General features: G+C 40.1%; 1 protein-coding gene across 1 annotated transcript; it reads left to right on the top strand.

Moving 5' to 3' along the window:
- Positions 1-26,092: 26,092 nt before the first annotated feature.
- Positions 26,093-28,351, top strand: LOC121987726 (transcription factor LAF1-like). The gene is made up of 3 exons (XM_042541463.1): positions 26,093-26,372; positions 26,476-26,605; positions 27,574-28,351. Exons 1-3 carry the CDS (start codon positions 26,234-26,236, stop codon positions 28,082-28,084), a joined length of 780 nt encoding a protein of 259 aa, XP_042397397.1. The 5' UTR covers positions 26,093-26,233; the 3' UTR covers positions 28,085-28,351.
- Positions 28,352-72,089: the final 43,738 nt, after the last annotated feature.

Below are 72,089 nucleotides of genomic sequence, written 5' to 3' on the forward strand. Positions count from 1 at the left end.
AATATTAGATTAACCATTAATCTAATAAGTTTATTATTCAATTAGATTAACTCAGTAATCCAATAAAATATAATTATATTAACTCATAATCTTTTCTAATGTGAGACTTTGATTGTATTTTCAATAGTTAAGTCTTGGGGAAGAAAACTCCAAGCAAGAGGTAAGTATAGTAGGTCAGATAAACTTACAGGATTAGGTTTGCATGTCTTGTTGTGTTTGTATGTTGTTTTGTAGGAATTTGGAGCTAGAAGAAAAACATAGACCAACCAAACACAAATGTACGAAGATGGACCAAGTCCAAGGTGAATCAGACTCGACTTGGGTCGAATTGGATTCAAGATGGTTTGATCGATCAATCCGAGTTTTCGGTCGACTGATCCCAAGGATCGGTAGACTAATTGGGTTTGATTGACAGGGTTCAAGTCTGGACTTTGATCGATAACCTGGCCTGGTTCGATACCGATCAATCTGATAATGATAAGATCCAAATCACGATAAACATGGTCGTGGGGATCAAGTTTATCCAGGATTGGTATACCGATAGAACTTATTAGTAGACCAAAAAAGGATTATAAAAAGAAGCCTCAGGAAGAGAGTGTGAAATCAATTCTCTACTACTCTCCTACATTGTGCTCAAAGAAAACGTGATGCGAAGCTTTGCGATTGGTGAAGCTCTAGGAGTGGTGTGGTGAGGTCAGGACTTCCTGATAGGCTCAAAAAATCTGTTTGTGTTTTATTTACAAGCTTTATTTTATTTTATTTTATTTTTATTTGTTCTTATAATTAAAACTTGTAAGTAGTTTCTCTACTTCCAGAAAAGTTTGGAAAAGGAGATAAGTGTTGGTGCGGTTAGCACTAACGATTTAACTCAGGTTTTGATGAATGACAAAGTAGGTTAAGTTAGTCTCATTGTGATCTAATACTTTGAATATGTGCGCAGGAGAAGTCCAGCTAGGCTGACGGGTTGACCTGATGGCTGGCATGAAGTCCAGCTAGGTCGATGAGCTGACCTGATAGCTGGCACGAAGTCCAGCTAGGTCGACAGGCTGACTTGATAGTTGGCACAAAGTCCAGCTAGGTCGACAGACTGACCTGATAGCTGGTACGAAGTCCAGCTAGGTCGACAGGCTGACTTGATAGCTGGCAAGAAGTCCAGCTAGGTCGACGAGATGGCCTGATAGCTGGCACGTAGTCCAACTAGGTCGATGGGCTGACCTGATAGCTGACACGAAGTCCAGACGAGTCAATGGGATGATCGAATGTCTGGCAGGTAAGTTAAGGTAAGTTACTAGAGGGGAGTGACTTGGTGAGGATGCACCCCCAGTTTGAGGGAATAGTAGGCGTCGATCCAACTTAGAACCATTTCGGAAATCTAAGTTGAGATCGTGACTAGATTCAGGTCTCGATGAGACGGAATCTAATTACTACTCTTTTATTATATTTGTGCTAACTTTTATTTTACCTCAGACTAACATTTTCTTTCAGGAGAAGGACTTTCTGGAAGATGGTGGTCCGGGCGCCCGGAAGGTAAAACTCTATCCTGTTGCAATGAGGAGTGCGCTGATTGGCCGGGCCTACGTCACGGTCCGGGCGCCCAGAAGGGATCCAGGCGCCCGGAGCACTTCTATAAAAGAAGGCCACCACCATAGCTGAGAAGAACAACTTCTGCTATGATTGCTCTCGTGCGCGTTGCTTCCAAGACGCTTATGCTACACTGCGAAGCTTCTCCGACAACCAGCGATTTAAGTCTTTATTTTATTATTGTCGGTAATCTCTTTTTACAAATTCTTGTACTTATTACGAATTATTAGTGATTGCCCAACAAAAGTACTCGACGAGTGAGTGCCTTGGAGTAGGAGTCGACGAAGGCTCCGAACCAAGTAAAATTAGTGTTGTTATCATTGTGTCTTTTATTTTTCCGCTGCGTACTCGACTTGATTTCGTTACGATATTTTTTCGATCGCTATTCAACACCTCTAGTGAGCTCTACGATCTAACAAGTGATATCAGAGCAGGTATCGCTCTGAATTGGTGTAACCACCAATCAAGCAAGGGGGGTTTCTTCTTTTTTAAAGAAAAATTAGATATCATTTTCGCTTAAAATATATTCTTATGCCTTTCATTTTTCCCCTCCAAAAGTATTTTTGAAAAATTTATTTTCATTTTTTCACCGTTTTTTAGTGTTGACAAAATTTGTAATAATATTTTTTATTTTTTTAAAAAATATTTCACGTATATTTCTTTATCTCTCACATTGCTTACCCCAAGACAAAGTCTTGGAAATTGTTTCTTGTTTGTTTGTTTTTTTTTTTTGCAAATATACCAATGTCTATTCAAGAAGGACGGAGCATCTACAAACCACTACCATACGATCAAGAAGATTTCAACTACTGGAGGCGAGGAATGGAATAATTCTTAGGAAGTCTAAATTTTGATAATTTGTTGATATTGAGAAAACCTTCTCGGGACTTAGAATTGAACAAAAATGTAAGAAAACTTATTTGTAATATTTTACCTAACAATGTTTTATGCAGACTAGAAAAGTACAAGACTTCACATGAGCTTTGGACTCAGTTGATCAAGCTACACGAGCAGTCGTTAGAGCTAGAGGACCAAGTCAAAATTAAATTTGGACTCGAGTCAAATCCAATAGAAAAACCTACTGAATTAGGGGTTGCGCTCAAAGTTAGTAATATTTACCAAAATACCCCTTCTAGTAGTAGTTTAAAAAATATACATGAAAATAATGTATTTGATAATATATACAAAAATACCCCTAGGATATTATCTAATAAAACGAATCTAATTAATTTCAAAAAATCAGAAAATCTGAAAATAATTAATAATCCTAAAAATTTAAATGATAACCAAATCAATTTGAACGACTATCTAGATTTTGATCAAATCAATCAAGACTTTGATCAAATTGACATCAACCATGACTTGGTCAAACAAAACATTGATCAAATCAATTCAGACATATTAATTAATTCAAATATTAAAATAAAGTTTAATTAAAAAATAATGAAATAGATTTAGATAAAATCAATAAATATCTTAATAAAATATTTAATAATCTAGACAATATCAATCTAGAAAATTCTATCTGAAAGAAAACAAGATAATTTAATTAACAGAAGATTAAATTTTAAAGATAAGACTAATATAATAAATTCAACTAATAATATAAACTTAAAAGACATAGAAAATATAAGGATAAATTCAAACATTTCAATAAAATAAAAACCGAATTTAATAAATTTAAAATTAAACATTAAAGAAAATTCAAAATTAAATATTAAGGAAAATTTAAAATTAATCGTTAATAGAAAACTTAGGAGATAAACCTTTACAGAAATATAATTTAAACAGTTTAATCAATTCAAATTTAAAAACTAATGAAAACTTAAACGCCAAAAATTTTAACGTAATAAAATTAAAATTGAAAGAAAATTCAAATATTAAATATACTTCTTTAAAGAAGGAAAATTTGACGAATTTAATTAATTCAAAATTAAAAACTTAAATTTAAATTACAAATTAAAAATCTTAAAAAGAAAATCAATAATTTAGGAGGAGACTCCAAATTAGTTGGCACCTCCCGGGCTAGGATTTGAACCCTACACCCTTGATTTAAGATTGGTTTAAGTAGCCATTAGGGTAGTGGTAAATCATCACATTAGAAATATGAAATTATTCATTATATGTTGATTATGGGTGAAGAGATGCTTCAACTTCCACTTAGTATAAAAGGGGAAGGGAAGAGAAGAAAACCTAACTTTTCATTTCCTCTTCTCCTCCCTAGCCGAAATCTCCTCTTCCCTCTTCTTAGTTTTGGCCAAGAACCCTAGGGTTCCGAGGTTCTAAGTTCTTCAAGAGGAGAATCTAAGAGGAGATTTTTCACAAGGATTAGTACGTGCGGGAAGGGTGACTTGGAGATTAAGGCGTACAAGAGTGGATTGTCTTCCCTACACCCTATAATAGTAAGATCTAGCGAAAGGAGGTAAGTATTACTCACCTGCAGTTTAAGTTGTTTCGATGATGCATGTTGTGATATGTTTTTATGCATGTTAAAGAAAATACATGTTATGTTATGTTTTATGCATGTTAAAGAAGATACATGTTATGATATGTAAGATGCTCTCTGAAGTTTTGGGATTAAGAGCATGTTTAGAGTATCTTGAATTGCTTCCCATATAGTTTTGGGGACTAAGAAGCATATTCAAAGTGCCCTAAAGTGCTTCCCTATAAGTGTGGGGGATTAAGCGCACATAAGGTGCTTGTTTAAATGACAAGTAAGCGTAAGTATAAGAAAGTGATATGTAAAAGAAAGTATTTTACTTTAAAGTGGCATATACTGGACACAAGGTCATGAGTGGGCTCCTAGATCGCCCCTAGGCCCCTGATCACCTAGTAGTACCTTGATAGGTTCGGGATTAGCTACCTCAGATTTTATTAAGGATGTATGCAAAGTGGTACAATGCCGGGCCCAAGCAAGTTTATTATTATTTTCACTAGTTATGTAATATAAAGTTTTCAAACTTCATTGTTTGTTCTAGTAGAAGCATTCTTAAGTTTGAGAACTTGAGTTATGAAGTATAGCATGGATGAACTTTATAGTATGACAAGATTTATGTTTCCATTGCATGTTTACATTGCAACATGGTTTTAAGTTGATGTTTTGCATGATAAACTTATTTAAAAATGCACACCATGTACATATTTCCGAATTATGCATTTTAGCGTGAATTATGATCAAGTGCGAGTTTTGTGTTTTCCCCAAGCAGTTTTGAAAGCATGTTCCTTCTTTTATGCTTGTTTTGTGAGTAGATGGTACTTACTAAGCATTCGCTTATAGATTTGCATTTCCTTATACTACAGATAAAGGTAAAGGAGAGCTCGAGTAGGAGGAGGCAGCAGGAGCGGTGTTTTGTGTGTGTGTAACGGAACAGTGGAAGGAGATCTAGGAACTTGTTATTATTTGGAATATGTTAGAACTTGATGCTAAAGTATTTTCTTTTCTCCGCTTTACATGAAATACTATCACTAGTGCTTAGGATGAATTTATCAGTTTGGCAGTAACTAAAGTGGCAAAGATAAGTACAAAGGGGAGAACAACCCTTTTTGTAGAGCAGGGTATGCCCCCCACACGACCCCTGACACGACCGTGTGGATTCACACGGCCTCAGACCTCTCCCTCTCGGCCAAGGTGATACGGTCGTGTGGATTCACACGGCCGTGCACCTCTCCCTCTTGGCCAAGGTGACACGGCCGTGTGGATGCACACGGCCGTGCATCTCTCCCTCTTGGCCAAGGTGACACAGCCATGTGGATTCACACGACCGTGCACCTCTTCCTCTTAGCCAAGGTGACACGACCGTGTGGATTCACACGGTCGTGCACCTCTTCCTCTTGGCTAAGGTGACACGACCATGTGGATTCACACGGCCGTGCACCTCTCCCTCTCGGCCAAGGTGGCACGACCATGTGACCCTCACACGGCCGTGCACTACCAAGGTGACACGACCGGTCATTGCCACACAACCAGGTCTTGCTCCTTCTCGAGCAAGGCTACACGACCGGTCAGTGCCACATGCCCCAGACCCACTAAGCTCTAGACTCCCTTCCAGCTCTGCTTGGCTCCAAGTCACATCCTATCAGTCGGAACAAGTTTAGAGTATATCTCTGGACTGAGCAGTATATAATAAGTTTAGAGTCGAAGTCTTGGCAGACTGAGGACATCGAACAAAAATTCTAGGGTGGAGGACACTAGGTGAAATCCCCTGGGGGTCGCGGACATCTAGCAAAAGACTGGATGGATCAGGGTTTAGATGCCCAGCGGAAAGTCCTGAAGTCTCGGATACTGAGAAAAAGTCCAAATGGTTTAGAGAACTAGTTTGGTAAAAGGTAAACTCTCCTGAGAGGAGTAGGTGAGGATGTGTTCCCCATTGAAGGAACAGTATGCGTCGTTTTGACCTAGGATTTTAGAGAAATATAAAAGTTAGGACCGGACAGTCTAAAGATTGTCAAATGCATTATTACTATTTTTCATAATATTGGTTGTCGGCCTAACCTTATGATGCAGGAAAGAAAAAGGATGAAAAAGGGGCTCCAAGCGTCCGGAGCTTGCCCAGTAGCATAGAGGTCCGGGTACATGGAGTTGCTCTAGGCACCCGGACAGGTGGATAAGGTACTTGGATGATGGGTTGAGTGGCGCTCACTAGTTGGCTAGCACACGTCAGGTCCAGGCACCTAGATCAGTTCGGACTCCCGAAGGTGGATAAAGTTTGCGGGATAAACTTATGACGAGGTGCAGTCACGTTAGCACACTCCAGGTGCCCAGGGGTGGTTCCAGATGCTCGGAGATGGCCTATAAAAAGGCCTTCAAGTAGCAGCTTCAACACATCAATTCTAACGACTTTCACTCTTGCGTACTACTCAAAAGATGACTCTACGACGCCGAAATGCTGCTCTGATGACTGAAGCTTGAGTTATCCGAGCCATATAGTCGTTGGTATAAAAGTTTATTTTTATCACACTTATTTGTAATACATTTTTATAATATTTGGAATTGATAGTGAATTGATCAACGAAAGTAATTGACGAATGCAGACCTTGGAGTAGGAGTCGTTATAGGCTTCAAACTAAATAAAATCAATGTGTTAGCTTGGCTCTTTGTTTTCTTCCTTTACTTCTTTATTTTCGTTGCGTATTCTATATTTTTTGAAAATATGAAAAAGTCATAGCGCTATTCACCCCCCTCTAGTGCTTTCGAATTTAACAATTGGTATCAGAGCAAACACACTCTAAATTGGTGAAACCACCATAAGAGCATTTTGTTGCTGTTTTAATTAATTTTTTGCAAAAAAATATATTTTTGTAAAAAAGCCACGAGCTCTATTTTCTGATTTTGTATTTTCAAATTTTTGTCATAAGTCATGATTGATATAATAACCTCTTTTGATAAATTTTTCATATAGTTTTTTTTTAATTTCTTGAAGTTGGTGCAACACCACTCGAGTGATATTTTCTCTCTCCATCTTTTGTACTACTAATTCAAGATCAAGTCTTGGTACATTTTTCTTTTTATTTTTTAAATTAACTTTGTCTAAGAAAGTGGTCGTTGATCCAATTAAGTGATTGACTTGCTTGACTTATTGCATGCTTGTCATGTACATGCATACTTGTAATTTATTACTTTATATTTATTGATGTCATGCCATGTCCATGCTAGCCTTTTATTATTTGCTTAATCATATAATGGCTAGATAGTAAATGATTATTTGACTCTTGATAACCTAGTATTAGGATGAAATATGATGATAGTATGCAAGGGAAACTTAGTTTAATTTATTGGTGTTGGGTGTATTGTTACGTTGTTGCAAGTGCATAGCTACGTCGTTAGTAATACAAATATTGATTCATAGGGATCGTGGTTAAGCACTAGTCGAGTAGGTGAAGGAAGTTATCTAGACTCATGAAAGTTGATTATAAGCCTTAAGAACTGAGGAATGAGAGAGAGAGAGAGAGAGAGAGAGAGAGAGGGGTAAATAGAAGTCTAGAGGTGTAACTGATTGTGGTTGGTTTGGGAAGGCAACTCTAGGATTTTGGTTTCATTGCAATGCTAGTTGATGTGTCCAATATTGGTAATCTCCTACCTTTTATGTGTATAACTTGTAGGAATTCCCTACTATGTACTGACACAATCCTCTTGAGCAGATGCTTCAGAGTGCCTTTACCCATGAGTATTGAATGCCTGAAGTAGAGAAGATAACTTAGAGAGTCCAGTTAAAGGGATACCCCCTGTCACATGAAAGCCCCTCAGTCATACGTATCTAGGTTACACAAATAACACTAGATAGGGAGAAGCCCATTAAGTATAGACAATTCCTTATAAAGAATTGATCTCCATTCAAAGCAATGCTCGAGATATTCGATTAAAGGGATACCCTTTGTCACGAAGGGCCCCTCGGTCATACATATCTAGGTTACACAAATCCCTTCTAACACTAGATAGGGAGAAACCCATTAAGTATATAGACAATTCCTTATAAAGAATTGATCTCCATTTCAAAGCAACGCTTAAGATGTCCTATTAAAGGGATACCCTTTGTCACGAAGGGCCCTTGATCATACGATCTCGAATGTTCCCTCTATGTGGCGACCAATCAATTGAACACGTTCATCAAACAACACATATACATAATTAAAGTTCACACAAGTATTTAATCAAATATAAACAAGGCCCTCACATGTCATGGAAAAGGAAATCACCAAATACATAGTGTTTACATCAACAATCATATCACAACTACTCCTTACAACCTAGAGTTTGGAGAACTACTCCATAAACACGAAATGGATCTAAAAGACATAAATGTAGACAAGTTTCTAATCCAATACGAGAAGGGAGAAGAAAACTTAGCCATTGAGAGAAATCCGGATCTTCAAGATCCAATCCCTTGCTTGGAGAGGATGGCGATGTGGAGTGTAGCTTCGGATCATTGACGGATGGCCAGAAAAGTGGTAGATCTAGACCTCTTGGGTCTCTTCCAAAGGAAGGACCCTTCTCCTGAATTGGGGAAGAAGACCCCCCTTTTATAGGGTATGGCATGGCCCGTCATACGGGCCATGTCGTATAGGACACGACACGACCATGTGTTTCCTCAATTGCAGGATACATGACACGACCGTGTCTGGTACACATGGGCCATGCCTCAAAATAGTGGGCTCCAAAATGTCTATCCTTCTTCTTGTCTGAAGCCACGTCAATGAATTTTTCTATCCATTTTAGCTCCCAGACGTGCCCTAAAAGTGAAAATCAAGAAAGAGCATATCTCCGAACAAAGAAGAGTAATTATGCCAATAAATGATGGAAATGGATGAAATAACATAAGTCATACACAGGAAATGCAAGTGAATGTGTGTTAAATAGTATCTAGAAACACATATAACCTACATGCATTATGTACAACATTTAACCTAGAGTTTTGATATATTACTAAGGTTAAAATTTGGTTAGTTATGATCTAACTGGTTGTGTAAGTATGTACGTGCAAGTTACTTGACAAATGTAAGTCTTGGTTGTGAACTAGGCAGTGACTAAATCTTGATTGGGAATCAAGCATGAGCTAAGTCTTGGTTGGAGAACAAGTAATAAATTTTGGGTTAGAGGCTAGGTGAATCAAGTCCAAGTGGTGAAATCTTGACAGACAAATTCCTAGCTAGAAGCTAGGTGAACAAAGTCTAAGTGTGTGGAATTGGCTACGAGTTGATTGCTTGACACAAGTACAAGTGTGTGTAATTAGTTGTGAGCTGATTGCTTAGCTTAAGTCCAAGTATGTGAAATCAGCTAGGAGCTGATTGCTTGACACAAATCTAAGTGTGTAGAATCAAGTAGGAGTTGATTGCTTGGCAAGAGACCAAGTATGTAGACTTAAATGGGAGTTGATTGCTTGGCAACCCAAACTTGATGGGTCAAAATCTAGTCAAGTAAGTGCAATTAACTTTAAATTATATATCCTACTCATTACATATAACAACTGCACATAAGTAGTTCAATGGTTCTATACGACCGATGGGAGTTTGGGGTGACTAGCTGGTGATAATTCTCAAAGAAAGATTTTAGAAGGTCGAGGCTACCATAGCTGGGTTGGGGTGACTGGAGAGTATGAGCGACCAGAGAAGCTTCCAAGCGACTAGGAGACGAAGTTAATCAACATTCCAAGCAAGTTTGGTCAAGACATATTTCACCCCTCGTTGAGCGACCGAAGGGCTGCTAGTCGACCGAAGAGCTTCATTAATGTTATCTCATGGATAGAAGTTGTAGCAACATCAGCATTGATAAAAACGACTGAGAAGGCTCTAGGTGACCGGAGGAGTCTTATATAAGGAGTTTCAAGGCAGAGCTTGAAAATCACTCATCTACACATAATTCACTCGTGTTCTCATGCTGTAAGTGCTCATTTGCTTCTGATTTGATTGATCAACTACTTGCATGCTTAACTATTAGTTAAATCTATTACATGATTATTTTCCTTATCTTATTTTATTGAATTAGTCTAAGTAATCTTTATTATCTGCTGTGCGACTCTGATTGATTCAACTATTTTTTACTATATGTATATTTTAAAAATTCTTAATGTTATTCACCCCCTCTAGTGTCGAGTTTGATCCTACAATTTGGTATCAGAGCGGATTGAGCTTATAGTAAGCTAGGAAAGCCTGGTTATGTGCAAGTCTATGCTGGGTAAGGAGTAACCCTACCTGGTGCATCTAGTCAAGTGGAACTAGTTGAAGCTAACTTGTCTTTGTCTAAACTAGTTAGACTAAGATATTGTATTAAAGTTGATTTAGCACTAGATTCTTAATTTAGCTTTATCTTCGGAAGTGGTCGTTGTTCCGATCAAGAAAATCCCTGTGTCTCATCACTACATAGAAGCTAATTTAGGAAACTCTTGCTTAATTATCCCAAAATAAAATCTGAATCTAACATAAGCCAAACTTTATTCTTTGAGATTGAACAAACAATTAAATTGATTAACATAATCCGAGCCTAGCTCGAACCCAATCCAAACCATAATTACAACCATACCAAACTCATATCTCATCCTAGAACTTAATACAATTCAAACAAATATTTTCTTTGAGAAATATTTTTACAGAAAGGATTTAGCACAACACACCCTCCTTTTTCAGTGACGACAAATTTGCTTATTGGAAGGGGAGAATGGAATACTACCTCATGAACGACATAGAAAACTATCTAATCATAAAGATGAGCTCTAAGCAGCCTAAAAATCCAGATGACACCCCAGTTCTTTTTAAAAACTAGCCAAGCAACAATAAAAAATAGGCTAAAATCAATGTTAGAGCCACAATTATATTGAAATATGGGCTAACTTAGGTACAACTGAGTAAAGCAAGGTCCTTTGGCAGTGCTAAGCAACTCTAAGATAAGCTAATCTAATTGTAAGAAGGTACAACTGACTCACTAGCTGCCAAAAAGGATTTGCTACTAAGCCATCTTCAAAATATTCAATTGAAAAAAAGTGAAACGATAAGTCAGCTGCACAACTAATTTAAAGAAATAATAAATGACATCTATGCAATCAATGAATAGATAGACAACAGCGATTTGATTAGGTATGCACTTAAGGCATTTCCAAGAACCATCTTGTAGGCATCAATGGTTGATACATACAAAATATCCAAGGATCTTTCTATCATAAAATTAGATGGATTTTTTTTTATAATTGTAAACTCCATGAACAAACTAATCTTGATAAAAAGGAGAATGATATAACTTTGATTGCAGTAAAATCTAAGTTAAGACCCAAACAAAAAGAATCGACCAAGTTAGAGTTTGAATTTGAATCCACATCTAATGAAGATGACCTATCTTCAGAAGTCACACACCTGGTTAAAAGGACAATCTGACGGAAGAAATTCACTCAAAGATTTGTGAACAAAGATCTAGCCAACCTCTGATGCTTCGAATGAAACAGTAAAGGTCACTTTAAAACTTATCCACTATTAAAGGAAAAAAGAAAAGTTAGAAAATAGGAAGAAGAAGAAAAGGCCCTAAAGGCAACTTGGGCGACTAAGTCTGAATCAAACTAAGATCATGTCAACCTGTTAGCATTAACGACAATCAAAGAAGATTCAAGTTCAGAGTCCGAGTCAAAATACAACTCAACATCAACTCAAGTAAGGTCAATCAACAACATAGACGAGTCAACCGACGATGTAACAAATCCAATTACTGAAAAGTTATATGCTAATGTTGCTTATTTGACTAAGGCTCTAGTTAAATACAAGTCTAAAGTTAAGACTTTACATAAGGCGGTCAAAGATTTTAAGGAAAGGACTAACTTGGACTAATTGACTTAGGTTAGTCAAGTTGGAACCTTAACTTAGGTGTCAAATTTTGAGGAAGAAAATTCTAATTTGAAAAACTAAGTCAGTGAGTTAAAGTCTATCTTGAGAAAGTTCACATCTGGGTTAAATACTTAGATAGATGATTGGGACCAGACATGTTGCTTATAACAAGATTGAACTTGGGTTTAACTCAAATCAAAATTATGTTTCTTACCTTACCTTAGTTAAAAGAAATATTAGAAATAAGATTGTTTGAGTTCCAAAATCATGCTTACTCAATCAAATTGAAAACAACTACTATTGGGTACCTAAACAACATATTCATGTGGTTAATACTAATTTTCCTTGTTAATCCAACTGCTAAATTAAAATCTGTTAAAGTTTCAACTTAGGGGGAACTATTTCTTAGAATGGCTAGATTAGGGTTATTTCAAACCATATTCACATGTTTATTATTTTCAAATATGTTTTCAAAATTATAATATTTTATCTTCATAAAAATCTTATTTTTATTCAATTGTTCATGTATAAATGGATTTAACCTAGGTCCTACCATAGACAACATGGATAAATCTAGGCAGTTAACATCTCACAAACACACTAGGAAATAATTTTCTTGTGTTTGAAAATCATAGAAAGGTGTAAGATGCTTAAGGTTATCGTCTTTTATAATTAATGCTTATATCAGTGCATCAATATAAATTGGAGCTAAAAAAACTTTTAAATTGATGAAGTTGAATAATTTCCACATGTTAAACAACTTAGTTTTTCATAAAATTAAGTTGGAAACTCTTACTTAACTTGACCAACCAATTACCAACTTCTATCCTATAGATAGTCAAGCTCAAAATCAAGTTGGGCATTTCAAAAATAGTTTTAAAAAATATATTTTGATATAAAAACTCATTTTTTAAAAAATCTTATTCCTGTTAACTTATATTCAAAGTAATTCTACTTGGACTTAGGGATTGATTGAACTTAGATAAAATTATTTTTGACTTCTTGGTTGCTCGTACAACATAGAGGAGCCCATGTGCTAAAAATCATGAAAGATTCAAACAGAATTAATATCATTAATTCTTGGTTGACTGCATCTTCCTACAACCGTCCATATCAATATCATTAACTTTGACCCATAAAATTTTATAAATTTTAGAATATAGTCGGCCGTGACCATGTACGGTCAACCGTATGACCCTTATATGTACAATTATGTACAACCTCAAAATATTCATCCAAACCTTGGCGTCCTTCTTCTTAATCTCGGATCCAAGACACAATTCAACTCATGCACCAAGTTCAAGTCTCTTCTTCTCTCCAATCACCATGCATAGCTAAGTTTTTAACCTTCTTCTATGCAATTTTTTTCCTAACCAATTCTCTTGTTAGATCTAGATGTCAATCTACTCAAACCAATACCTCAACACATTCTTCCAATGACTTTAGATTTCCTTCTGAGGGCCTTAGGCTTAGGTATGAACAAACCACCTACATTCTCATGCCTCCTAAATTTCTTAGTCAACAATTTGTTTGAGATCATTATCTAGACATTCTCAAAATCATAACCCACTTTGGTTTGTCCAAACTCATGTATTGCGATCAAACAATCAATCTTGATTTATTCTTTGAGTTCTATAACAACATAACTAGAGTCATCGATCTTTCATATACATCTCAAGTCAGAGCTATTGACATTACATTACACCCAATCTGATTCGAGACCGACTTGAGCTTTGTCCGTCTTCTTCCACACTCGATTATTTCTGACCATGAGACTACCTTTTCCTAGTCCCTTCTCTCATATTGCATTAAGTTTGATTTACACATGTTTCTCTTGTGGTAATAAATCCAAACCTCAATAATTTTCGCTCTAGTAAATTTTGAACTAAAGACTATGTTTTGAATAAAGTACTCATCTCATGTGTTCTACTAATTCACGCTCAAAGTTAAGTTATAATACGACCCTTTCACTCTTTTCTCCTATGAGCACTTCGAGATAAATTGGATATTAACTTAAGCTTGCATATCTTCAACTCTATCATCTACCATGCGTGCACTATCTCTAATCATCAAGTCTTTATGCACTATTGTCACATCTTGACTCTCATCTTCAAATATTTTGAAATCGATGTTAACAGGGGAAACATCCAACCCTTAAATAATTCCAACATGATAGAGTTTAAACAATTTAACATAGCCAAAATAGTCCTTAGAGGAAATATCTTAGTCTGAAAGGATGACAAGGAAACCCATCCAGAAGCTGATGAGATCCCAGCTGAGCTAATTGATCATACTACAACACCTCCAACACCATCATCTTTGACATTAGAAGAACGAGTAACTCAGTTGGAGGAAGATGCCCTTCTCACATTTCATCTCTTAGAGGCCCAAATAAAGGAGATTATGAACATATTAAGTACCTAGAATGTGAGTTATAAATATCCACCTTCAGACTAGACTGATCTATCTTAGTTTTTTTAAAACATATTTATTGGACTTATAGCAAATTCTTATTGAACTTAATAATATGTTGACTTGCAATTTACCTATTGTTTGACCTATCTGAGTTATCTCTTTGACTATTTGATTTGAACTCTATTTATAATTACTTTATCTATTTTCAAATTAATTCATCTACTTGATTTAATTAACTTTGCAATATCATTTATCCTATTTAACCCATTTTGATATATGAATAAGGGGGAGAAAGGTAAATGGTTAAGCTACAAAATATTTTTAACTTTCCCAATTTTTATTCTTTAGCTAATTAAGGGGAAGCAATAATTAAGGGTGAGTCATATTTTATTTATTATATTCATGTATGACCGTACTAACTCTATTTTATTTCTTTTATACATTAAATATAAACTCAAAATCCAACTTACTTTATGTTCAAAATCGAATTCATATTAATAAGAGTCAACAAAAAATACTTTATGAAGTTTTTTTTAAAAAAAATAAAACACCCTCAGTTAAATATTTTAAAATCTTTGGATGCAAAGCCTACATCTTAAACACTAAAGACAACTGACAAGTAAAATTGATGAAAAATCTTTGTAGGGTATGCAACAAATAGTAGAGGATATATAATTTATAATAAGAAAACCCCTAAAATTGAAGAAATTGCAAATATAACCTTTAATGAAGAAAATTCAACCAAAATAGATTAGTCTGTTCAATTAGAAATTGATAAAGTAGTTAACAATGACTTAAAAGAAGTTAGACATGAGTCAGAAGAAGATCAACCTCGAAGTAAAGTTGAAAATCAAACTATAAGAACATTTAAGACCAACACTAATCATCTAATTGAACAAATTATAGGAGATCCAAACTTAGGAGTCCGAACCAGATGTACTCATTAAAACTTAAATCAGATAGCTTTAATATCTAAAATAGGATCAAAGAACATAGATGACGCCTTACTTGATTCAGATTGGATCATAGCTATGCAAGAAGAGTTAGATCAGTTTGATCGAAACCAAGTTTGAGACTTAGTACCAAAATCAAGTGATAAAACTATTGTAGGAACACGATGATTATTCAGAAACAAACTAAATGAAAAAGGAGAAATTACTAGGAAGAAAACTCATCTTGTGGCTTAAGAGTTTAGTCAAATGAAAGGATTAGACTATGATGAGACCTATGCCCTAGTAGCTAGACATGAGTCAATTAGGCTGCTATAAGCCTTTGCTACTCATAAATGATTCAAATGATTTTAAATGGATATAAAATCAACATTATAAAATGTTTTCATTAAAGAATAAATGTATGTAGCCCAACCACCAGGATTTGAAAACCTAGATAAACTTAATCATGTATTAAAACTTAAAAAGACACTTTATGGACTGAAACAAGCTCCTAGAGCCAGGTATAAAAGGTTGTTGATCTACTTAATTTCTAAGGCATTTAAACATGGTAAAGTTGATCCAACGTTGTTTATTAAAACTCATGCTAAGGACATTTTTATTGCTCAAGTCCATGTTGATGATATTATTTGTGGGTTAACTAATAGCTCATTTATAAAGGATTTTAGATCCAATATGGAAAGCGAATTTATAATAAACATAATAGGTGAACTTAACTATTTTTTAGGGCTACAAGTCAAGCAAACCAAAGAAGGTATTTATGTCTATCAAACTAAGTATGCTAATGAAATAATTAAAAGATTTGGAATGAAAAATTCTAAAGACTTAACAACCCCAATGATCTTAAATGTGAAACTGGATAATGACCCAAGTGGAAAAAGTGTAGATGCCAAATACTACAGAAGTGGTATAGGTAGAATTTTATACTTAACTACTAGTCAACCAGATATACTATTTTCAGTGGGTATGTGTGTGAGATTTCAATTTTGTGCTAAAGAATCACATCTAGTAGTGGTTAAAAGAATTCTATGGTATCTAAAAGAAACTCAAAATGTAAGAATTTGGTACTCAAGAATAAGTAATTTTGACTTAGTGGGATTTACTGATTCTAAGTATGCCGAATGTAAGATAGATAGAAAAAACACTAGTGGAATCTGTCAATTTCTAGATCAATTATTTAATTAGTTAGAGTAGTAGAAAATAACACTTTGTAGCCTTATCTACCACTAAAGCCAAGTATGTTGTCATGGGTGGATGTGCTGCTCAATTACTATGGATTATGAACTTAATTATAAAAAGGTCCAAGTAATGACTGATAATATCAGCTCTATTAATCTGACTAAAAATTCTATGTATTATTCTAGTTACAAACACATAGAAGTTAAACATCATTTTGTTAGAAAACACATATCAAATGGTGTCATTGAACTCAAATATGTTGAATTCATGTCTAACATAGTAGATATCTTCACAAAACTATTAGTTGAAGTCAAGTTCAGTACACTTAGAAGAAGGCTTGGTTTGTGAAGGATAGATTGACCTTGAGTTTCACTTGACTTGACTATATATTTTGTTACAGTTGATTTTTTCTTAACTTTATTATAATTGATATGTGACTTACAATTTACCTTATTTAACTGTGTGTTGAGCTAAGCTGATTATGATTTGACTTAAACTCTACAGTTTCTTTATCTATTTGCAAATTAATCTATTCATCTGCTTGGTTTACTTAATTATTTTTTTACAATATTACACTTGACTATATACCTTGACTCATTATTTGCTCTATTTAGCCCATTTTGATATATGAAAAAGGGGAGAAAAGGTAAAGGGTTAAAGAGTTAAAGTCAAAAAATTTAAAAATTGTTTTTTTAATTCACTTCCAAAATTTTTGATTGATTAACGGGGAGCAATGATTAAGGGAAAGTAATATTTCAATTGTTATATTCATGTATGACTTCATTAATTGTTATCTATTTCATACATTGAATATATATTTAAATCCAACTTATTTTTTATTATTATTTACTAACTTTAACTTAGTTTTCATATTCAAAAAGGAGGGAGATTATTAGTGCTGGGTTCACAATATGTAATCCAGAATTTTGATGTATGATTAAGGTTAAAATTACGTTAGTTGTAATCAAGCAAGTTGTGTCAAGTGTGCAAGTGCAAGTTACTTGACAAGTGTTAAAGTCCTAGTTAAATACTAGGCAGTGACTAAGTCCTAGTAGAACTAGGCATCTGAAGTCCGAATTAGGAGTCAGGAATGCACTAAGTCTTGATTGAAGACCAAGTAAGAAATTCCTAACTGGATGCTAGGTGAATCAAGTCCAAGTAGTTAAGGCTTGATAAACGAAAGTCCTAGTTAGGTGCTAGGTGAATCAAGTCTAGGTGAAGTCAGTTGGGAGCTGAAGGCTTGACAAACAAGCCCAAGTGGAAGCAGTTGGGAGCTGTGCTTGGCACCTCAGTCAAGAAGAGTCAATTGGAGGCTGAATCTCTTGACCCAATGTAAGTGCAAGTTACTTTAATTCTATATCCTACTTATTACGTGTAACCATTGCAGGGAAGCATGTTCGATGGTTCAAGGCAACTAGATGGAGTCTGGGGGTAACTTTCCAGTGATAACACTTGACGAAGGGATTTCAGAGGGTCTATGAGATTGTATCGAGTAGTGGTGATTGGAGAATATGGGCAACTAGAGCAGCTTCTAGGCGATTGAGAGATAACATTATTAGAAATCTGAGCAAGTTGAGCCAATATCAGATTTGACTTCTTTCTGTTGGGGTTGCAAGGTTGCAACACATAGTCCCATATTGAAAACACATGGGAAAGATCATGAGTTTATAAGAGAAAAGATATCTCCATTGGCATGAGGCCTTTTGGGTAGAGCCCGAGAGAAAAACCATAAGGGCTTAGGCCCAAAGTGGACAATATTATACTATTGTGGAGATATCTAAATTCTTTTCGATCCTACAATTGGTATCAGAGCCCGGACTGCCAGAAGGTTTAACCACCGACTGTGCACAAGAGCTATGGTCTGATTGAACCATGTGGGTACAATATATTAACCTCGAACAAAGAAAGTGGGGGCTCCTATGTTCGGATAAAGAGGACCAGACACCAGGCAGGAAGTCTTAGTTGCGGCTAGGCAAGGAAGTCCTAGTAGGTCGGGTGGACTGAGGGGTAGGAAGACCTGGTGGGTTGAGGATTGGACATGGGAAGCCTGTGGTCCTTTGTTTGAGGGGGGATTGTTGGGGTTGCAAGGTTGCAAACATAGTCCCATATTGAAAACACATGGGAAAGATCATGGGTTTATAAGAGAAAAGATATCTCCATTGGCATGAGGCCTTTTGGGTAGAGCCCGAGAGCAAAACCATGAGGGCTTAGGCCCAAAGTGGACAATATTATGCTATTGTGGAGATATCTAAATTTTTTTCGATCCTACACTTTCTAGGCGACTTGAGGTATTATGAGCGATCAGAGAGTTCCATTAATGTTATTAAATAGAGAATAGTTGCAGCCATGTCAACACTTCTCCAAGTGACCGAGAAGGTTCCAGGTGACTGGAGGGGGTACTATTAAAAGAACTTCAAGGAAAATCTTGTAGACAACTCAATTACTCTTTCACACATATTCTTGTGCTCGTGCTCTCTAACCTTCTGTGTTGTGATACCTTGCTTCTTGTGTTTTATTTTTTATCAGCAACACCTAGAGTACATTTTCATTTATGTTGTGTTGTCTTATTTTGTTATTGTGCTTAATTTTTAGAATTTTTTGTAAGGTTTCTCCACCTAAGAGAATTTAAAAATAAGAATCATATTATTATTATTGGTACGTGTGTCTACTTTTGGTTTGATTGATTAACTTCTTTCATGTTTAACTATTAGCTAAATATATTTCATGCTTATATTGCATTCTCTTACTTGATTTATTAAGTTTAAGTAATTTTTATTTCTGCTGTGCTACTCAACTTGATTCAATTGTTTTAATATCTGCTTATTTAAAAATTTGTAATACTATTCACCTCCAATCTAGCATCGAGTTCGATCCTATAGGAATTTCCAATTAACCGGAGGTTGCCACATCATCAACAGAAGGGATATATAAAGGGCCTCAATGTGGAGCTTCTAGAATATCTCTTCTATCTTTGTCCTACTCTGCTCATGCTCCTGGTACTCTCGTGCTTTCTGCCTTGTGACATCGACACACTTAAACTTTGTGCTTCAATTGCGATTGGAAACACTGAGCGTATTCTTTATTACTATTATTGCCATCTTTTGTTTGTTTTTGTGTTTAAGTTTTTAGATTTTTTTATAAGATTTCTCTATCTCCATAGGCTTTCTGGAAAGGAGAAATTAGAAATAAGAATCATTTTTTTAAGTTGTGCGTGTTAATTTCTGCTATGGTTGATAAACTGTTAAACAAGTCTTGCATGCTCAATATTTGATTAAGTCTTTTGCATATTTACATTGTTTTGCTTCACTTGATTAAATCTGTGCTAAGTTAGCTTTTAAATTATTTTTGTTGTACTATATTGTTTATTCTATTGCTTTTAGTTATTTTAGATAATTTTAGCTCGTAAAATTTTGTAATGCTATTCACCCCCTATTGTTGAATTCAATCCTATAGGACATCCTCACGCACCAGAGTAAGGTTGAGAACATTGAGACTATCACTTTGATGTAGGAGTGTAGTACATTGATTCAAAACAAGTTACCTCCAAAGCTTAAGGATCCAGGGAGCTTCTCAATACCATACACCATCGGTTAGTCAAAGATATGTAAAGCTTTCTATGACCTTGGCGCAAGCGTAGGTCTTATGCCCTTTTCAATTTGCAAGAAATTAGGGTTAAGAGACTTAAATCTAACGACTATGATGTTGGAGCTTGCAGCTACTATTGTAGATACCCATTGGATATTCTAGACAATGTGTCAGTAATAGATGATTTTATAGTACCTACTTATTTTGTCATTTTAGAAATGGATGAAGACCCTAAAATCTCCATCATACTGGGAAGACCTTTCCTAGCCACCGCTAGACAGTAATTGACATAAAGAATCATAAGTTCTCCTTGGCAGTGGGTGAGGATAAAATAGAGTTTAACCTATCTAAGGTCACTAACTTTCTGCATGCTGAAAATATTTGTTATAGGTTAGACGATGTTGAAAAGGGGAAGAAGAGCACAACTGACGAACAACCACCTGAATATTTTTGCATACTGAGAATATTTGTTATTGGTTAGACTGCTACCCTTACTTCGTGAGAGGAACTCTCAAGTTAGTTCTATAGGTTGGAGATTAGGGTTCGCTATTAGATTAGTCTTCTATTCTCTATGAATCCAATGTACGTTTATATGCAATGATTATAAGATAGGATTCACCTCTCAGTCTATTCCAAAGAGATTTATCACAAACTTTAAATCCAACAACATAAGTGAATAAATGAATATGCTAGAACAAATCAAAAATCAAACATGCCCTTTATATATATAAAAAGAAAGAAAAATCACATCAATCGTCATACAAATTGTCGAGCTACTTACTAATCCTAGAAGAAAAAAAGCTACTTAGAAATATTGGTCATCGGTGTCATAGCTCCTTCGAATCTTTGATGTGACTTCCTCCTCGATCCCCTGTCATAGGATCGAGAGATCTCTGATGTGTGTATTTCATACATAGTTTTTAATATTATTTTGCATGCATTTTATTTTATCACATGAGCATATCTTTCATACTTTTCTCTCTTTTTTAATTATTTTCACTCTTTTTATTCTAAACATGCTCTGGCCGTATTCCATAACATAAGTGTATTCCTCCAGCCAAAGTTGGATGCTAAATGGAGCAACAATGAGGACCACAACCTCTAACACGAGATGGCTGTGCCCCTAGGCACAGTCATGTCTCCTTCCGTCGAATACCAATTTTGCTTAGAGCCCGACATGCCCTAGCCATGCCAGTGGCCATGTTTAGCAGATCAGAGCCAGACATGGTCTAGCTATGCCCACTGGAACGACCGTGTTTGGCCTTGTCTTTTACTGCTCGGAACGACATAGCCCGATCATGCCTCCCAGCACAACCGTTGCTCGGGGGTGGTGCCCACTATCTTTGGAATATTGCAATAGATTTGGACACATTGGCAGGGCTATAAAACCCTAAGAGGTTCTTGTTTAAGAGAAGAGATGTTTCCTTGTGTCAGGGAACCATAAGAGAGTCATTTCCAAGGAGCCATCGAAGTTTCCATCCATCCTAGAGCTTGGAGTTCTTCCGAAGGCACTAGCAACATCACGACTAAACTTCCTCTTCTCCTTTCTTTTTGATTTGAGTTGTAGGATGTATTTTCTTTGTCTTTTGGTTGTAACTCCATCTCCATGGAGAAGTACTCATAATTCTAGGATGAGAGAGTAGCCCGATTGATTTGTTGATGATTATTTGTATACTTCTTCTTCTTTTTTTACTACATGATATGTTTATCCATGATCTGACTTTATTGCGCATACATGATTTTGAGACTAATCGAACTTCTTCATATCCCATGGGATGCGGGGAAGGACCGAAATGTGAATCCAAATCTTTAACCCATAAAGACCGAGACGTGAGTGGTTGTTAAGGAAAGTAGTCCAAAAACTTTTGATGGCACCATTGACTATCACAGAACCAAATAGGTTTACCCCGATTTAGCATCACGAAATAGGGATAACACTTGGAGGACCATATGACATTGTTATAGGAGCCTCCCTGACACTTACCTTGAAAGTAGGCATCTTGTTTGGGTAAGCATGTCAGTAATTCCAAAAGTATATATCGGTTATCTCGGGATAGACCACCTGCATGTGTATAAACATTAAAGTAAGAGAGTAAATAATATTTATGGTGTTAACAATTATCGTGGTGAAGTTGAAATTCTAAAATTGCTTCCTAAAATTGAATTTCTCCTAAGACCTCTTGTGTTCTTTCAATTCATTTTTTTTCTTCCTCTACTCTTATGATTTTTGATTGTCTAGCTAACTTACTTCACAATTCTGATTGGTACTCGGTTTTATAGTCACTATGAGATTGATATTTTATTACTTGACAACAATCATGTACTTGTCGCTTTCTCCCATCAATCCCCTTGATCCCACCGATCACTCGATCCTTAGGGTTTCTTTCGAGAACCCTTGATACCTTCTATCCATCATCCCTTGTTTCCTTTTATAGTATTAGATCCTTGAAAGAGTCTTATAGAAGATAGGGAAACCCTAACATATTTTTCCTAAGAAGAAGGGTAGGTAATAGAATATCCAAAACATGAAGGAGCTGCGGTGCACCATGACCATGATGACCAACATGGTTTGGACATGGTGGGCACTGGACAAATTTTTGTCATAGATCAGAAGGGAACACAGTCATGTCAAGTGACACAACCTGGCTGTGTTCTTCTATAGAAGCTCCAATTTGATGCTTTGTTGTTGCCTCTTCTTCTCGGATGATCCATGGCCGTGGCAAGCACCACGGGATTGCTATGGATCATGCTGTAATGCGTATTCCTTTGTCTTTTCGTCTCCAAATGTTCTCAAAAGCAAAGATCTTCTACTTCCAATCAATATAAATCACAAACCATGTTCATCTAAACTAAATGATGAAATGAATGCAAATGCTATATATTTATGTAAAATATACTCATGTAATGCAATCAAGCCTGCTAAATAAGACCAAAAACATAGGGATGAATGAATGACACACATCAAATCTTAAGGCATCAAAGGGGAGAGCTCAGGGAATTCAAAATAGAGAACTTGAGGAGCTAATAAAATTGTAGGGGAGAGCTCAAGAAGTTCATAATGGAGAACTTAGAGTGGAGAGATTGACGAGTCCATTCTTAGTGCAAGTGATGACATTATATGAATCTCTACACTGAAGAGAATTCATGTGTTGACCAAGTGAAGGGATAGGTCAACTCAACTTCATCTCTATAGTAGAGGTTTACTCATATATCATACTACGAATGACAATTCAAATTATTGAATCCCTCTACACTAATATAGTATAGAGATGACTCGAATCGTCTGCCACAAGGAATGTAGTAGTAGGGTGATAGTCTTAGGATTAAATTATTATTAGTTTTGGGGTTTGAGTTTTGGTTTTCAATGTTGAAATGGGGTTTTGGTGTTGAATTATAAGACTAAGAAAGAAAAAGCAATATGAATAATTAAAACTCTAATCTAATCTAAACTATGATTGCAACTGAATTAAATGAAACATAAAGCAATGAACAACCAATACTAACATTTAAATGAAATAAAACATTGCAAGAATTTAAAAGAATTGAAATGCATTAACAAAATTGAAAGTAATGTAAAATGTAAGAGGCAGAAAAACAAACATATAACAAGCATAAATTCTAACTAAGCTAAGATGAAGAGAAGTGGAGATCTCTCCCTCCGATCGAATGATGCTGGATGCGGATAAAGCCCAAGACCCTGCAGCTAATAGATGGAATGGAAACACCATTCCTAACCTAGATGAGTGTTTGTCGGTGGCAAATTTGGCGATGATGATGGGAGAATCTGTTCCAACTGGAACGAGTGCTTGATGTGGACAAGAAGAGCATGAGGCATTCATGCCTACTTCTTGATCGGAGATGAACTCTTGGAAGCTAAGAGGGTGGACAACCGCCACACCCTCTTCTCCTCCTCAAGCTATGTGTTCCCTCATAAGGAAACCCTTCCCAATTAGGGTGAGATGGATGTGGAGATGACTGTTGGAGATGGATGGAAGTGCCTCTCCTAACCGGGATGAGGGTTTGGATGAAGGAGGGCAATGGAGGTGGAGAAGGAGGAAGAAGAAGACTTCCCAAGCTCTAGATCTGGAATTGGCTTTTATAGGTCCCAATGAACCATTCCGCGCCATGACTGTGCTAGGAACCACGACTAGGCTGTGTTGGATTCTATGTTGAGCTTTTAGTCAAGTTTTGGGGAGCATAGAATGGGACATGACTAGGCTGTGTTGACTTCTGTGGTGAACTCCGGCTCCTCATTTGACTTTGATTTAGCTCTCCTTTGATCCCCTACCAGATAAAGTTAAAATATTAATAAATAATGCTCTTAATATATAGATAAATTGCAGTGAAGCTCCAAATAACCATTTGCTCATAAAACATAGTATAGATCAATATTTAAGCATACAAGAAGATTAAAATATCAAGTATAAGAGCTACAATAATACGTCAAAATAGTTGTTATCAGTCATGCTTTGGTATCCACTAGTAAGATTGTGAACTATAGAAGAGCCACTTAGGCATAACTTACTAATATGTAGAAAGATGAATATCCTAAGATTTTACAAAAGAAAAAGAAAAAAAAGAGTAGCCCAGTGTATGAAACTTCTACCAATGTAAGGTCTCGAGGAAGGGTCGTCAGACCACATTAGGTCAATTATATTATGCACATAATTTTCCTACATTGCAAGAGGTTGTTTTTATGACTCGAATCTGTGATCTTATCATTGCACCAAGACTCCCCTTCTAATGTTAGCATTTATTCATCCCCTTTTCATCACAACATATCATCCTAAAACTATGTGTGCGTGTTGTACTCCCAACAAGTCAATCTAAGCTCATGTGGTGGAACTCAATAAAGAACCTATTCTCAAGGTGAATTAGTATTTTAAACATAGTGCAAGTCGGACTATCCAAGCGAACTAATGGCTTGAGATAATTTTTACAGGTGCAACCCTATTGACGCAATGCGATAAAAAGTTGTGAATTAATCTATATAAATATTGGAATAAGTTGAGAAGAGTCACTTATAATTTAATATGCAATTTATAGATTCTTCCAAGCATCACTCTGCCTGTAATAGTAACTTCTTTCTCCACACAGATGAAGCTTTGACTCTCGAAAACATGTACTAGCTCTAATGGGTAAATTCATTTGATCCTTTTTTGGGGATTTTTTTTTTTTTAGTTGGGTAGCCATGAATTGTTTGTTTTTGCTATGCAAGTCATAGGAAAGTATAGATACTATTACAGATTAGACTCAGATTACACACTTGGGCAAATTCAACTATAAGAAACATGATAAACAATTTTATATAGTTTGTTGTTAAAAGTCAATAACCTATCTCATTTAATGGGATAAGACTTTGTTGTCGTTATTGCTACTTGTTACTCATCCAAGTATATCTAGTGTAAAAAAATTGAGGCTACCAAATATATTGCTATTTTTGAGTAACATTAATGGGTTTGTAAGTGTATTAAAAAAACTATTATTATTATAATTATCATCCTTGCTTAATATACATAATTATTAAAGCTGTTTTGATCTATTTTCAATTTATTAGAAATGAATGGCAGATATGGTATACATGACATGATATGTTTAAAAAATTATCAAAACAATGAAATACCTGACTAAATAAGCTACATAATTGCATAAAGAAGTTGTATTTTAATATGGGAATTCCTATTTATGATATTAAATATAAATAAACTTAGCAAGGTTAATTTCAGTCCTTATCATGTATAATAAAAATCGTATTAGAAGGATGTTGATAAATAAAAACAAATATGAACCAAATGGATAATCAATATAATCTCCCTATCAAAAGAGCACGCCAAGCTTTAAATATGAATTCTTATCATTCTTCTAGTATAAGCATTATTATATGTGGTTCAAAACTTTTGCTTTTTTTTCTTGTATGAGCTTTGTTAAGTATTGTATTGATTTAAGAATATATCCTCGGTACTTTTTTCTAACCATTAAATCGTTGACCAAACGAAATCCAAGTGTTGATCCATTCTGAATCAAGATTTTTTCATTTTTAATTATTTTAATGAATTTTCCTAGACATGTTCTAAGTTGTGATCAGAAGCTTAAATCTAGGACTTGTGTCAGCTATTTTGGCCACAGATTTGCTAGAGCATTGTTCTCTCATCGAGATTCTAATTTCTGAATACAGAAGCATATTCAAATGGCAGGTAGAAGAAGCCTGTGAAGTTTTTGTAGTGATGGGGAGCAAGATGTCGGAAAAGCCAAAGTTGAGGCAGCAAAGGAGAGGCTTGTGGTCGCCGGACGAAGACAGAAGGCTGAGCAACTACATCCTCAATAATAGCCATGGCTGCTGGAGCTCGATTCCTGCCAAAGCTGGTGAGCAATTATTGAGAATGCTGCTTATTGATAATTGCAACTGCGAAGTATCATGAAACACATTATTCACTTGGTTGAATGTGTATGACTATTTATTTTCAAGGCTTGAAACGAAATGGCAAGAGCTGTCGATTAAGATGGATCAATTATCTGAGGCCAGGACTAAAACACACTGCTTTCACACTCGAGGAGGAAGCAACTCTTGAGAAGCTCCATGCAATATTTGGGAACAAGTAAGAATCTCACTCACGGTTGATGTTTTTTTTTTTTTTCTTCTCGTTATCTTAGAATCCACGCGTGCTTCCGTTCTTGAACAAAAAGGAAAATATTATCAGAATGATATTCAAATTGTTAGAAATAGTATTTTATTTCTTATTAATGGTACACATGTATGATGATTCATGTGACAAAAGGCGAATATGTTCGTCCCCAATTCCCCTGTTCTAGGATTAACACGAAGGAGGTAAATCACGATGACTGAGAGGACAAGTAGCAGGTGGGGTGAGTTTACACAGGTTGTAGGGATTTATGCCTTGCCAGCCCCGAGATTCAACCCCAAGATCTTATGTGGCAATCAATTTGCCACTTACCAGCTCAGCTAAGTCCGTGGGGACATGTATGATGGTTTATGTTCTTTGATTTCATTGTAATTAAATAGCATGATTAAGTAGCCATAATTATGATTAGTGGTTACATTTATATTAGTCGATGAAGAGATAATTCTCTTCGTATTCATGCAAATGAATGTAAAGGAAGATGAAAGATCATTCTCATATTCATGCATTATGAGAATGAATGAATGGAATTAAGAGACAATTGAATGTACATATTGATAGAATGTGTAGATGAAAGGTCACATAATGGTACTCCCTCTACCCTATATATAGACCTTTGCTCCATCAAAGAGGTTATGAAAATAGAAAGGTCAGGAGGGAGAAACACAATTGTCTAAGGGGTTCTAGTTTCTTCATATTTGAAGGTCATCATGAGCCAAGGTATGCTTTTTAAGTATTGTGAAGATCATCTAATTCAAAATCTTGGGCATTAAGGAATATGCAATAACTTAATTTACGTATGCATATTCATATTCATGAAGATATATGTTAGACTTACACAAATGATCGACAAACTAGACAAAGGATTTAAGGATCTTAATTATTGTACAAATTAATTCTTAGTGCCATATGGAATTGTTTAACAGGTGGTCTCGGATAGCTCTGAATCTACCAGGAAGAACTGACAATGAAGTAAAGAACCACTGGAACACCTATCTCAAAAGGAAAGATGTTAAAGTTGATGGATCAACTTCCCATACCTTATTAAACAAACCTGTTATCTCACACATAAAAACCCCAAAACTGGAACAATTGTCAGCAGTGAACAACAGGAAAATCTCACTTTCAGAATCATCAGAGACAAAATCCCTGCAATCCTTCTGTGCAGGTTCAAACCTTTTGCCCTGCCATCAGCCATCCTTTCCTAAAGTTCTATTTGCAGATTGGTTCCCCATATTCAGTGACACTGCTGAGGGAGAAAACAATCGCCAATTGCAAAACTCCATCTCAATTCGTGACTGTGAGATCCTTAATCCTGGACTCATAAAATTTGAAAATGTTTATTATGATGAAATCTTTCAGGAATTTGATGATACAAGCATCTTTAGAGATATTCAGCTGCAGCAGGAGCCTGAGCCAATGGATCAGATTCCATAAGTCATGATATTTTATCCGTCAATTGAAACTTACAATAATCTTGAGTTGGATTACAACATGTTCTTTGGCCAATGGTGAACGCTACACAGTTATCTGTAGTAAATATGTCTATATATCCAATGATAATTCTTACACTGGCTTATTGGCTGTGGAAACAGTTTACGTTTTTCTATGTTCTTTTGGATATGTTTATCCGAATGAATGGAAAATTAGATTGATCATTAATATATTTAAAAAAAGAATGGGTAGATATTATGTATTTTTGTATTTAGTGGATAAAAAAATAAAGAGATAAAGAAAATGATTGTAGATTTGTCCTTCTCGAGTTGACCATCATGCACGCTTGGTCTCCAACGCAGTTGTTAATTTGATGTTATAGTATTACTGTATGTTCCTCGGTATTGTGGAGGGGTGTTATAACACCCATCCACTTGAATGCGCTATACCATGTATATAATTTTTTTAAAATTTTATTTATTAAAAAGTTATAAATTTTAAAATTAAAAATAGAATAAAATGGTTAATTTTTTAACGGCTATTTTGTAACTACTAATTAACGGTTAGTTCAAATTTTCATCTATAAATATCTACCAATATATACACATATTTTCATTTCAACTCACTACTCTCTTCAATTTTACTTTCTAAATATTCTTCCCATCTATTTTTTTAAGTTCCTACAATCTTATTTTCTATCCGAAATGGATAAAAATAATAGGTCATTTTTTACAAATTTCTTGAATTCTACAAACAACTCACAAGAATATTCATCTTCCCAAAATCCACAAATTCCACCAAATTATCAATACCCACATCCATTTCCAAATATGCCGTTTCCTCCACAAAATCTTCAAAAATTCTAAGGTTTTGAAAATTCTATGAATCATCTGAATTATGCCCCTCGAGGTCTATATCAATCTCTTCTAGTCGAATATTGGCAAAACATGAGCCATCAGTATTTCACGCCGTTGGTTGTTCATGGATATGATACCCCACACACAATTGGTATGTCTTTCACTTCTTCGATGTCGAATGAACCAGCAACTCCGACTTCTGTCTCGGAGATTTAACTTTCTGACCGTGAATCCCCAATTGAGGTGGTCAATTTTGAAAATATGGTTTCAAATGCTGAGGGTAAAAGAAAGTGTTCAGGTTGGACAAAGGTTGAAGATGAGGTCTTAACGAAAAGTTTTGTCACTATTAGCGATGATCCAATAATCGGCAATGATCAAAAGACAGATACTTTTTGGAGACGTGTTGCAATATATTACAATGAGAATCGTCCCCTAGGTTCAAACACTATAAGTGCAAATGTCATACGGTCATATTGGTACAATACAATCCAAAAGAAGGTATATCGATTCAATGCAAATTACAATAGTATTTGCAGTTCATATTGAAGCGGTCACAGTGATGAAGATATATTGAGGTTTGTGTAAAAAAAATATCGATCCGAAAATAATGGCGTTGCATTCAATCTCAAACATGTGTAGAGAATTGTCAAAGACCGTCCAATGTTTACTCCATAGTCCGCTGATCACTTTGTCTCCACAAAGAAGACGAGGACCTCAAAGTCGGGAGCAAGCAACACCTCCTCCAACCAAGATGTGAGTATAGACCTGGATGATGAAGATACTCATCCAATGGGACAAAAGGCAGCAAAAAGAACGGGAAAAGATAAAGTAAAATCGACCATGGAGGATCTGACAGTAAACTACAATAATATTTTCGCAAAGTTCACTGAGTACACAAGCGTGAAGAAGTCCGAAGTTGATCTGAAACAAAAACAATTCGAAGTAGAGGAGATTAAGGCAAAAGCTGTCTTGTTCAAATCTGAAGCTAAGAATCGTCGCTTGAAGTTGAAGGAGTACGAAATATTGAACAAAGACACCTCGCAGATGACAAAGGAGCAGCTTATCATACATGAATGTCTATGCCAGGATATTAGGTCGAGATGGAATATCTAAATTATTTATTCAACGTTCATTTTCTAGTATTATTGTATTTTCGAGCGATTTTAATTTTTAATTATTATATTTCTCATTTCGATTAATGTGATTTTCAATTATTATTATTTTGTAAAATAGTCGTTGTAACTAGTCATTGGAAACTATTTATTGCAACTAGCCGTTGGAAACTAGCGGTTCGAAACTAGCCGTTGCAAACTAGCCGTTACATGAGAAAAACAATATATATAGACACATTGTCCTATGAAATTTTTATTCGACTATAATGTGTTTCCGCCAAAAATGTCTCATTCTATATGCAGCTCTAGCTCAAGTTCCAGCTCGACAAGCGAAGACAAAGTCCATGTTAAAATCAATGAGCAAGCTTATGATCCGGGTGAAGAACTTATGTTATTGGTTCTTCAACAACACCAACAACTTATGGAAGCATATCAAAGGAGGGACACACACAGAAGAAGAAGGTTAGTCCATAGAAATCGTGAAGTCGGGCATGAGAGACTCGTCAATGATTATTTCTCTATAAACCCGTTGTATCACAATGAAATATTTCGAAGAAGATTTCGAATGTGAAGAGAGTTATTACTCCGCATAGTGAATGCATTAAAGAATCATTCAGTATTTTTTCAACATAGGGACGATGTTGTGCGAAGAAAAGGGTTGTCACCACTACAAAAATACACCGTTGAGAGACAATTTTTTCAACTAGCTTACGGAGTCTCCACCGATCATCTTGATGAGTACCTACGTATGGGTGAATTAATTGCCATCAGGTGTCTTTTCAAGTTCTACGAATACGTGGTTGAAATATTTGGTGATAGGTATTTGAGAAGGCAAAATGCTGATGATGTTCAACGTCTTCTTCAAATGCATGATGAGAGGCATGGCTTCCTTAGCATGTTAAGTAGCCTTGATTGTATGCACTGAAAATGGAAAAAAATGTCCAGTTGCTTGGAAAGGTCAATTTACAAGGGAACATGAGTCACCAATAATCATACTTGAAGCGGTCGTGTCTCATGACTTGTGGATATGACATGCATTCTTTGGGATCGCCGGTTTATGTAACGATATTAACGTGTTATATGAATCTCCTATATTTAACAACATCTTGCAAGGAAATACGCCGGAGATTAATTTCACAGTAAACGACATTACATATACGAAGAGTTATTATCTAACAGATAGAATATATCTCGAGTGGTCTACTTTCGTTAAGGCTTTTCCTTACTCGGAGGATTCCAAGAGGAAGTTGTTTAAGGAAAGATAGGAGTCTGCAAGAAAAGATGTCGAACGTGCATTTAGGGTGCTCCAAACTCGATGGATGATTATCAGAGGTCTAGCTCGTTATTGGTATAGGAAAAAGTTAAAACAAATCATGTTAGCATACATTATTTTGCATAATATGATTGTTGAGGATGAGGGAGGTCACGTGACAAATTGGTACAATGATGAAGGTGACGAACCCGCACAACCTATCTATGGCTCAAACCGAGGATTTCAGGATTATCTTCGAACAAATTTTGAGCTACGTGACACTCAAGTTCATCACCAACTTCGCACCGATTTAGGTGAGTATATCTGGGGGCAATACAACAACAATTTATGAATTAGTATTTCATATATTATGTATAATTTCATCATAGTGTGGTTTCTTTAAGTTATTATTGCATTTCAATTTCATAATTACATAGTAATTTAAAATAAATTTCGTTTTCCTAACTTTGTAATTTTAGCCACTCAGTTATAATTTCGTTTTCCCAACTTTATAATTCCATTTTCTCATAACATCTATTTTATTTAATAAATATATTAACAAAATTAATATTATTTTTGAAAAATAATAAAATTATATTTTTAAAAGTAAGATTACTATTAAAAATAACAATAATAATTTAAATATTTTAAAATATATTTAAAATGTATTTATTCAATATGATATAATTTTAAGATAATTGAGTGGATTGTGGGACCCATAAATAATGAGTGTTAATATTAAAAAGAATGTGTGTAAAAGAAGGATATTGTTATAATGAGTATGTGGTAATGAACCCTATATTTTTTAATGAGGTGATGAGTGTTATAACGATGTAGCATTATGGATGCCCTAATTGTCCCATCCAGCTTAAATAGTTCAACCAGTCTACTTGACTTGCTCACTTGACCCGATTGACACATTCTGCCAAAATATCGGACCATCCAACCCACCCAACTCAATTGACTTGCTTCACTTGATTTGCTCGTCTTGCCTAACCAGCATGCTTGGCCCATCTAGTAGGTGTTGTCACAATGAGGTCTGTGGTTTGAATTTCGACAAAGCTGAGATAAATACCTCCCTTATGTGTTAGTCACTATTCCAAAGGCTAGTAGCCGCTCGTGATTTACCTTCTCCGTGTTGGTCTTGAGACGGGTTGGCGGGGATACTGGGAGCGAGCGTATTCGCCTTTATACCACAATGTTTGGCCCATCTAGTAGGACAAAACCAACAGGCACACAAACTTGATAAATCCATTTGGCTAGTTTAAATCCTTTGGATCATCCGACTTGTTCTAACTACTTAGCCTGATCAACTAAGGTTGGTAATCATGAGTTTAATGTTTGTATTTGATGATGAGTTTTAGTGCACAAAAGTGTGGTGCTCGTGACTATTTTTGAATCATGAGTATTACTTTGCAAACAACTATCAGTAGATATTATTTTATAAAACATCTTTGAATGAATACATAGAATTAATTAGACAAAGGGTTTCATGAAAAAAATATCACATTTATTATCTCTATAATAGCTAACTCTTATTTGTAATATATATATATATATATATGCGCAAAGAAATGAAATAATCTATCATATAAACTCTCAGTTAATATATGCTAGTTGACTATGAATTTGTATTATTTTTTTAGTTGGCATTAGATATTCAGCTTACACTGATTAATTTTGAAGATGACCGACCCAGTGTCAAGAAAGTTTTCTATTTACCATCAAGATAAATTGAGAAGCGCTCACAGCGGGACTGTCACTATATCATTGCCTGAGGACATGAATTTGTATAGTTGATTCTTAGGTTGAAGTCTTCTACTTTTCTTTCATAAAGAATCAATCAATTTTAATATGTTGGGATGATCATGCTAGACTTGATTATGAGTGATACCAATAGCTACTTTATTGTCACAAGGTAGTAACACAAACTCCTTTTAGTGAAGATGAATATCATGCATCAATCTTTTAAGTCAGAAGTTCACAAACTTCTTGTGCCATCTCTGGATTCTGCTTCAACACTTGATTTAGCAACCACATCTTCCTATTTACTTCTCCATGTTACCAAATTTCTTCCAATGAAGGGACTTTATTCAAAGTAGATTTCTATCATTAGGATATCTTGCTCAATACATCAGTGTATAATTCTATTCCCAAATGAATAATGTTTGAGAAGATTTCCTAAAACTAGATTTGAGACATCGTAGAATCTGAAAACAACAGGAAGATGTGTAGTCTTAGATCTATGCATAAATTAACTTACTATACTTGTTGCATAGGCAATGTTAAGTCGTGTATAAGAAAAATAAATGAGTCTCACAACTAATCTTTGATATCGATCAATATCAACCAATTCTTTAACATTTTCTTTTAATCTATGATTGACCTCAATGGGAGGATTAGCAGATTTACAACCTAACATTCCAGTCAAGAACATATTTTCTTTGAGAAATAAATATGCATTTTATGATGGAGAAACTTCTAACCCAAGCAGATATCATAGTTAACCAAAATCTTTACTGTCAAACTTAGTTGCAAGATGTTTCTTTAGTCTAGTCATCTTTGTAGGAATTGGTTTTGGTGAATCTTTTATAATAATACAAATTTAAGGCATAGAGGTTTATAAAAATACAGATCACTGCAATACAAATAAGCAATACATTAATTATAGTGATTTAAGATGACAATGAAATCTAGATTTCTTGGATTTATATAGCGCCGATCCTCCTTTTAGATTGTTGACGGAAAAATGAATCTAAATGTAAAATATCGAAAAATGACGAATAATGATAAGGGAATTTTTCAGAATTTTTAGAAATTTTTCTGAAATTTTCGGAGATCGTATGACTCAGGTTACGGGGATAAAAACGGGGGCCTGGGAAAGATTGTTTAGGCTACTCATTTAAGCAAGGAGAAGTTTGATTTTTTTTTTATTCTTTCCTTTGCTTTTATTTATTTTCTTTCCTTCGTTTCTCCGCCTCCTCCCCGCGTGCCCGAGCTTTTCCCCGACGCCGCTTTCCTTCATCTTCTTGTGCCCTAACCGTCGGCGGTTCCTCCTCCCCGAGTATACAAACCTTCGGCCAAGCCTCACCTCTGCCGACTCTTTCTTTTCTCTTTCCTCTCGATCTACCCCTTTTCAGCACCCCCGATCACCACAGCCAACGTCGTTCGCCGCCCAACGCCAGAGGTACATCTTGTGCCCTAGCGCCCTGACCTAGCACCCCTACCGACCCATCTCCTCTCTTTTTACCGCCGGCCAAAGCCCTAAGCAGTGTCGATCAAGTCGACAACTTCTCTGCCCAAGTGCCGTCGATTTTCCCTTGTGCCCTAGCACTACCGCCGGCACAGTGTGTCCATCGCGCCATGCCCTAGCTTTCCTGCTTGCTGTGCCCTAGCACCGGCAGCCAACCTTACAGTGCACTAATCTCTCTCCACTTCGCCGATTTCCGCCGGAGAGGAAACTGTCGTTTGGTGAGTTTTGGATTCTTAGAGTTTTTTTTTTTGGGTTCAATTATGGGTACGGGATGTTATCTAATTGAGTGGATGCCCCTGCAGTGAGGAAGAGGTCATCTTGATCTAGAGTCCAGCAGGTATTCTTGCTTCCAGCAGCTGCTCACCTCGTGTCCAGCAACGAGCAGCCGCTAATTGTGCAGCAACCCTTCGTCCAGCAGCATTTTGTCCAACAGCAACCCTTGAGTTCCAACAGTGGCTGATTTAAGGTAAGGATTAGGTGTATTTGAATACTTGTTGTAGATCATGTTCCGAATTGGAGGAATTGGTTAGATGATCATGTGAATCTAGGTAAGGAACATGATTATGATACATGTTGATTTAGGTAGGAATTGGTACATACATAATTGCTTATGTGTTTGAATTAGGTGATTGATTTATGTAGATGTGTAATCATGTGTAAATGGAATTAAGTTTGGATTCTTGATCTAATGGTGGATTGTGGATTAGGTTTATGTTATTGTGTTAATTAGGGTTTGTCCCTAATTTAGTGTAAGAGATTTTTATTTAGCTATTTATAGGAATTAGCTAAATAAAATGTATATGTATTGGTGACATAGGACTTTGACGCAAGACGAGTATCTCGACGTCAAATTTGGACCGGTTTGGACTTTTCGATTTGGAAGCGGGTACTTTGACTTTATGTCATTTGATATGCATAGTAATATTTTTAACAAATAGCAACGATTGTGTTTTTCTTATCTGCTTTGGTTGATCACTACCTGATCTGTTACATGCTTGTTTGTTTATTTGTTATGCATATCATGTTAGTACTTATCTGATTATACATACTTATAGGGGTAGTGACATAATCATGTTATATATTATGTTCAGGACCTAGGGTTTTTGATACCTTATCTGATCGGTGTACCTTTGATTTGGTTCATTGTCCTATGGTACACATTTTATATTTATATATGGATATTGCTATGCTGTTCAGGATATTGCCATGTTTAGTGTCATGCATCATCTCACATGATTGCATGCTGTGCGATAGTCTGCTCCATTATTGTCGAGCACATCGCCAGTTACATGTATCTGTACACACCACCACTCATGAGTTAGTGGTATATCAGACAGGTGTGTGACAGTTCTGCTGTTTGGCTTCGTTGGTCTGGTGACTCAGCGTGGTAGTCGGCAGACAGTTCTGCTCTGTTTGGCTCCGCTGGTTTAGTGTAGCAGCGTGGTAGCCGGCAGGTGGTTGGACTCTGTTTGGCTCCGTTGGTCCGCTCATGGGTAGTGTGACGCAGCGTGGTAGCCGGCAGAGATTCCTCCCCGTCATCGTGTATCGGGAGATGAGAGCAATGAACTCTCCCATTTATAATTTGGGGTAGGAGGATAGGTGTACTCCGACAGCATCCCGTCCACTCGGTCACTCATCAGGAGTAGTGATGGCAGAGTGCACGGTTGTCACATCCCTACTCACTCGGTCTCACCATTGTGTATGAGATGGATGACTGGCGTCAGGGGTGACCATGACATTGACATCATATGCATGATGCATTTATTGCTTGTGTTTGCTACATTTACTTGCTGCATTTATATGGATGCATATTGATCCTGTCCGAGCGCTGAGTCGACGAACGCTAGGGACGTGGCACTATCCGCTGTCTCCGGCTGGTGGTGTAGATCTCCGGCGAACCTGCAAAGAAGCCGAGCCGGGAGGGGTTTCCCGGCGACGACCCTCCGACGCTCAAGTCAGGCAACGAAGAAGCAGAGTAACGTTACTGTGGCTACAGTGATCAAGATTGCATACATCCGTCGAAGTCTGAGGGTCCTTATATAGAATCCTGGAGAGGCGCGAGCATGCTTCTCGATGCGTGCATGCTTCCCCAAACATACCTCAATAGGGTTGTGTCAGAAAAGCATGCCTGACGCCATTCCGCAATCGTCCGAGCATATTCCGGATGTGACGGTGGAAACTTTCACCATACGATACTCTGTCCGCTTCGGCCGCCGACCGTGCTGTTTGTCGGCGGCAGATGTCTCGAGGATGAAGTTACCAGCTGTCGTTTTTGTCTCCTAGCGCTCTTGTCTACTTCCGGGCTGAGCGGAACAGTCGTTCAACACTCATTGGCCTCCGGGAATGCACATACCTTGGCCCGGGCGGGGAAGCCCTGCTCATGTACTCGGCTGGAATTGCACCTTATTGTTCTACGACTCGGACGAGCGACCCGTCCGCCCAGCCATAGACTCTTTTACCTTGAGCGTCGGAAACCCGACCCCTGGTCGGGTTGTCTTTCGTACGGTCTGGGGGCCCTTGGCCGGATGTCCGATCAACCGGGTGCTTGGTTGCCCATCGGTCTGCTCGGCGTGACATTTGTCCGTTCGGCCTGACCCTGGGGTTGACCCTCTTGACCATTGACCTCCACGTGTCGTTGACCTTCTGCCAACGAGGGTCTCCCGTCCTTACCACCGGATCGCATGCCTTCCCCCCAAGTCTAGTCGAAGGAGGCGCTAAGTCCGACTGACTGGACTATGAGTTTGGTCGAGCGACACCCACCCTGCCGCTCCTAAAAGTGTACCTCCGCTCGGCTCTGGGGCTTTCGGCCAACCGGCTTTCTATTCGCTGCTTGTCGCGCTACCGCTTCCAAGGACGGTTGGAGTCGTCGGATCTCCTCGGAGTTCGTGCCAATCCTCATTAAGTTGCCCACGCGCGAGTAATGATGTTCATTAAATGCTGCCCAATCACTGACCGCCACTTGGCAAGTCCACCGTCATCGTACGACGAGGGCGTCAGCTTCGATGGGACAAACGTCGGTTCAAATCCGACGGTCCGATGCCAACATTCCTTTCGATGACCTGGATCGAACGACTGTTGTGGTCCGAGCCCAGGGTTTATCAAGCGCCGACGCTGATTCTCCTTCTATCGTTCTTGCCTTCGTTCTTTTGGTGGTTCTTATCGCGTCCATCTTCCCGATGTTCGCTTGCCTCGGCGCCCCGACGAACTTTTGACCTCCTTCTTCACGCTTCGCCTCCCAGTAAGCCTTCTCATATCTTTACCTTCCTCCGTGTTTTCCCTTCCGGTGGCCTTTACGCCAGTTCGATACAGTTTCGATCCCCTCCGTTAACTCTTTCATTCTTTCCTTGGTCCTTTCTTCCTCGGTACTACTCCAGCGATGGCTAGCACCTCGCAACCTTCTGATCCCTCTCCTGGCCTATGGTATATGACCATGGCAAGCCGGTTTGACGAGGATGACGCGGGACGCTTCCTTAACGAATTCTAACTTCCTCCTGACCACAAACTAGTTTTGGCCACCTCTTCCGATCGGCCCCACAATCCGCCGACCGACACTGTTTGCTTCTTTCGTGACCAATTTGTGGCTGGTCTGCGCTTCCCTCTACATCCTTTTATCCGTGAGGTTTGTAATTATTTCCGCATCCCGCTCGGCCAACTTGTCCCCAACTCTTTTAGGTTGCTGTGCGGCGTAGTAGTCCTTTTCAAGTTGCAAGGCATTCCCTTAGTCCCCAGAATTTTTCATTACTTTTACTATCCCAAATAGTCCGAGTGGGGTACTTTTCTCTTCCAATTGCGGATCGGTCTTGCCTTTTTCGACAAGATGCCGACCTCGAACAAGCACTGGAAGGAAAGTTATTTTTACCTTCGCTTTCCTGAACTGCCATCCTTTTACACCCAATGGCAGACCACTGTGCCGAGCCCGCCGGACCTCGGTAAATACAAGAGCCGGTCGGATTATCTTTATGCAGCCAATCTATTAGCCGACCAGAGGTTCAGTATCAATAAGCTACTTCACGAGGGGGTGTTATATATATTCGGATTGAGCCCGATCTGAATGAAGCTTCCGAGAGGCATGGGTAAGCGCTTTCCCTGTCCCCGCTCCTTTTGGTCTAACTGATTTATTCTTCTTTTATGCAGCTGACATCATGTGGCGCGCCAAGGCCACCGAGCGGATGGAATTGAAGGCCGCCGAAATAGAGGCAGCAGCGGTTAAGGAGATGGCCGATCTGGGGATCATGCCGGTCGGCTCGCGTGAGGGCGAGAGCGAAGAAGCTCCCACAGAGGCCCGAGAGTCTACTAGTCGGATCCCTGCAACCGGAGCCATCGGTGATGCAATCTCGTCCGCCGGTCAGCCTACCTCTGAAGACGTGGGGCAGTCGGCCGGCGACTCCCCCTTGATAACACACAAACGGCGCGGAATGGATCTCACACTTGTGGAACCAGTGACCGAGCCAATTGACGCCCCCTATGAAGCGGTCAACCCAGTCCCTGCTTCAACCGAGGCCATCTCTTCGGACCGAACTCCTTCCCAGCTCGACCAACCAGCAGCCACCCTCAAAGCGCGACCCGTTAGTTCTTTGCCGCGGGTTCGTCTTCGGCTCAGGCGCTCAGGAATCGTTTCTGCTCTGCTCGGCGAGTCATCCGGTCGATCCATCTCTTCCTAATCCGATCTGAGCGGCCGTCGAACGATCAAGGTCGCCCTCCATCTTCCCACTGAAGAGTACCTTTTGGCCGCTGATCGACCAACTGCTCCGGAGCATCAGATCACCATACGAGGACCGCTCGCCAAAGTATGGGAAGATGCGAGGGCTCGCGTTGCCCTGATGACCCCCGGGCAGCTCGGCGACAGCCATCTAAAACAAACAACCGGGGTATGCTCTTTAACCTACTGTATGCTTAATCTTGGTTCTTGACATTATTCCGTCCGAACAGTACTGGGTGGAGAACATTGCTGTCAGCCATCGCCTGCCTGCCCTAGAGGAAGAGTTAAAAAAGCTTCAAATTTTCGGAGGGGCACAAGCTCAGGGGCCATCATATGTCACGCTCTGAGCCGAACTGACCAAATCGGAGAAATTACTGGAGGTTGAACGGCACAAGTCCTCTGGCTTGGAGACCAGGGTAGCTGGCCTTGAGGCCCAGGTCAAGTCTCACGACCGGGAGATGAAGCTGGCGACCAACAGAAAAAATACAGCCATTTTCGATTTAGAGGCCAAGAATCAACAGGCCTGAGCGCTGGAGCGGCGTGTCCAGGAGTTAACCGATCTGCTTTCCGCTGAGCAAAAGGGCCGCTCGACTACTGAGGCTAAACTTCGAGGAGACAAGAAAGATCTCCAAGACGCCTTAGAAGCCGCCCGAGCCGCCTTCAGAGAATACCAAGATGGCGAACCGGGGCGCTTCACGACGATGAGGCACAATTACTTCCGGTCAGATGACTTTGGCAACAAATTCAGCGATCGGCTGGTCCTTGCCTTTGAAGAAGCCATCCAAGCCACAACTACGTACTTGAAGGCCAAGGGCCAGCTTCCGGAGGTGGCTTCTATCCCCCCCAAGGATCTGGCCAGGCTGCTGGAGCACATTCCTGAGCCCATTTTCAACGTTCTTGAGTGAAAGTATTTTCTGTAATTCTCTCGATCGGCTCCAACAGCCTTACCTTTAATGAAGACTTGCTTTCTTTTTTTCGTACTTCTCCCGGTCGGCTTAAACAACCTTGATTTAGTGAATGGCATCTGTAACTTTGCCCTTGTTTGGCGAGATTTTAAATGAAATTTTGGAATGCCAACTTTTGCTCTGTTAGCTTTTCGTTTGAGTGCTTCATGTAACTACGCCGACCGGTCGCTCGACCCTTTTCCTGCTATGTAATTTCTTAACTTCCTCGCTCGGTCAGACGACCTTTATCTCGTACAGAACTTCAGTTAGTTCTTTGCTCGTGTCCTTTTTAACTGCGCCGCTCGGTCCATCGACCTTCCCTTCGTATGGAATTTCCGTAATGTTGTTTGCTGATCGGCGCTGGTAAGCGCACGCCATTGCTTTCCCCTTGTCCTTAGGATCAAGGCTTGCTGATCATCGGCCCTAGATATTGGGCCTCAGTATATTTGCGCGGCGCTGTCCCATTCGGGGGGTTTATAGTCGCCGATCCGACTCTAGAGTTTAACGTCGCCGCTCGACGGTCTTTAAGCCGGGGGGTTTATAGTCGCCGGTCCGACTCTAGAGTTTAACGTCGCCGCTCGACGGTCTTCAAGCCGGGGGGTTTATAGTCGCCGGTCCGACTCTAGAGTTTAATGTTGCCGCTCGACGATCTTCAAGCCGGGGGGTTTATAGTCGCCGGTTCGACTCTGGAGTTTAACGTCGTCGCTCGACGGTCTTCAAGCCGGGGGGTTTATAGTCGCCGGTTCGACTCTAAAGTTTAACGTCGCCGCTCGACGGTCTTCAAGTTGGGGGGTTTATTGTTGCTGGTCCGACTCTAGAGTTTAACGTCGCCGCTCAATGGTCTTTAAGCCGGGGGGTTTATAGTCGCCAGTCCGACTCTGGAGTTTAACGTTGCCGCTCGACGGTCTTCAAGCCGGGAGGGTTTATAGTCACCGGTTCGACTCTAGAGTTTAACGTCGCCGCTCGACGGTCTTCATGTGGGTTGTCGTTCGGCGAATAATGCTCAGACTCTTCGTAATTTTTCTTATCTTCAATCCTGCAGCCAATGGATACATACGAATGGAACGTACATGAAACGAATCACAATGGTGCACTTTTTATCCAGCACGGTACGGCTGGAGGTGGTTTGCGCTCCAGGGTCGATCTAGCCGTCGTCCACCTTCATCTTCCAGGTAGTAGGCACCCGATCGGAGCTTCTCGATGACTTTAAAGGGCCCCGCACAGGGAGCTGCCATTTTGCTCACATCGCCGACCGGCTTCACCTTCTTCCATACAAGATCGCCGACCTGAAACGCTCTGGGAATTACCCGCCTGTTGTAATTCTGCCTCATTCTTTACCTGTACGCCATTAGCCGGACGGCTGCTTTAGCTCTTGCTTCGCTCACCAGGTCCAACTCCAGCTGCCTCCGCTCGGCATTGTCCTCATCGTAGTTTTGGATCCGATCGGTCTCCACCCCGACCTCGACGGGGACGACCGCTTCACCGCCGTACACCAAGTGGAACGGTGTTACTCCCGTTCCCTCCTTTGGGGTTGTGCGGATGGCCCATAGTACGCCGGGCAGCTCGTCCACCCAGCTTCCTCCTATGTGATCGAGCCACACCCGAAGTATTCGCAGGATCTCCCGATTGACCACTTTGGCTTGACCGTTGCTTTGAGGATACACCACGGAAGTGAAGTGCTGTTCGATGCCGTATCCTTTGTACCATTCTCCGAGCTCTTGACCAACGAATTGTCAGCCGTTGTCCGAGATGAGTCGACAAGGGATGCTGAACCGACAGATTATATGCTGCCAGATGAACTTTTTGACCATCTGTTCGGTTATCTTGGCTTGTGGTTCGGCTTTGACCCATTTGGAGAAGTAGTCGATTGCCACTAGTAGAAACCTCCGCTGACTGGTCGCCATGGGGAAAGGCCCTACGATATCCATGCCCCATTGGTCGAACGGGCAGGATACTGTGGACGCCTTCATTTCCATCGTAGGCCTATGGGAGAAATTGTGGTACCTTTGACAAGAAAGGAAAGTAGCGACGGTCCGAGCGGCGTCTTCCTGTAGAGTTGGCCAGAAGTAACCGGCCAACAGGATCTTCCTAGCCAAAGACCGGCCGCCCGGATGACCTCCGCAGGATCCTTGGTGCACCTCTTGGAGAATGTACTCTGCGTCCTTCGAGATGACGCACTTTAGCAGCGGCCGGGAGAACGCCTTCTTGTAGAGTTGATCCCCGATGAGCATGAACCGGCCGACTCTCCTCCTCAATAGCCGGGCTTCCTCCCGATCGGATGACGTTGCCTCCGATCGCAAAAATTATATTATAAATGTCCTCCAATCGCTCGGGAATGTGAGACCTTCCATCCGGTCGATGTGCGCCACCAGGGACACTTGCTTGATCGGTTGCTGGATGACGACCGACGATATCGAACTGGCGAGCTTGGCTAGCTCGTCCGCAGACTTGTTCTCGTCTCGGGGGATCTTCTGTATGACGACTTCTACGAAGTTAGTCTTGAGCTTTTCAAAGGCCTCTATGTAGAGCCCAAGCCTCGCGCTGTTTATCTCGAAGGTCCCGGAGAGTTGCTGAGCAGCCAACTGGAAATATGAAAATAGTGTCACCCGGCTGGCTCCCACGTGCCGCGCGGCCTGCAGGCCGGCTAGGAGGGCCTCATACTCTGCTTCATTATTAGTTGCTCGGTAGTCCAGCCGGACGGACAAGTGCATCCGCTCTTCTTGAGGGGAGAGCAGCACGACGCCAATTCCGGTTCCGAGCCGAGTGGACGATCCGTCCACAAATACTTTCCACATAGCTTCTGGCTCGGGATTTTGCACTTCGGTCACGAAATCTGCCAAGGACTGTGCCTTAATAGCCGAGCGGGGTTGATACTGAATGTCGAACTCACTTAGCTCCGTTGTCCACTTGATGAGCCGCCCGGACGCTTCTGGATTCAGGAGCACCCTTCCTAGCGGGCTGTTCATCATTACGATGATTGTATGCGCCAAAAAATAAGGACGGAGCCTCCGTGCGGTCAGGACTAGGGCGAACGCGAGCTTCTCGAGACCAGTATAGCGGGACTCAGCATCTTTTAAAATATGGCTCAAGAAATACACTGGCTGCTCTTCTCCGCCTCCCTTTACCAGTGTCGAGCCGACAGCATGCTCGGTTGATGACAGGTATATGCGGAGCGGCTCGCCCACGTTCGGTTTAGCCAGTACAGGTAGTGAGTTGAGATAGGCTTTTAGCCCTTCGAATGCCCTGTCGTACTCCTGATCCCACTGAAATTTGGTGGCTCGGCGTAGGATCTTGAAAAACGGCAAGCTTCGGTCGCCTGTCTTGGAGATGAATCTTGACAATGCTGTTATCCGGCCGGTGAGGCGTTGCACTCCCCTCAGATTCCTGGGGGGCGGCATGTCTTGTAGCGCTTTCACTTTGCCAGGGTTCGCCTCTATGCCCCGCTCGGTCACAATATATCCCAAGAAGCGCCCGCTTTTTGCTCCGAACAGACATTTTTGGGGGTTCAGTTTGACTCCATACCTCCTCAGTGTTTGGAAGGTTTCCTCTATGTCTTTGAGAAGGTCGGCCGCTCGGAGAGACTTGATTAGTATGTCATCTACGTAGACTTCCAGGTTGCGCCCGATCTGCTCCTGGAATACTTTATTCATCAGTCGCTGGTAGGTAGCCCCAGCGTTCTTGAGTCCGAACGGCATCACGTTGTAGCAGTAGGTGTTGTCCGCAGTAACGAAACTCACTTTGTCCTGATCCTCCTGAGCGAGCGGCACTTGGTGGTAGCCTTGATATGCATCCAGCATGCATATTAGCTCGCACCCTGAGGTAGAGTCTACCAGCTGATCGATCCGGGGAAGAGGGTAAAAATCCTTCGGGCAGGCCTTGTTCAGATCTCGGAAGTCAATGCAGACTCTCCATTTGTTCCCTGGCTTGGAGACCAGCACCACATTTGCGAGCTAGCTCGGGAAATACACCTCCCTTATGTGGCCGGCCTCCAAGAGCTTCTCCACCTCCACTCGGATGATGATATTCTGTTCGGCACTGAAGTCCCTCTTCCTTTTCTTTACAGGCCGAGCATCCGGTCGGACGTGAAGCTCGTGCTGCGCTATGCTCGGCAAGACTCCTGGCAACTCGTGAGTCGACCAAGCGAAAATGTCGTAGTTTTTCTGGAGGCATCTGACCAGCTTCTCTTTCTGGCTTGCTTCCAGATCGGACGCTATGAAAGTAGTGGCCTCCGATCGGGCAGGGTGGATCTGTACCTCCTCCTTTTCTTTATAAACTAGAGAAGGTGGCTTTTCGGTTATAACGTTTACCTTGACTCATGGCACTTTCCGAGCGGATTTAGCCTCGGCTCGGACCATCTCTATATAGCATCGTCGAGCAGCAAGCTGGTCTCCTCAGACCTCCCCAACTTAGTCTTCCACCGGGAATTTGATCTTCTGGCAGAAGGTGGAGACGACCGCTCGAAACTCGTTGAGAGCCGGTCGCCCCAGGATAACATTGTACGCCGAGGGAGCATCGACCACGATGAAGTTGGCGGTCCGTGTTCTTCTGAGCGGCTCCTCTCCCAGCGAGATAGCCAGCCGGACTTGTCCGACTGGCAAAACTTCGTTACCGGTGAACCCGTAGAGGGGGGTGGTCATCGACAGCAACTCGGCTCGGTCAATTTGTAGTTGGTCGAAAGCCTTCCGGAAGATTATGTTGACCGAGCTGCCTGTATCAATGAAGATGCAGTGAATAGTATAATTAGTTATTACCGCTCGGATGATGAGGGCGTCATCATGTGGGACTTCGACTCCCTCGAGGTCCCTTGGCCCAAAGCTGATCTCGGGCCCGTTCGCCCGCTCCTGGCTGCAGCCCACCGCATGTATCGTCAGTTGTCTGGCGTGCGCCTTCCTAGCCCTGTTGGAGTCACCTCCGGTCGGCCCTCCGGCGATGATATTGATCTCGCCCCTCGAGGCATTTCCTCTGTTCTCCTCCTCCCGAGCGGTCGACCTAGGTCGTTCATGCGACGCCCGGTACTAGCTCTGTGCGGCTGGTGATGATGCCGCTCGGGGGATTCTCTGGCTGTCCGGCTCCCGGTCTCTTGGTGCCGATGTTGCCTCTCAGGTGAGGGGGATCGGCGGCGATAACTCCTGGGAACGGGATGAGCGATCGGAGGGAGACTCCGACAATCCCGGGTGTTGTGTGTGGCGGATTGGTGGAGCTTGCAAAACATGGGAGTCCATACCTTCCATTTTGGCTTGGGCCGATCGGCCGCCACTTGTTGAATGGCGTGCGACCTTACTTGCTGAGGAGGACGAGCTATCTCTGCGCGGGGTCCTCTCGGTGGTTGATAATTGGAAGGCGGTTTCCGCTCGGCGTGGACCGTTGGCTCGGATTGTGCTTCCTCTTTCCTCGCCATCTGAGCTTCTTCCACATTGATGTACTCGTTGGCTTTGATCAGCATGTGGTCGTAGCTGCGAGGTGGCTTTCGGATAAGCGATCAGAAGAACTCACCGTCCACAAGCCCCTGTGTGAACGCGTTCATCATAGTTTCTGAGGTGCCCGTTGGGATGTCCATAGCCACCTGGTTGAAGAGTTGGATGTAAGCTCGGAGCGACTCCTTCGCGCCTTGCTTGATGGCGAACAGACTGACGCTGGTCTTCTGGTAGCGTCTACTGCTTGCGAAGTGATGGAGAAACGCCGTGCGGAACTCTTTGAAGCTTGTTATTGATCCGTCCGGCATCCTCTGGAACCACCGTTGCGCCGACCCAGAAAGGGTGGTGAGGAACACTCGGCACTTCACCCCATATGTATATTGATGTAAAGTGGCGATGTTGTCGAACTTACCCAAATGGTCGTCCAGGTCCGTGGTCCCGTTGTATTCCCCGATCGCCGGGGGCATGTAATGCCTTGGCAGTGGGTCGCGCAGGATGACCTCGGAGAACTGTTTATTTATCCACTCAGGAGACGAGTCTGTCCGAGGCGCCTTGCCTTTTCTATTGTCCCACGCGGGGGCTTCGTCTGACGAAGATCCTCGGCCAAGGTTGGCCTGAGCGACTTCCGACGGCGTTTGGAATAAAGCCCGATAGAACGGTATCGGGGCAGGCGGAGCTTCCACCTGAGTGCCGGTCGGACCTTTGTTCTGGCCCCATACTGAGAGCTGCTCCGGCCGGTCGTCTTGTGCCGCCCGACCGCCTGATGCCGACGTTGCCTGTTGAGCTATCCGATCGGCTTGAGCCTTTTGCTGTTGCTTAACTATCTTGGCCGCCAGCGCTTGGATGAGCGCATCTAGTTCTTCAGGAGAGAGTGTCACCGTGAGTTGGCGTCCAGCTTCTTCCATCGTCTTTGCTCGGATTCAGGTGCATTCCCACAGACGGCGCCAATTTGATCCTGTCCGAGCGCTGAGTCGACAGACGCTAGGGACGTGGCACTCTCCGCTGTCTCCGGCTGGTGGTGTAGATCTCCGGCGAACCTGTAAAGAAGCCGAGCCGGGAGGGGTTTCCCGGTGACGACCCTCCGATGCTCAAGTCAGGCAACGAAGAAGCAGAGTAACGTTACTGTGGCTACAGTGATCAAGATTGCATACCTCCGTCGAATTATGGGGGTCCTTATATAGGACCCCGGAGAGGCGCGGGCACGCTTCCCCAAACATACCTCAGTAGGGTTGTGTCAGAAAAGCATGCCTGATGCCATTCCGCAATCGTCCGAGCATATCTCGGATGTGACGGTGGAAACTTCCACTGTATGATACTCTGTCCGCTTCGGCCGCCGACCGTGCTATTTGTCGGAGTAGATGTCTCAAGGATGAAGTTACCAGCTGTCCTTTTTGTCTCCTAGCACTCTTGTCTGCTTCCGGGCCGAGCGGAACAACCGTTCGGCACTCATTGGCCTCCGGGAATTCACATACCTCGGCCCGGGTGGGGAATCCCTGCTCATGTACTCGGCTGGAATTGCGCCTTATTGTTCTGCGACTCGAACGAGCGGCCCGTCCGCCCGGCCATAGACTCTTTTACCTTGAGCGTCGGAAACCCGACCCCTGGTCGGGTTGTCTTTCGTACAGCCTGGGGACCCTTGGCCGGATGTCTGGTCAGCCGGGTGCTTGGTTGCCCATCGGTCTGCTCGGCGTGACATCTGTCCGTTCAGCCTGACCCTGGGGTTGACCCTCTTGACCATTGACCTCCACGTGTCGTTGACCTTCTGCCAATGAGGGTCCCCCGTCCTTACCACCGGATCACATATGATTGACATGCATACAGGATTTATGACACTTTCGGTTTGACGACCCTGTTGAACTTATACCCTGGTCCTAGTTAGTACAGTTTTCTCCTGCTTATTTCAGTTGCATTTACCCTTCTTGTATCAGGAGACTGTACGCATGATTAGTGCTGGTTGTTATTTTCTTTATTATGCATATCAGTTGTTACCCGCTGAGTTGTTGAACTCACCCCCATGGACATTATCTTTTCAGGTACCAGGTTGTTTATGGAGTCGCTTGGAGTATCCTACCTGCCGATCCCCATGTCACATCAGAAGATCTGTCTCCATTTTTATTTATTTGCATTTTTGGTATATGAAATTTCTGTATTTCGCTTTGTGTTCCAGTTATGTTTCTGGAGTGTTGTTTTGTTGTGTGGTGTAAGCCTAGCCGACTAGCAGTCTTTGTTTATAGTTGTATGTGTTGTCTATTGGATTTTCGCTGTGTTTGGTTTTGGTACAGCCGAGTGGGTTGTTAGATTTATATATAACTACGTGGTTGTATTTTTGTGGTATCAGCCGAGTAGGCTGCATATATAACTTCATGGTTGTGTATATATTCCAGCCGCCTGTGGCTGATGTATATTGTGTCTGTAGAAATATTTCAGATTGTCACCCGTACAGGGGAGGTGCTGCCGAAATTTCTTCGGACAAGGACTTCCCCGGGGCGTGACAATTTAGTGGTATCAGAGCAAGTATACGATACTTGCTATGTGTTCTGGATTTTCAAGATTTATCTGATACCAATTTATTTGGTATCAGAGCACGGTTTATGAGTCTTATATCCCGTGTTTCGGATTTCATGTTTTAGTTTTCTTGATGTGACTTTTCGAGTTTTGGGACCTGGCAGCAGCAGGATATCTCCAAGTTATAGGAGGTATGTTGGTATATTGTTATCATATACTTCTATTAGTGTATGCATTGTTGACTATGATAGTTATGACATGTATTAGCACGTTGTATTTGATATCTGTCTGATGTTGTAAACCATATTACATGTGATGGGTTAGCCACTGATGATGATCGGCCCTATTATAGATCAAGGATTACAGTTTCTGGTGATTTTTCATATCATACACTAGTAGTTTTTAGCTTCTGTTACTATTAGTTGGTTAGCAGATTTAGGCACATACCAACTTCTACTATTATTAGCTGGGTAGTGGATAGTATCTATATCTTCATGTTGACCTAGCCAGTAGTATACCATTTTATCTTAGTTAATTTCATCAATAAATGATTGATTTACTCTGGTTAGATTGGTCAATAGAAGACTGATTTACGCTTGTCGACTTGGGTAGTCATAGATCGATTTACCTTAGTTGCTTGCGGATGATTAATGTATATTTGTTAGATTTAGATAGTCAATGACCGATTCATTTGTTGTGGTTGGTCCGATCAGTAGGGGATCGACTTACTCTATTTTATAGAGATGCTGAACTTTGGGTTATTCGTGCTTAGTTGGATATCTTGAGCACATTGAGTACATGGATTGTACCGACGTGGGGAAAGACTGAATTAGCCGTATACCGTTGTCGGTTTGGTCATTCTATAGAGGATCGATGTATCCTATTCCATGGGTACGTTAATTTTAGACTGTATGTACCTAGTTGGATAACATAGAAAGTAGCATAAGGAATATCAGGTTAATTGGATTAAATATGCTGATTCTGCATATTTATGTGATGTGTACATATGATTATTATGTGTTGTAGGAGTGTTATGATGGACGGTCTAATTGCATGTAGTCGGTGTATACTTTTATAGATTATGATTGTTGTGGGTTTCTAGTAGATTATACCCGAGTGGTCTGATTGATTTATTAGAGGTATTTTATCGATTAAATCTATGTTGTGAAATGTGCACATGTGTTTTAGTGTTTTATTGGAGGTATCTTATCGATTTAATCTGAGTTGTGATATGTGCAGATGTGTTCGGTGTAATATTCGAGGTATCTTGTTTATTATATTTGTTCTGTGTGTACACTCATGTCGATTATGATTTGTTGGAAATATTACGTTGATTATACTCTTGGCATAGGTGTATATATGTCATGAGAGTGTTGCTTGAGGGGTATTGTCGATTATACCTATGTTGATATATGCACACGGGTTCGGTATGCATTGTTGGTGGTATCACGATGATTTATACCTATGTTGTGAGTATGTTTGGTATGTACTAATTGGAGGATTATGTCGATCATACATATGTTGTGTGTGCATGTGTGCCAGGTGTATGGTTGGTAGCATCATGATGATTCTACCTATGTTGAATGTAGAATGTTGAGTGTCTATATTATGTTATTGGTTATATTACTCTGTCAACTAATTCTCCTATTAGTGGGTGACCAACCCACTAGGATGATGATAGAGTTGACTATGGATTTGATTTGCTTACTGGGTTGTTATACCCTAGGCTACCCACAGTGATCTGTGGTAGAGAGATCTCGTGCAGTCTCTAGCTGGATAGTTAGGTGCCTTGGGCACTTATGTATTGGTTGTGGTGGAGCGTTGCTCCCACACATGTTATGGATTGGTTGTGGTGGAGCGTTGCTCCCACACATGTTATGGATTGTTTGTGGTGGAGCGTTGCTCCCACATATTGCGGATTGCTTGTAGCAGAGCATTACTCCCATATTTATTGCAGATACATATTACGGATTATTTGTAGTGGAGTGTTAGTCCCACATATTGAGGATTTCTTGTGGTAGAGCGTTGCTCCCACCTATGTGGTATTTCTTATGATGGAGCGTTGCTCTCACATTGGAGGATCTATTACTTGGTATTTATTATCGAGGATCTTATGGTTAGGAATGTCTGTGATACAGACATTATGTGTCTTGGTTTTACCATTAGGGCTTACGGAGCCTTAAATATTTTCAGGGACTCGATGAATTTGGTATTCCTAGGATGTTTCGGTCGGTTCCCATTATCTTTGTTGACGATGTTGTGATCTATTACGGATCCGAGGTGAGTCACGTACACCGTCTTCGCATAGTTCTAGAGATGTTTCGATGGAAATGTCTATATGTGAAGATCAGTAGTGCGTATTTTGGTTGTCTTCTGTGAGATGTTTGAGACACACGGTCACCAGTAGGAGTATACCGTGGCTCCATAGAAGATAAAGGTTGTTACCGTTGGGAGTAGACGGAGTCTATAGAGGAGGCTCGCAACTTCCTTTGTTTGGCTCGATATTTTCGGAGATACGTTGAGGGTTTCTCTCGGATTTCTATGTCACTTACACGCCTGACCAGGAAAGGCGTGAAGTTCTCTTGGACTGAGGATTGTGAGACCAGCTTCCAGGAGTTGAAGTGGAGACTAGTGTCGGCTCCGATTTTGGTTTTACCTTATGGAGAGGACGGATTCGTGCTCTATACCGACGCATCTCTATAGGGTTTGGGCGCTGTGTTGATGCAGCACGGCAGGGAGTCTCCTACTTCTCGACAGTTAAAGGAGCATGAGGAGAACTACCCAGTACATGACTTGTGGCTGGCCACCATTATTTTTGCCTTGAAGATTTAGCGGCATTATCTGTTCGGTATTACCTTTGAGATTCTCACGGATCACAGAGTCTCAAATATATTTTCACCCAGAAGAAACTTAATCTCCGATAAAGGAGATGGATTGAATTCCTGAAGGATTATGACTGTACCATTAGCTACCACCCAGGGAAAGCTGTTGTGGTTGCCGATGCACTCAACAGGAAGTCCCGAGGGACTTTAGCTTGCCACCGAGTTGTGGTTACAAATTTGATTCAGGGTTTCTCTGAGTTAGGCCTTGAGGAGTAGGGACGAACAGAGCAGGGTATTCTGGTTACCATGGTTGCTCAATCGTCGATCAGGATGAGGATTCAGGAGGCCCAGATCGGAGATCAGTATTTACAGTCCATAGGCCGCCAGATAGCTTCCGGGCAACATATCGAGTTTACCTGAGATGAAGCGGGTATTATATGTTTCCGAGGTCGTTTATGCGTACCTCCATCTCACCCGGTCAGGGAGGAGTTACTTCAGGAGGCTCATCGCTCACGATTTGCCATCCACCCAGGCGGGACCCGTATGTACCGAGATTTGAAGCGTTCCTATTGGTGGAACGGAATGAAGAAAGACATCGCGGATTTTGAAGTTAGATGTCTTGTCTGTTAGCAAGTGAAGGCCGAGCACCAGAGACCTGCCGACTTACTTCAGCAGATTCCTATTCCTGAGTGGAAATGGAAACACATTACCATGGACATTGTGGTGGGTTTGCCTAGGATACGACGAGGCCATGACGCGATTTGGGTAATCGTTGATCGATTAACCAAATCTGTGCACTTCTCAGCGATCCGGAGGAAAGATTCCCTGGATCGATTGACAGATCTGTATTGCTGGGAGATCATCAGATTACATGGTGTCCCTTTGACTATTATTTCGGATAGAGACCCCCGGTTCACGTCTCGTTTCTGGCAGAGTCTGCAGCATGCCTTGGGCACGTAGCTCCGTTTTAGTACAGCTTTCCATCCGCAGACAGATGGACAGTCAGAGCGGACCATTCAGACTCTAGAGGACTTGTTGAGGTCTTGTGTATTGGATTTTGGGAGGCAGTTGGGAGGATCACTTGCCATTGGTAGAGTTCTCCTACAACAATAGCTTTCATTCGGCTGTTCTGATGGCACCGTTTGAAGCGTTGTATGGTAGGCCTTGTCAGACACCCACCCTCTAGGATGAGGTTGGGGAGTCCCAGTTGTTGGGACCTCATAGAGCTCAGTAGGAGGCAGAGTTGTACTATCAAACGGAGGATGTCAGCGGCGCAGGACCGCCAGAAGAGTTATGCTGATCGGAGACACAGACCTTTGGAGTTCTCTATTGGTGATCATGTTTTTCTGCGAGTTTCACCCACAAAGGGGGTGAAGAGATTTGGCCTCAGAGGTAAGCTAGCTCCACGATACATTGGCCCTTTCCAGATCCTGGAGAGGATTGGAGCAGTAGCTTATCGCCTGGCACTACCACCGGCTTTGGCAGGCGTGCCCGACGTATTTCATATATCTAGGCTGAGGAGATACATAGTCGACCTAGCTCATGTGCTGTCTAATATACCAGTTTCCCTTTAGTCTGACGCCACCTACGAGGAGGTTTCGATACGGATTCTGGACCAGAAGGAGCGTCAGCTGCGAAACAAGACTATCCGACTGGTGAAAGTCGGATGGCAGCATCATTCAGGTGAGGAGGCTACCTGGGAGCTCGAGGATACTATCCAAGCTCGATACCCCCACCTTTTCACTTAAGGTATGTAAGTTATGGTTTCGTTCAACATTTATACTGTTTAGCTTTTGCTAGTACTTGCTGATGGTAGATAACGAAATTTGGGGACCAAATTTTTATTGGTGGGGGAGAATGTAAAATACCAAAAAATGACGAATAATGATAAGGGAATTTTCTTGAATTTTTAGAAATTTTTCTGCAATTTTTCAGAGATCGTATGACTCAGGTTACGGGGATAAAAGCGGGGGCCCGGGAAAGCCTGTTTAGGCTACTCATTTAAGCAAGGAGAAGTTTGATTTTTCTTTTATTCTTTCCTTTGCTTTTATTTATTTTCTTTCCTTTGTTTCTCCGCCTCCTCCACGCGTGCCCGAGCTTTTCCCTGACGCCACTTTCCTTCATCTTCTTGTGCCCTAACCATCGGCGGTTCCTCCTCCCCGAGTATACAAACCTTCGGCCAAGCCTCACCTCTGCCGACTCTTTCTTTTCTCTTTCCTCTCGGTCTGCCCCTTTTCAGCACCCCCGATCACCACAGCCAACGTCGTCCGCCGCCCAATCCCAGAGGTACATCTTGTGCCCTAGCGCCCTGACCTAGCACCCCTACCGACCCATCTCCTCTCTTTTTACCGCCGGCCAAAGCCCTGAGCAGTGCCGATCAAGTCGACAACTTCTCTGCCCAAGTGCCGTCGATTTTCCCTTGTGCCCTAGCACTGCCACCGGCACAGTGTGTCCATCGCGCCATGCCCTAGCTTTCCTGCTTGCTGTGCCCTAGCGCCGGCAGCCAACCTTACAAGACTAATCTCTCTCCACTTTGCCGATTTCCGCCGGAGAGGAAACTATCGTTTGGTGAGTTTTGGATTCTTAGAGTTTTTTTTTTGGTTCAATTATGGATACGGGATGTTATCTAATTGAGTGGATGCCCCTGCAGTGAGGAAGAGGTCATTACACTAGTGGTTGTCCTAGTGGGAATGGTAGTAGCCTATCTAGTTTAGTAGAGTTTTGTTATTGTTTTATTATTATGTATGAATAATATTAGTCTATTTCGTTCATGTCAGTTAGTTATATGTTAACAATATGCAACATAATTTTATGTTAACGATATGTTCATTTATTTATGCTGTTTACTCGACATAATGCATGATTAGTTCATTTATATTAAATGATCAGTTCCTTTAATTAAAGTAATCATGATTTATTAAATGATCAGTTCATTTAATTAAAGAAATTATGATATTATAAATGATTAGTTCATTGATTGGGATTTATGTAATAGATTTGATTGGTCATACAAATGATAAGTGAAAATATTGTTGTCACTTGATTTTGTAAACCAACTCAAATTAATATTGAGTCAATAAAAAATTGCATGTATATGAATTACACTGTGTGTTTATTTATGATAGTTATGGCAACCAAAAACATAATAGCTGAACTCAAGAAGGGTGAAAAACTTAATGGGGATAACTATAAGATCTGATACCTCAGGATACAATATGTACTTGAGAAATAAGAAGTTCTAGAAGCTATAAATCAGGTTATGACAGAACCTATAGATGGTCTCACTGCACAACACAGACGAGATCTTGATGCCTATAAGACATGAAAGAAAAAAGACTCCACTACAAAGGGAATATTGATTAGTTCAATGGTAGACGACCTAGCTTTTGAGTATGAGCCATATCTTTCGGCTCATGTAGTTTGAGTAGCCCTTAAAGAAAAATACAGTGGAGTAAGTCTGAGCAAGCTTCGACAGCTGACAATCAAGTTTGACAGCTACAAGAAGCATCCGAATGTATCAATGGTTCGCACCTCAGGGAGATGTCGAACATGATTCGGGAGATTAAAACTGCTGGTTATGAGTTGACTGATGAACAACAGTTCAAGTAATTATTCGTTCACTTCTAGATTCTTGGGAGACCATGAAGCAGACCCTAACTCACAATGAGAGTATCAAGACTTTCACTGATGTCTCACGCCATGTAGAATTGGAGGTGGAGAGAGTTGAATCCACAAGGATTTCTGGACAAGCCTATGTGGCCGTTGGTTCTGCTAGATCATTTGGATCCATGAAAAAGAAATGATTTAAGAAAGGGAAGGGAAAGAAGAGAGAAGCTGCTGCTGTGAGACAGGGCCCAATCAAGAAGATAGTAAAGAAGACTAGAAAGAAACCTAAAAACAAGTTAACTTGGTTTAACTGTGGTAAGAAGGGTCACTTCACTCGAGAGTGCACTGTGCCAAAAAAGGTAAATCTATGTGTGCCTTCTTTTCCTGAGCATTTTGTTGCTAGTTTAGTGTTGTTAGCTGATTCTTATCCTTTGTGGATTATAGATTCGGGAGCAACGAACCATATATCTTGGGAACGAGTTACATTTGTTGAGTATCATCGGATACCAGATAGCAACAAGTGGATCTATGTAGGAAACAATGCAAGAGTTGAAGTCAAAGGAGTCGGCACTTGCAAACTCAACCTTCGTGGTGGTAGTGTTTTGTTTCTGTTAGTTAGAGCACTAGAGCCAATCATTTGATGATTGTTGTATGGACTCGTTGTATCATATTCTTATGTATATATAAAGATATTTGTTTATGGTTATTATGCTTACTTGTATTGGTATCAAATAACTAAGTATAATAGCGTCCTTAAGTAGAAGGTTCTTACCTATATCAATCGATTGGTTGAATCGATAGTGAGATGATATAGGGAACACTACTCTTAATCATTCCTAGTCAAGTATTAACATTCAGGGACAATGTTAATGCGACGAGACTAGCATGTAGGTCAACTCGATGACTTGATCTCACAAGTCATGGATATAGAGATATCAAGTTGACACATGAGTATACATTGGAGAATGTATACTGAATGACCCGCCATGAAAAAGTATCATGGATCGTTATATGAGTGTCATATACTTTCTCATGTGGCTATTAGTATGACTATTAGTTCTTGGACCTGAAGTCACCATGGTTCCCTACATAAGAGGTTGCATACTTTGGCTTCGTCAAACGTTACCCGTAACTGGGTGGAATATAAAAGCAATTACTGGGTATCTAACAAATTATGCGGAGGGATGTGAGTGATGTAGATGATATCTATCCCTCTTATATAACAGGAGTAACATCGTTATTCTTGATAGAGTGAGACCACTAAGTGCATGGTCATGCCCAAGTGAGTCAATATGAGATATTGAGCTCATTTGATTAGAGTGAATCTACTTGGAGTTCAAGATTTAGATTAATCAGAGGATGACACCATCTATGCCTCAGATTTGATCAACCTAGATGTCTAGGATAGAAGGGCATTGTCACATATTGTGAAGAGTCACAATTATAAGTCATAAGGTGATGTTGGATCTCAACATTCTTGTAATTTGGGTAATATAATGATGTGTTGCTAGATACCGCTCATTACTTATGCTTCTAAATAGGTTTAGGAGCATTGCCAACGTTACAAGAACCTATAGGGTCACACACAAAGGGTAATTAGATGGAGATTATGTTCATTTGATGAACTAAGAGGATTAGGTTCATGTGATGAACCAAATTGGATTAAGAGTAATCCAAAGCAAACTAATTGAGTTGGACTCAATTTGATTCATGTGTTAAATGAGTCTAATTTGGACTTAGACTCATTGAGCCAATTTAATTCAATAAATAGAGATTCATTAAATTAAAATTGACTTGAACCAATGGTTAGATTTGATCAACCATGGGAGAGAAAAAGATCAAGTTTGACTTGACTTAAGTAGGAAGATAAAGAGTCAAGTTTTGACTTGACTTTGACTTGACCAATGCCACATCATCAAGACTTCTTCATTTGGTCAAGTTTGACTTGACCAAATGCCACCTCATTGAGGAGATCAAGAGACTTGACTCTTGATATTCCATGGGGGTTTAGAAGCATAAAGTGGCCGGCCACTTTGGTGGGGGTTACAAGAGTGAATTGATTTTTCATTCAAGGCTTCTTCTTCCTCTCTACCTTTTCTTCTCTCCCTCTCCTCCACCATTGCTGATCCTCTAAGGTTGCTAGCACATCTTTAGAGGTTCTCTCCATCGATTTGTTCGTGTGGATACACATAGAGTGTTGTACACTTGACAACCTTGAGATCCGGCGAATCTTGGACGAGCGGGATTTGCGAAGGGCTTCGCATCAAGGGTAATCTCTTTTTCTTTGTAGATCTAGTGTAGATCTAGGTTAGAGAAACTCGTACACGTAGAAAATTTTGTTTTTATAACTTCGCACGGATCCGGTGGCATGGGATTCGGGGTTTTCGCAACGCAAAAAATAGTTTTTGCGGCCCAAAAATCCCAACAGTGGTATCAGAGCCACGTGCGAAGCGTGTATGAGTTTCGTTTGTATTTTTATGAAAAATTACAGATCTGTAACTTTCTGTAAATTTATGATTTTTATGTATTTTATGGGTATTTTTCTCGTAGAAGCGAAGCAACAAGTGTTTGAACACTTGTAGACTTCGACTACCGAGAAATACCTTCCGAATCGGCAAAGTCTTAGCCAAAATGATTTGGGACAGCGGGCTAAGGTGCTGTAGGATCGCTTAGGAACACTCGCGATGGTTATATCGCAAGTAGGGGTGCTACCCCTAACCCCGCAAGGGGCTTTGTTCTGCGATTGCGCCCGAAAATCGCTAATCGGGACCGCCGGGAAGTAGCGACTCATAAAATCGTAAAAATATTAGAAAAATTATAGAAATTTATTGAAATCACATAATTTAGAATTATGTATCATTTTGTGATGGTCATGGCCCAAAGAACCCAATTTGATTGAAAATATGTGTTGTAATTCATAATATGGCCTGCGTGCCATTTTGTGTGTTTGTGCGTGTTGTACTTGATTCACAACCTGCGCGTCGTGCCCTTCTATTTATATTCCTGTTGTAAAATAGTTTTAGACTCGAATGTAACTCGAGTTTCACCTTTTTGTAATGTACAAAATGAGGCGGTGGAAGGTCCACTCGAGGAGGAGTTACGAGGAGGGTGCGAGCAACATATGGCGGTCAAAGGGAGGAGCTTGGAGAAGCTATTGACCCTAGGTTGACCAACCGATCTTCTCATTGGCTTGAGAAGATCATAGTAGGGCCATGACTAATCACAAAAATTTAATTAATTGCTTGTGTGTGTGTATGTGATGCATGCTAGATTAGTAATTAATTAGTGCCTTAATGATTAGATTCGATCTAAATCGCGTACTTGATACACATCATCGATTAGATTAGATCTCAATCATGTCAACTCGAAATGCCTACCATGCCGTGATACCCACCACTACCTCGATCACATGTTGTTGTTGAATCTGCCAAAGCAGAGCAACACATATTATCTTGGTAGGGTGCAGAGGGACAATCTTGGTCCCGCCTATCAACGCATGGGTGAGTACAACTCAATTAGATTGAGTAACTAGTTAACTCAATTGGATCGAGTTTAACTATAGGCATTTTCCAATGGTTGGTAGATAGGTCAAAATCACATTTATATTAACTCTTGGGCGATTTAGCCAAAGCTAACTCAAGTTTTAATATACATGCGGATCTTGATCCTATAAACAAGAGTTGAATAGAGATGTAATTGGTAATTAGTTACCTACCGATCATACTAAGTCTTGGGCGATTTAGCCAAAGCTAACTCAAGGCGTAGTATGATGTGGATCTTATCCCGCACGAATTATAGTTGGTTAGAATCTAGTAGGTATGGTTTGACCACATCCATGACTTGATTCTACAAAAGTTCTATAATTCAGTGGGAGCATCATTTAGTTAAAGGCCTAATTAAATGATTAATAGAATATGATATTTATTTTCTGCATTTTTCTGTTGTAGATTGTCATGTCATCAAACACGAACTCCTTCTCCCTGCGTTCTGTCCTTGATAAGGACAAGCTCAATGGAGCTAACTTCCTAGACTGGTACAGGAACCTGAGAATCATTCTCACACAGGAATGAAAACTGTACGTCCTGGAGCAGCCCATTCCTGAGGCACCTCCTGCCACTGCCACACGAGCTGACCAAGATGCTTACAAGAAGCATCAAGATGACGTATTAGATGTGTCATGTCTAATGCTCACGACCATGAACTCTGAGCTTCAAAAGCAACATGAGTTGATGGGTGCTTATGATATGGTTGAACATCTTCGTCAACTATATCAAGGACAAGCGAGACACGAGAGATTCGAGATCTCTAAGGCACTATTTCAGTGCAAGATGCAAGACGGGACTCCCGTAGGCCCATATGTACTCAAGATGATTGGGTACATAGAAAACCTATAGAGGTTGGGATTCCCACTTGGCCAAGAGCTGACCACTAACCTGATCTTACAATCCTTGCCAGATAGCTATAGTCAATTTGTTCTAAATTACAACATGAACGAAATTGATAAGCCATTGTCCGAGCTGCTTAGCATGTTAAGAACTGCTGAGCTCAACCTTAAGAAGGTTAAGCCCAACTCTATTCTGATGGTTTAGAAACACAAGGGCAAGGGCAAGCCCAAAGGTAAGGGAAAGTCCCAAGCCAAGGGTAAAGGCAAGGCACTGAAACCCAAAGGAGGGGTTGCTAAGGATGCTACCTGCTTCCACTGTAGTCAAATCGGGCACTAGAAGAGGAACTGCAAAGTGTACCTAGAAGATCTTAAGAAGAAAAGAAGTGAGACTTCCACTTCAGGTATATATGTTATAGAAGTCAATCTATCTATTTCTTCATCATGGGTATTAGATACCGGATGTGCTTCTCACATTTGTACTAATGTGCAGGCGCTGAGAAATAGCAGAGCATTGACGAAGGGCGAGGTGGACCTACGCATAGGCAATGGAGCACGGGTTGCTGCTGTTGCTGTAGGAACTTATTCTCTATCTCTGCCCTCTGGGCTTGTACTAGAATTGGATGATTGTTGTTATGTGCCTGCTCTGACTAAGAACATTATATCAGTTTCTTGTTTAGACAAGAAAGACTTTTCATTTATAATAAAGAATAAATGTTGTTCAGTTTATTTAAATGATATGTTCTATTGTAGTGCACCTCTGATGAACAGACTCTATATTCTAGACCTTGAGAACTCTATCTATAACATAAGTATCAAGAGGTTCAAGTCAAATGACATGAACCAAACTTATATCTGGCACTGTCGCTTAGGTCATATAAATGACAAACGCTTATCCCAGCTCCATAAAGATGGTTTGCTGGACTCATTTGATTTTGAATCTTATGAGACATGCGAGTCATACCTACTGGGCAAGATGACCAAGACTCCCTTTAGTGGACACAGCGAGAGAGCGACTGACTTGTTAGGACTTATACATATTGATGTATGTGGCCCTTTCAATGTCGCTGTCAGGGGTGGTTATAGGTACTTCATTACATTTACTGATGACTTTAGTAGATATGGTTATGTGTATCTGATGACACATAAGTCAGAATCCTTTGAAAAGTTCAAAGAATTCAAGAATGAAGTACAAAACCAGCTTGGTAAGAGTATTAAAATACTTCGATCAGATCGAGGTGGAGAATACCTTAGCCATGAGTTTCGTGACTATCTAGCTGAGTGTGTGATTCTATCCCAACTCATCCTCATGGAACACCACAGTGGAATGGTGTATCCGAAAGGAGGAATCGTACCCTATTAGATATGGTACGATCTATGATGAGTCGCACAGATCTTCCTATATCTCTTTGGGGCTATGCTCTGGACACAGCAGCCTTCATACTCAACCGTGTTCCATCCAAGGCTGTAATAAAGACACCATATAGGATATGGACTGGGAGAGATGCCCAGGTGTCTTTTATGAGGATTTAGGGTTGTGAGGCTTACGTTCGACGTCAAGTCTCGGACAAATTGGGATCCAAATCTGATAAGTGCTATTTTATTAGATATCCCAAGGAAACGAAGGGATATTACTTCTACATTCTCAGTCAATACAAGATAGTTGTGGCTAAGATTGGGGTATTTCTAGAAAGAGATTTTGTTTCTAGAAAGACTAGTGGGAGTACGTTCGATCTTGAAGAAGTTCAAGATGTGGACCATAGCACTGAAGCCTCGATGGAAGTTGAACTGGAACCACAAAGTGTTGTGGATGATGTTGTTCCACAAGGAGTTGAGGAACCACAACCAGTTCGAGTAGACCTACCTCTTCGTAGATCTGATAGGGTACGTCGTCAGCCTGAGAGATACTCATTTCTCTTGTCTGACCATGATGACGTTGTGCTCATTGAGGATGAGACTACCTCCTATCAGGAAGCTGTGATGAGACCAGATTCCGAGAAATGGCTAGAGGCCATGAGATCCGAGATGGAATCCATGTACACTAACCAAGTATGGACTTTGGTTGATCCACCTGAAGGGGTCAAACACATTGGGTGTAAGTGGGTCTTTAAGAGAAAGACTGACATGGATGGACGTATTTATAAGGGTTGCTTGGTAGCTAAATGTTTCAAGCAAATTCATGGTATTGACTATGATGAAACCTTTTCTCCAGTAGCGATGTTTAAGTCCATTCGGATCATGCTTACTATTGCAACGTACCACGATTATGAGATCTGGCAGATGAATGTCAAAACCACATTTTTGAATGGAAACCTGCTCGAGGATGTGTACATGACACAACCTGAGGGTTTTGTAGATCCACAGCATACTGGCAGAGTATGCAAGCTGCATAGGTCCATTTATGGACTAAAGCAAGCTTCTCGGAGCTGGAATCTTTGATTCAATGATGCGATCAAACAATTTGGTTTCATCAAGAATGAAGATGAACCTTGTGTCTACAAGAAGGTTGTAGGGAACACAGTTGTCTTCCTTATATTATATGTGGATGACATACTACTCATTGGGAAGGACATCCCTTTGCTGCAGTCTGTCAAGACTTGGCTAGGGACTTGTTTCTCAATGAAGGACTTAGGTGAAGCATCCCGCATTCTAGGCATATAGATCTATAGAGATAGATCTACGAGATTGCTTGGCCTAAGTCAGAGTACATACATTGACAAAGTATTACTTCAGTTTGTCATGCAGAACTCCAAGAAGGGATTTCTGCCGATGTCACATGGTGTGAGTCTTTCGAAGACTCAAAGTCCTTCTTCTAGAGAGGAGAGAGACCGCATGGATCAGATCCCTTATGCTTCAGCCATAGGATCTATCATGTACGTCATGTTATGTACTCATCCTGATGTCTCATATGCTTTGAGCATGATGAGCAAATACCAGTCAGATCCAGATGAAAGTCATTGGATAACAGTCAAGAATATTCTTAAGTACTTGAGAAGGACTAAAGAATATTTCTTGATATATGGAGGCGATGACGAGCTAGCTGTAAAGGGTTACAGTGATGCTAGCTTCCAAACTGATCAGGATAATTATCGATCGTAGTCTGGGTTCGTGTTTTGCATAAATGGTGGTGCTGTGAGCTGGAAGAGTTCGAAGCAGGACACAGTTGCTGCATCAGAAGCAGCAAAGGGGGCAGTTTGGATCCGCAAGTTCATTACTGAGTTAGGGGTGGTTCCTAGCATAGCTGATCCTATAGAGCTCTATTGTGACAACAATGGAGCAATAGCATAGGCTAAGGAACCTTGCTCACACTAGCGGACCAAACACATACAACGACGCTTCCATCTCATTTGAGAGATCATCGATAGAGGAGATGTGAAGATTTGCAGAGTACCCACTGAGGCTAACATCGCATATCCCTTGACCAAGGCTTTAGCACAGAGATATCATGATGGTCACACTAGGTCATTGGGCCTTAGAGCCTATACTGATTGGCACTAGTGCTGTGGGAGATTGTTAGTTAGAGTCCTAGAGCCAATCATTTGATGATTGTTGTATGGACTCGTTGTATCATATTCTTATGTATATATAAAGGCATTTGTTTATGGTTATTATGCTTACTTGTATTGGTGTTAAATAACTAAGTATAATAGCGTCCTTGAGTAGAAGGTTCTTACCTATATCAATCGATTGGTTGAATCGATAGTGAGATGATATAGGGAACACTACTCTTAATCATTCCTAGTCAAGTATTAACATTCAGGGAAAATGTTAATGCGACGAGACTAGCATGTAGGTCAACTCGATGACTTGATCTCACAAGTCATGGATATAGAGATATCAAGTTGACACATAAGTATGCATTGGAGAATGTATACTGAATGACCCGCCATGAGAAAGTATCATGGATCGTTATATGAGTGTCATATACTTTCTCATGTGGCTATTAGTATGACTATTAGTCCTTGGACCTGAAGTCACCATGGTTCCCTACATAAGGAGTTGTATACTTTGGCTTCGTCAAACGTCACCCGTAACTGGGTGGACTATAAAGGCGATTACTGGGTATGTAACAAATTATGTGGAGGGATGTGAGTGATGTAGATGGGATCTATCCCTCCTATATAACAGGAGTGACATCGTTATTCTTGATAGAGTGAGACCACAAGTGCATGGTCATGCCCAAGCGAGTCAATATGAGATATTGAGCTCATTTGATTAGAGTGAGTCTACTTGGAGTTCAAGATTTAGATTGATCAGAGGATGACACCGTCTATGTCTTAGATTTGATCAACCTAGATGTCTAGGATAGAAGGACATTGTCACATATTGTGAAGAGTCACAATTAGTAGTCATAAGGTGATGTTGGATCTCAACATTCTTGTAAATTGGGTAGTAATGATGTGTTGCTAGATACCGCTCATTACTTATGCTTCTAAATGGGTTTAGGAGCATTGCCAACGTTACAAGAACCTATAGGGTCACACACAAAGGGCAATTATATGGAGATTATGTTCATTTGATGAACCAATAGGATTAGGTTCATGTGATGAACCAAATTGAATTAAGAGTAATCCAAAGCAAACTAATTGAGTTGGACTCAATTTGGTTCATGTGTTAAATGAGTCTAATTTGGATTTAGACTCATTGAGCCAATTTAATTCAATGAATAGAGATTCATTAAATTAAAATTAACTTGAACCAATGGTTAGATTTGATCAACCATGGGAGAGAAAAAGATCAAGTTTGACTTGACTCAAGTAGGAAGATAAAGAGTCAAGTTTTGACTTGACTTTGACTTGACCAATGCCACATCATCAAGGCTTCTTCATTTGGTCAAGTTTGACTTGACCAAATGCCACCTCATGGAGGAGATCAAGAGACTTGACTCTTGATATTCCATGGGGGTTTAGAAGCATAAAGTGGCCGGCCACTTTGGTGGGGGTTACAAGAGTGAATTGATTTTTCATTCAAGGCTTCTTCTTCCTCTCTACCTTTCTTCTCTCCCTCTCCTCCACGATTGCTGATCCTCTAAGGTTGCTAGCACATCTTTAGAGGTTCTCTCCATCGATTTGTTCGTGTGGATACACATAGAGGGTTGTACACTTGACAACCTTGAGATCCGGCGAACCTTGGATGAGCGAGATTTGCGAAGGGCTTCGCATCAAGGGTAGTCTCTTTTTCTTTGTAGATCTAGTGTAGATCTAGGTTAGAGAAACTCGTACACGTAGAAAATTTTGTTTTTATAACTTCGCACGGATCCGGTGGCATGGGATTTGGGGTTTCCGCAATGCAAAAAGTGGTTTTTGCGGCCCGAAAATCCCAACAGTTTCTACATGATGTCCTGTATGCTCCTAAAATTCGACAGAATCTTATTTCTGTTACATGTCTTCTTGATTTAGGATATTGTATTAATTATTATAGTCGGTGTGTTGAACTTAAGATTGACTTAGTGTCAATCGAACATGATTTTTTAACAAATGATTTTATGGTTCTTGATATAGAACTAGATGTCAATTATGCTATTGATGATTATTTTTCAAACATTGCTCTAACTAGTGATGCAGATATAACTGATGAGATTTGACATGTTAGATTATGACACATAGGACAAGAACGTATGAATCGGTTGGCTAGAGAGGGTCTAATGGGCACTCGAGCTAAGATTCACTTGTCCATATGTGAGTATTGTCTTGCTGGAAAAGCAACTAGAAAACTATTTGGTAAGACTATTAGATCTGAATCAACATTGTAGTTAATTTATTCGGATATTTATGGTCCAATAAATGTGAAGGCTAGACATGGAGCTTCCTATTTCATTACATTTATTGATGATTTCTCCCTATTCGGTCATGTGTATTTGATTTCTCACAAATCTGAAGCATTGGATTGCTTCATTTGGTATATAAACAAAGTTGAGAATCAAACGGAACATAAAGTCATGGAGGGAAATATTTGTATGATATGTTCAAGACAATATGTAATGATAGAGGGATTATAAGACAGCTGATAATCCCTGGAACTCCACAGCAAAATGGGGTAGCTAAAAGAAGTAATAAGACTCTTCTTGAAATGGTCAGGTCTATGATGGCGCAAGTTAATTTGCCAATCTCCTATTGGGGAGATGCATTATTAACTGCAACATATATACTTAACAAAGTACCTTTAAAGTAATTTCCATCAACCCATATGAATGTTGGACAGGAAGAAAAGTAGATTTAAGTAATCTGAGATCCTGGGGGTCAGCTGCTTATTTCATGATAGTTCTCACAAGTATAGAAAACTGAGACCTAGGGTAAGAAATGTATCTTTATATGATATCATGAGACCTCCAAAGGTTATGTTTTCATAGGTGAGTAACTAGATGGAACCATCTCTGAAATAGACTCGAGAGATGCGACTTTTCTTGAAACAGAGTTTCCAATCAGAGGTGATGTTAGAGCCGTCAATTTGGGTTGGGCCCGTCGGGTTGACCCGCCCCGTCAAACAATTTAAGTGGGTTGGGTTGGAACTTTATCAACCCAAGCCCGCCGTGGGCCGACCCGCCTAGGCCCGCGACCCGTGCGGGTCGGGCCGCAACGGGTTGGGTTGGCCCACGGATTGAGAAACACATGTAAACTAAGGTTTATGTTATTTTATTATCTTTCTTTATTATAATTTTGAGATAAAAATAGTACTTTTCATCCAACATAAATATTTGTTTGTGTCCATTTATATTTAAAATACATATTTGTGGATATATTTAATTGATGAAATTTTTCCGAAGTAAAGCGTTGAAGATATGAAGTATTTTTTATTTTTTAAAAAATAAATTAATGGGCCCGCGGGTTGGCCCGCCAAACCCGCAACCCGCCTTGGATTGGGTTGGGTTGGAAATTTCTCAACCCGCTATGTTGACGGGTCGACCCGCCCCGCCCTGCCAAATGGTTGATCTGTCATGGACCGACCCGCCCCGCTATGAGTTGGCACGTCTGACAGTTCTAGGTGATGTTGATAAAAATATTCCTCTATTTGAGGAGGATGAGATATTATCAACAAGAGAGGTGTCAAAAGAGATATCTGAGTCTAGTCAACCGAGTGAGAGTGATATGCCGAGTCATGAGTTAACTTCTCAACAACCCAACTTACGAAGAAGTGTTCGTAAGATAAAACCTAAGAAAAGGTTTGATATTGAGAATGAGGCATTGATTACACTTCCAATTAATGACGACGAACCTCAATCCATTGAGGAACCATTGGGATGTAGAGTTAGAGAAAAATGGAAAGCTGTAATGGTTGAAGAGATGAAGTCCATAATTCAGAATCATGTTTGGGACTTAGTCGATCTTCCTCTAGGATGAAGAGCTATTGAGAATAAGTGGATTCTCAAAATAAAGAGAAAAACTGATGGATCCATTAACAAATACAAATCTCGTTTAGTTGCAAAAGAATATATCCAAATGGAGGGTATTGACTTTGAAGAGACATTTTCTCCCGTAGTAAAATTTGTGTCAATACGAGTTATTTTGGCCTTTGTGGCACATTATGACTTGGAATTACATCAAATAGATGTAAAAAATCGCTTTCCTTAACGGTGATCTTGACGAAGAAATCTATATAGTTTAGCTAGAAGGTTTGATTGCTGAAGGCCAAGAGCAGAAAGTATGTAAACTTAGAAAGTCTATATATGGGCTAAAGCAAGCGTCAAGACAATGGAACATAAGATTTAACGAAGTTGTTTTATCTTATGGTTTCAAGATGATCAATGAGGATCATTATGTTTTCTTGAAAAGGGAAAAAGGAAAATATGTCATTTTAACATTATATGTTGATGATATGATGATAGCTGGAAATGACATAGGATATATAAATGAAGTTAAGAAGTGGATGTCATCACAATTTGATACAATAGATATGGGAGAAGTTGAATACATCTTAGGAGTGAAGATCATAAAAGATCGTCCTAAAAGACTTTTGGGTCTGTCGCAAGAGTCTTATATAAATAAAATGTTACATCATTTCAGCATGTCAAATTACAACGTAGAACATACACCTATTGTGAAAGGTATTATTTTGAGCAAGAGTATGTGCCCTAAAACTCTAGAGGAAATAGCTGAGATGAATAAAAAATTATATGCTAGTGCTATTAGTAGTTTGATGCACACTATGTTGTGTACACGTCTCGATATCAACTATGTTGTAGGCTTGGTCAATCGCTTCCAATTAAACCCAGGACCGAGACACTGGAAGGCGGTGAAAATGATATTCAGATATCTGAAGGCGGCAATAGATTATTATCTCTATTTTCAAGGATCATTTATGAGTCCGAAAGGTTATTCAAATGTAGATTGGGTTGGGGGTCTGGATGATAGAAAATCCACATCAAGCTATGCATTCTTGCTGAATGGTGGCACAATCTCTTGGAACAGCAAGAAAGCTAAATATGTGGCATGTTCAGCAGCGGTGTAAGAAGTAGTATGGTTGAGAAGATTCCTGAAGCATCTGAAAATTACTAAGGATAGTGGGAGTCCAATAACTGTCTACTGTGATAGTCAAGCTGCAATAGCTTTTTCCAAGGATCCCAAATATCACAGCAAAGGCAAGCATATAGAAATTAAATATTATTTTATGAGGGATATTGTGGCTAAAAGAAAAGTAATTCTTGAGTATGTCCTTATACATGCTATGCTTGCAGATCCTTTTACTAAGCCAATGACTAAAGAGTCATTTAAAGAACATGTAAAGTCTTTGGGACTTCGAAGAATGTAATAATATTAAAATAATAATCAGACTTTGTGATTTGATTGTGTCATTTGCCATAATTTATTCAGTGTATATGTTGTAGTTGTTACATTTATATAAGATCTCAGTGAGCATGTTGGCAAGTTGAGATTGGTCCACTCACATGGACAATCATCTCTTTTTATTAAGTACAAATAGAGGTAAGATCGTTACTTATGGAATAACTTATGTAGCTGAAATTAGAGACAGATTCATAAGTTGAGGTCGCCTTGATAATTATGTCAAGATGAGATCATTTAGGTGTTAATAATGATCGAAGTAAATGAACTCACCATTTACTAAACCTGTTGAAAGCCAAATTAGAATTCATATGTTGAATTCAAGGTTAGACATTAGGTATGTCTAGATCAAAATCTGTATGATGTTAAATTTGAAGACAACATACGCTCTTTTTAGTAAATAGAATAACATCATAATATGTGATTATATCACATGTGCTATTGCGATAATAAAAGTAGTAGGAGAATGGATCCCTGTTTCTCTACTATATGAGACATTTGAAATTATAAGTTAATCTCAGTTTTTTGACTTAGTGACTATTTAGCTATTTACTTGAACTTCTAATCAGTGCCTGCTACTTTAGCATGTATGCTATAGCTATATATGATTCAGCCTATGGAACATAATTAGGAAAGCGACTGATTAGTATGAATAGATTTTAGCTAAAAAAGAAGATTAAATATATTTACATCATTAGATGTTATTCACTAATCGACCCATTTCTGTTATGTATAGAAATGAATATGAATATTAGATATGGAACATGCTTTTGACATAATGGTCATTATAAGGGATTAGAGATATTCATATTGATGTAAATGAAAATTATTTAATCTAGGTAAATAGCAAGACATGGATATCTCCAAGATAATGGTTGTGTGCCACTGGGAGATTGGATACAAGCTAGGTGCCACCAGGAAAGAGATTATGTGTCATGTAGAGTGTGTCTCTAATTTATTAGAGTGGCTAAGTGTAACAACTTTGTTAGCATTGATCACTCAGAGAGCGGCTATATAAGGTGTAACAATCTTCTTAGCAACTATCGCTCAGTGTGCTTGCTGCTGCACAAACTATTTTCTCTAAGTATGGATTAGATGTTCTAATATGGTCTATGTGACTAAACTCTCAAATAGTCTATGTGACTAACTGGTCTTAGTGACTAACCTGAATGAACTAGTCTTAGTGACTTACCTTGGACAAGTGGAAGATGTAGGAAATGGGAACGTGGGAGCATACCCACGTTCCCCACTACTCTTAATGGAAAAGTCTATTATACCCCTAGGTTATTTCCCTTTATAAGGGGTGCGTCCAAGGATCATTCGATGACGGTGTAGAGAAGGAGACAACGATAGAGTGAGAAGAACATCTAAGATGGTGAGATTTGGTTCGTAGAATTGTGAAGTGCTTTCCGATCCTGTGATCGCTCTTCCGACAGCAAGTCTAATCGTCGTCGATTGCAGATCTGCGGGAGATCGCTGTAAGTGTTTATCATTTTAATTCGTTTTGATTCATGCATTTAGAATATCAACACCCTAGGCTACTAGTCCACGATCCTAAAATTCTCATGGAAATATCCACTGCTTTTGTCCTTTCTACCCTCAATCGAAGTTGGAGAAACATTTACAATATAGTTTTAATAGTCTTTTATAAACATACAATTTTAAGCCATAGAGGTTTATAAAAATACAGATCACTACAAATATAAATAAGCAATACATTATAGTGATTTAAGATGGCAATGAATTCTAGATTTCTTGGATTTGTTAACCCTGGTCCTCCTTTTAGATTATTGATAGAAAGAGGAATCTAAATCTATAGAGACCAAGTCTTCTCACTTAGATCTTAAAAAAGTGTAATAAACTCATTAAGAAAAGATTAGAGAGCAACTAGGATAATATTAAAAAAAAAGTTGTATGAGTGAACATGACAACCAACAACTTTTATAACTTTCATTATCAGTCAATTGTTCATATTCCATTAGTCGAGTAGTCATCTTGATCTCATCATATCTATGAACATTTGGTAAGCCAAAATCTTCAGAATCCAATCCAATTATCTTTTGATTCTGTCTCCATTCAACTGAGTATTCCTTCAGTTGATTGTGATGCCAAAAAGTCAACTTTTAAAAATGACTTATAAACATTCTCAATCTATAATTCATGTAATTGACTCCATGAGTTAACTATTTGATATGGGAAATCGTAAGTACATGATTTTAACTTCTAGAATAAAATATCGATCCACAGGGATCGTTGATTAAGCACTAACTAAGTTCGCAAAGCAAGTTATCTAAACAATCGTGGTGGTGTGTGGTCACAAGAAAGCTTAAGAGAATGAAAGTTGAGAGAGTCGAGAGAGGGTTGAGGGAGAGATAGAGAAGAGAGCTGAGTCAAAGGAGTGAGTGAAGAGTGAAGTGATTCTAGGACTTCGGTTTCACTCAATTGATTGTAAACACTTAATCTATGTTTGGTTTTCTATCCTCAATGGATATTTATGTAGGTAGATCATCCTATGGTATCCGATGTGAACTTTTACTTCTACAACGGAGTATCAACCCTAATCATTGTCTACTTTTGGAGGGATTGCAACTAGTGATCGAAACATAGGAGGGGCCCTATCACAAGATCCCTCGACCATTAATTAACCACATTTCCTATTGCATGACAACAAATTAGGTTTGATCCATTAAACTTTATGACAGCCTAGGGTTCCTCGCGGCATACTGGGTTGCACTTTTGTATTTGACTTTCCACGTCTCAGTTTTCTATGGGTCAGAGGATCGGATTCTCCTTCGGTCTGCCTCCAAATCCTCGTGGGATTCATATCTCATGCTTTTGACATCAAGGTCATGGTAATATGGTAGATTCAGGCTATAAACACATATTTTATTAAACAAAAAACATACAAACTCAGTAGATTAAATGAAAAGATGTTCACATATCAAAAGGGCTACTCCCTACACCCTAGAATTAAGAGAACTACCCCATAACAAAGGAATTACAAACCAAAGATACCAATAAAAGTATTCATACATATCAAAATAGAGAATAGAGATAGAGATATGCTTAGGGAGAAGATTCCTGGTATCTTCAGAGTGGTTCCCTTGCGCCAAAGGTGGACGGATCACTGGGGTGAATGAAGATGATTGCTCTAGGGTTTTTCCTAGAGGGGAAACCCTCTCCTAAGGAAGAGGATAAAGTTCTCATTGGAACAATTTATGTGACCCTAGGTTTTGATGTTTGAAAAAAGGTTTAAGTTAGGATTATTATTGTATTTGATATGCACTTGAAAGTGTGTAGGATATAGATACAACAAGGAAAGTCCAAGTGAGATCTTAGCAAAGGTGAAAGTCCAAGTGGAGTCTTGGCGGTGTAAGTCCAAGTATGTAGTCTTGGCAACGTAGTCTAAGTATGACTTGTTAAGGTTGAAGTCCCAAAGCGAGGAGCTCTTGGCAATGGAAGACCTGACAATAAGGACAAGGCCGAAGGAAGCTCTTAAAGGTAAAATGTGAAGGATGGGGAAGCATCTTAGGGATGCAAGGCTGATAGAGGAGGCTAGAAAGCAAGGTTAAGGTTGTGTGGGCAAGGACAAGTGCTGAGAGATTGTACTCAGGGTATAACCTTAGGTTTAGGGTTAATCAGTCGACTGGTGTATGTATCATTCAAATGGTGGTTGGATTGGGAGAGAATAAAATGCTTCTGTTCTCTCATATGAGTTGGACCAGTCGACTGATCTTGGCACCAGTCAACTGGTATCGAGCCATTGGGGTTATAACGATCAAATTTCATAAAGGACCAATCAACTGGTGGTGTGATCAGTCGACTGGTAATAGTAGAAATAACTTGGATATTCTCCCCAAGCTCCATTATATGGAGCTTGGGGTGGCTGGCTTAGGTGATGAAATTAGAGATGGTTAACCCCTAATTAGAGTCTCTCAAGCCCTCAAGTACAATCCAAGTATGATCAAGTTTATAGTGAGGTTTCTCTACCGATAAAGAGGATTGTGGTAGCCGGAGTTTGCAGGAGATTAATCCACCGACGGATTGAGGGATCGTCCACCTTACGGGCAGTCGTGGAGTAGGATCCCTAATCTCCGAACCACGTAAATGAACGTGTTAACAGTTTGTTTGCATTTCTTTATTGTCTTCTAGTAGTTAGCTTTTGTATTACTCGTATTTTTGCATTTCGCTGTGCTAACGAGTGTAGGAAGGGAACAACATGGGTGATTAGCTATTCACCCCCTCTAGTTGGGCATCAAGGTCCCAACAGTCCTCTCGTTGAAGATCCCTAATCCAAATGAGGAGAGCTCATTTTAAGGTGCAGAAAGATGGGGTGCCAACACAGGTCTGCCACTTGGCATGGGTGCCCATGTCGGGCGTGGAGGC

The sequence above is a fragment of the Zingiber officinale genome, chromosome 5B, assembly GCF_018446385.1.
Source record: "Zingiber officinale cultivar Zhangliang chromosome 5B, Zo_v1.1, whole genome shotgun sequence".
Lineage (NCBI taxonomy): Eukaryota > Viridiplantae > Streptophyta > Magnoliopsida > Zingiberales > Zingiberaceae > Zingiber > Zingiber officinale.

What these genes read in the sequence shown, in the direction of transcription:
- LOC121987726 (XM_042541463.1), top strand. Translation starts at nt 26,234, where the DNA reads ATGGGGAGCAAGATGTCGGAAAAGCCAAAGTTGAGGCAGCAAAGGAGA. An exon ending in CTCGATTCCTGCCAAAGCTG is followed by an intron (nt 26,373 to 26,475) that starts GTGAGCAATTAT and finishes TTTATTTTCAAG; the next exon opens with GCTTGAAACGAAATGGCAAG. An exon ending in CATGCAATATTTGGGAACAA is followed by an intron (nt 26,606 to 27,573) that starts GTAAGAATCTCA and finishes ATTGTTTAACAG; the next exon opens with GTGGTCTCGGATAGCTCTGA.